The sequence below is a fragment of the Lagopus muta genome, chromosome 5 (assembly GCF_023343835.1).
Source record: "Lagopus muta isolate bLagMut1 chromosome 5, bLagMut1 primary, whole genome shotgun sequence".
NCBI classification, from domain to species: Eukaryota; Metazoa; Chordata; class Aves; order Galliformes; family Phasianidae; genus Lagopus; species Lagopus muta.
Genome location: NC_064437.1, coordinates 61,750,269 through 61,822,357, shown reverse-complemented (window position 1 = coordinate 61,822,357; position 72,089 = coordinate 61,750,269). Strand labels below are relative to the sequence as shown.

General features: G+C 44.3%; 2 protein-coding genes across 2 annotated transcripts in view; both read right to left on the bottom strand.

Moving 5' to 3' along the window:
• Positions 1-32,121, bottom strand: part of DMBT1 (deleted in malignant brain tumors 1) — a 60,973-nt gene extending 28,852 nt beyond the window's left edge. The window contains exons 1-14 of the mRNA XM_048945889.1: positions 32,061-32,121; positions 30,503-30,826; positions 17,384-17,761; positions 15,921-16,232; positions 14,558-14,869; positions 13,544-13,924; positions 12,360-12,507; positions 11,878-12,089; positions 11,447-11,619; positions 10,599-10,987; positions 9,754-10,025; positions 3,443-3,538; positions 2,321-2,632; positions 982-1,293 (exon numbers count right to left, since the gene is read on the bottom strand). Of these exons, the coding sequence (XP_048801846.1) occupies positions 982-1,293; positions 2,321-2,632; positions 3,443-3,538; positions 9,754-10,025; positions 10,599-10,987; positions 11,447-11,619; positions 11,878-12,089; positions 12,360-12,507; positions 13,544-13,924; positions 14,558-14,869; positions 15,921-16,232; positions 17,384-17,761; positions 30,503-30,826; positions 32,061-32,121 (3,682 nt within the window). The remainder of the gene's footprint in view (positions 1-981; positions 1,294-2,320; positions 2,633-3,442; positions 3,539-9,753; positions 10,026-10,598; positions 10,988-11,446; positions 11,620-11,877; positions 12,090-12,359; positions 12,508-13,543; positions 13,925-14,557; positions 14,870-15,920; positions 16,233-17,383; positions 17,762-30,502; positions 30,827-32,060) is intronic.
• Positions 32,122-44,051: 11,930 nt separating this feature from the next.
• Positions 44,052-71,174, bottom strand: HTRA1 (HtrA serine peptidase 1). Its single transcript, XM_048945118.1, has 9 exons — positions 70,701-71,174; positions 58,939-59,038; positions 58,404-58,608; positions 49,552-49,746; positions 48,843-48,875; positions 47,835-47,949; positions 47,653-47,710; positions 46,698-46,793; positions 44,052-44,761 (listed from the first exon to the last, which is right to left on the bottom strand). Exons 1-9 carry the CDS (start codon positions 71,155-71,157, stop codon positions 44,593-44,595), a joined length of 1,428 nt encoding a protein of 475 aa, XP_048801075.1. The 5' UTR covers positions 71,158-71,174; the 3' UTR covers positions 44,052-44,592.
• Positions 71,175-72,089: the final 915 nt, after the last annotated feature.

The window sequence follows — 72,089 nt, the reverse complement described above, 5'->3', positions numbered from 1 at the left end:
GAATGACAGGCATTTAAGACACTTACCTGTCACTTCAGATCCTGTGGAAGCTGCAAATGAGAAAAAAAACAGCTCATTTTTAGGTGTTTTCAGTCACTGCGGTAGCATCTGATTCTACAGATGAAGTGTCATGTTGGACATTATGCTGAGAATAGTGCTGAATCAGTCCTATACAGAACAGTTCTCTTTGTGTGGGGACTGTTACACAGGCCTAAACAGAAGCTAGATCTGTTCTGGAATATTAGTAGTACTAATATTCTGTAGGCCTGATTCTAGCATGCATTTTAGTGCAGTCTGTGCTGCAGTATTACTATGAACTAGCACAGAATGGGCACAGATTGCCACAGAGTTCAGCTGATGAGTGTCCAAGCAGGCTGTTACTCACTGTGACAATGAGGACCACTGTTTGTTCCACCTCCAACACAATGACACCTTTGTGTTCAAGTCTGCAGGGACAAGCTGTGCCAGGTGCCACCAGCACCAGGCTGGACCTGTCCTCTGCGCCTGCTCTGGCACTTTTCCATGGGATGGCTCTGCTTGCTGACCTTCTGTTTACACATTACCCAACAGTGAAGGAACATCCAGGTCCCAGAAGGAGCAGGACATACCGGCAGATGGACAGAAGCAGTTGGCAAATGGTTGTACTCCACCTGGTAGCTCTCTTGGGCTGTTATCCCATTTTCATTGGAAAACCTAACCTAGACTGACATATCTATGGAGTGCACAATTTTTCAATTTATTTACAGATTTTTTTGTAGTTAATTTCTGTAGAAATCACTAGTATACACTGCTGAAGAGTAAGGAAAAGCAAGTATTAAACAGAACCAATGCTACAGGTGAAAAAAAATTGCTTCAAACATGAAGGTTCTGCCTGTTTTTTTGGGAAGCAGTCTTGGCGAGGAGCATGGTGCCAGGACAGGGCTGTCCCTCATGCTGTGACTGGCCACGGCACGGAGCATTGCATAAATACATAAAACACACCTGAGCAAACAACACCAGCATCTTCCACGTGCGCGCAGTTATGGACTGACCACCCTCTGCTGGGGCATTCCCACAGGTAGGCCTCATTCCCTCTGCACTGCACGTCGTCAAGGAGGATCTCTCCCGAGCCTTGGCTGAAATTGGCATTTCCTAGGGCAGAAACAGCCCTGCCACAGCCCAGCTGGCTGCACACCACCTGGGCATCCTGCAGGTCCCAGGAGTCGTCGCAGACTGTGCCCCAGTTGCCCTGGTAATGGACTTCGACACGGCCCTCGCATCGGTTCCTCCCATTCACCAGCCTCAGGGACACGTCTTTGGAAGGCCAAAAGTGAGAGAGTTATTTAGGTTTTAAGTAGGTTGTTACACGTTTGAGACAACAGTAAGTCCTATCCAAAGATGGCAGATGATTGGCCAAAAATATTTATCGAATTTTTTTTTTTTTGGAATGAAGAATTGTGGAATTTAACTGATAAAACACACTGAAAACTTGGAGATACAGCATATTCCTAACACAAGAGGTTGTGGTTAATACATGATATGGTTAAAAACTTGTGGGGATGCATATTCAGAAATGTTCAATAGGAATACATCAAAATCATACCGTGACAAAGGTATTGGCAAATACTCTTCTTCACAAACTATATATACTGAATGACTACACTAGGTAAAATGACTTAGTAAACAAGATGAAGATATATGAGATGAAAATTACCAGGAATTTCAGACATCAAAGAACCTGAAATAAAAGAAAAAGCAGAGTGAGAAAGATCACTTTTTTAACAAACTTGCACTCAACAAAGTGAGCAGAAAAGATCCCTCTTTGTTTACTTGGCTATAAAAGACAGCACAAAACCAACTCTCAGCACATTAGGATTTTGTATATATAAGCCAATCTATGCTTTAAAATGTACGGTGCCATGTATTTTCACATCAAGCAATATGTCTCATGAAAGATCCAATTTCACACTGCATGTGGAAATCATTGCTTATTTTCTCAATGCTCTTAGGAATAATCAACTGAATTCATCCTTTAGTTAGGAAGCAATGGAAATGGCCAGATGGACAAGTCTCAGAAAGGCATAATACTCTACAGAAAGAAGGAAACATAACTGTCTAACTGAGCTAATTATGTGAAGATTTTGAACGTGGAAGGTAATGGGTAGGTTGTAGTGCTCTTTTAAGAAGTATTTGCTGAAATGCGGAGGAATAGTCTGGGGATGTCCTATATAGCTTGGTGATGGTTTGGTAGTTCAGCTGCCATTTGTTGAGCACCCAAACCTCATTCTGGCTTATACTTGTAACTATTATTGATCACTGATGCCAATAAATCTCCAGTTACCTGCACAGATGACACCGGCATCTTCCTGATGAAGGCAGTTGGTGATGAGCCATCCATCATGGGAGCACTGCCAGAGCAGAGCCTCGTTCCCTCGGCACTGCACTTCATCCAGCAGGATGTCTCCTGTGCCCTCACCAAACTGGGCTGCCCCCACGGCACCAGTGGCCTGGCCACATCCGAGCTGAGCACAGACCACGTTGGCATCGTCCATGTCCCAGGAGTCATCGCAAACTGTTCCCCAAGCTCCATTGTAAAATATTTCAACGCGGCCCTGGCATCTGTTCTGCCCATCCACTAGCCTCAGGCTCAGTTCTTTGGAAGACAGAAAGAAATTAGGTCAACTGTTAGAGTGGCTGCCATCTCTATGGGACCATGAGGCAACCAGAGGAAATGCTCTACAGCAGCTTTCCAAGGAGCATGTCCTCAAGGAAAGTGTGCTCCATTCTCTTCTGCTCACCAGTCTCGAGTTCCTGAGATCACAGACCTGATTTTAAAGCATCACCCAAGCATGAGGCATCTGAGTGTCCCTGTGGCAGTCACATTCAATTAGAGTTATACTGACACAAAGACATCATCATCTGGTGGGGACTCCAGCATAGCATATTGTGTTTCTCCTGGCCACCAGTGAATTAAATACAGAAGCCAATACTCAGAATATAATAGCAGAAAGCCACTGCCTACAGTATTTCACTTTTCACCTCACTGTAAGGAACAGATCTGTCAACCCTCGTGTGTCCAAAGCAATAATTTTGACCCAGGCTGTGTCAAAACTGCCACCTGTGTGCACCATGCGCTTACCAAAGCTCCTACCTGCTTGCTCGTGTCCTCTTTCAATGCACTGTACTTTGTCTAAGCCCTTCCAGTGGAATGCAAAAGAATAATTATTTGTTCTATGCATTTTTTCCAACAGTAATTAAAATACAACACAGTATATGCTTTTTACATTGCATTGAATACACACCCAAGATATTTGAATGGCATCACCCCCCCTTCAGTCCTACTAACTCTCAAGATATCTACCAGTTAGAATGGGCTTTGCTACAAGCTACGAAATGTGCAATATTGATTTTAAAGGAAAACACAAGAGAGGGAGGTAGGGTAGAACAGCATTAGGCACAGTACCTGACCCCTGGAGATGCCCTCCAAGCAGAAGTAGCATGCACACGATGGCCAGAGTGCAACCCATTTTGTCTGGGATCCGCATCGTGCTGATAAAACCTGGTTCAGAATTTATAAGCATGAAGAATTAAAGGGGTGTGTTCTGCAGCTTGACCAGCCTGATTTTATTAAAGTAAATCAGTGCTTTCATACAACAGGGATACTTCTAACTTTTAAAAACATTCTCTTGATTTTTTTTGGCAAGACTTTGTTTATAGTAGCTTGATTTTTCGATCACCTTATCATTTCAATCCCTTCTCTGCACATATTGGCTGAACACTCCCCTTCACAGACCCAATGGCTCAAGAGGAACCAGCTTCGTGCAGCCAGGGAGAAAATCAGTGAAACCAAGCAAAAAGTGCTGGCAGATTTTCTTCACGTCTCCATTTTTCCCTTGTCCCAAAGTGGAGACAGGTGGCTCTGTGTTCCCAACCTCTCACATCTACACCAGATGTCCACAGCTCTGTGGCTCTGCTCAGAGCACCAATGGAGACTGTGCCCTCCATGCTCCTACAGCCTGCATTACTACAGCAGTGAACTGCATTATCTGCTGGAAAAAATAGGGTTTCTTTTAAAATGCAGTCAGTCATCCCTTCAGACTGTATTTTAGTAGTTAATGGGCATTTTGGCTATTAATTTTCATTTTGCTCTAGCCTCCATCCTACCCAGGCTTTGGGAAGCACTTCATGTGTTTCCTGGATTAAACACTTCAGGCCTGGCAAAGAGAAGAGCACTTGTCTTCCTCCACATCACGTTCCTTACAGACATCCAACAAACTCTTACGAAACAAAGGTGGCTTGTTCCACACTGGCACGGCTCACAGTGAGTGTTTACCTGACACACGCTGGGGCAGCTTCCAAAAACACGCTTTCTAGGCTGCCCAGGAGCTCGAAGAGAAAGGGGAGCAGCAGGTTTGGCTGTCCTCCTGCATCTGGGGCTTCACAGTCAGATGTCTGAGCCTGTGGCAAGCAACAAGCAGAAGTGACAAGGGAGATATGGAATAACAAGATCTCGACAGGTATTAGAAAGTTATCTGCAGTGCTTTCAAGAATGGAGAACAGGGTAAAGGCAAGAAAGGAAAAAGTCATATGGGACATCTTCTAAAAATATAGGGACTGATATAGAGACCCCAACCTGATACTTGGGCTTATGTGCAGCCTCTGAGGCTACCAGGCAGCACTCATCTGACTGCAGCTGTTTAAAAAATATATATTTTATCTGCTCTGATTAGTTACACGTCTACATAAAACTGCCTTACACTTGGCAAGTTTGCATGAGTACATCTGAGGACAACACAGCCAGAGGACGTCACTGGGGGAGTCTGCTGCAGCCACCCTGCCATGGTGACAGCATCAAAGAACTGTTCTTTGAGGAGCAAAGGGATACCTCTGGATCAGCCACCCTTGTCCTTGCTGGTGACCTCAACTTGTTAACAGGAATTACCACACAGCTGTGGTAATGGAGCTTCCAGGAGATTCCTAAAATTCCTTGATGATAAGTTCTTGGTACAGATACTGAGGGAGCTAACTAGGATAGTTGTCCCCCTGAATTTGTGATTTGTAAACAGAAAGGTTCTTATGGGACAAGTGACAACTTGTGGCTGTCTTAGCCATCGTGACCAAGTAATTGAGTTTAAATTTTGCTGTGTAAGATGGGGGTTGGGGAAAGGCTTTGCCCCAGAGGGCGGTGGGCATGGAACAACTGTCCAGGGCATGGCCCTGAGCTGCTGGAGCCCAGGGAATACTGAGACACCATTGTCAGATATAGGGTTTGGGTCCTGTGTGGAGCCAGGGGTTGGGCTGAATGCTCACTGTGGATCCCTTTCTACTTGGGATATTCTATGATTCTACAACCCAGCCCTCATAAAGAAAGAGAAGGAATGGAGAAGCCCTCTCTCCAAAGATAAATTTCTGAAAAATGAAAGAATAAACAAGAGAGAGAAGGCAACAGCCATTCAAACTTGTCTTCTTCAGAACAGTGGTAATGCAATTCATTCCTACTTTACAGCTTGTGACTAATTCACTCCTTTGAAAAAGAACAAGGGAAAATCTGTTTGGATGGGTACAAAGTGGTTCAAGGCAAAAGAAGTGATCCAAGTGTTATTCCAAAAAATGAAAAACAGATGTCACTCCCAGTGCCCTCGCTGGGCTTCCTCAGTTTAGCATGATTTTGTAAAAATATGTTTTTCATGTCATAGTTCTTGAGCCTGAAATAGAAAGTCTCCCAAAATACACAAACTGCTGTGAGAATTTCAGTACCGCCTGGGTTTCTTTTCAGCTGGATATAAACTGCCCAAATAAATCAAAGTAAAAGCAAGTTTTTATTGAAATAAAGAATGAATAAATCAGGAAAACTGGCTATCCCTGTAACAGAAGATATTTGACAGAAATTGTGCAAAAATTCCTGTTTGGATTCAGAGATGCTCACCAGCAAAAGGCTGCAATTCTTATTCTGAACTCACCACAGAAAGGGTAGCAGTGGGAGTCTAAAGAAACACGTTTACTGTTTTCTCTGAGTTTTTGAAGTGTGGTGTGCGACTGAGAAGCCCAGCAGCAGTGGCTGTCTGCCTGATCTCCAGCTCAGGGCAAATTCTAGTATAACCCTGCTTAAAAAAGCTCTGTTGGCGTCTGCTAGAGTTGTTTCAAACAGTCAGTCAAGTGGAAATGATTGCTGCAGTATATTCATTTAGTTATTTAATTGGAATTTAGTGTAAGTGTTCCATCTGGGGTATTAAAAGAATACCTGATTGGAACCACGAAATAAAGGTTAATTGCTTATTTCAGGCTGGTGTCAATGGTATCTGTGGGCTTGTGTGGAGAGGCATGGGGAGAGAGTAATAAAAACAAGATAACTGTGGTTCTCATCCATATCCTGAAAAAGCAAACTAGCTCTCCTAAGTCTCAATCTACAGAACTTGGGGATTTGTTACTAACAACTGGAAAATGGATCTGTTTGTTAGCTGTGGGATCCAGAAACAAAACAACATTTATTTATACCCTTTTATAAATATTTTCATAATACGTTCCTGGGAAGAAGGCCTGCAGAGTCGTATTATCTTCTCCATGCTCCAAAATTAGAACAGAAAGATAAACAGGAGAGCAAAGTACGGGAAATTTAGCATACAAACAAGCAAACGAGTTTTGTTCCTGGGCTTTGCTTTAACCCCACGACTGGTCACATAGGCTCCATGATTGCACTGGGAAAATTACACTGGCAGGAACCCAGATTGCTATGGCTCCATCCTCTCTCCATGAAATACCACGAAGTACCACTTTGGGAGTTGTTCTGTGCTTATCAGGTCTACATGCACTTTTACTGACATGAGTTGTACCTACGTGGTGTAATTTGTTACCTTCTCCCAGCTCAGATCACACTGCAGATGTTGACACTCATATTTCAGCACAGTGCTGCAAAAATGTTTACATGGTGCTGAGGTTGTTGGTTGAGTGAATGAGAACAGACTGCATGATTGAGTACATGCCATTGAGTGACAGAGACAAGGAAAAAATAAAAATACCAAAGTCAGACAGTCATTCAGAGCAAAAGGCTGCCAAATGATGGTTGGTTGGTCTTCTCTGAAGGAGGAGCAAACTGCCATCTCCAGGGAGCTCATCTGAACAAAGGCAGTGCCGGATTGTGGTAGCACTGACCCACACAAAGCAGACAACCAACACCCCCAAAGAGGTCAAATGAACAGTTTTAGTTTGCATTTTGGTTTTAATTCCTTGTATTTTCAACTAAGACATAAAAGGCAAAAGTCCCAAACCTTTCTTTTCATGTTTTCATGCACCAGTGGTAAATGCTTATGTAGGATTTGGCTGTTTCAGCGTGTTTCAGTCTGATTTATGAATGTGTGCTACACACTCAGAAGGGCTGGGTAAGTCCAGAGATGTCACACTCCTCAAAAAACAAAGTAAACAGTTGTGGGGAAAAAAAGAAGTTAAATATTTTTGTAGTTTGATTGGCATCCAAAAGTGTTAAAAAAATGAACAAGGTTATTTCTTCTGGAAAGCAGGTGTGAGATATCTTTTGATGTTGAAATGACATTTTGGTGAGACCTTAAAAGACCTCTGATTGAAGTTCGATCTCTTGAATGAGATTTACAGTTTTGCTTGGTTTAGGCTGTATCCAAAAGCCACTGAGTCAGAGGGAAGGCTTCCAATCGATGTGACAAGATTTTAGATCAGATTGTGCAGTTCAAAGGTTGCAAACACCTTTAACAGCTCAGTGTTTTTTAATTTGGATTTCTTTGATGCAGAGAACAGAAAATGGAATGGAAAAGCATCAGCATAAGGCACCTAAAGAGAAAGGTGAGAGAATTTATTCTCATGGCCAAGAAAGAGAAGTCAAGAACTAAACGGGCTTGAAAAGCAAGAGTGAAAATTGAGAGGAAGCATTTTGAAAAGCTTTTCCACAGTGATGTCAGTTTGAAGTGTGAGCCTTGTTTAGCAAGAGGAGAGATTGCCTAGGCCAAATGGAGTTTTGGAAGATTTGGGCAAAATCTGTCAGGAAGACTTTGGGGTGGTGACGATGAGGGTAATGCTCAAAGACTAGATCAGCCATCTGCTTTGGAGGGAACATTGGGATGAGGGCTGATAATTCCCCTCAAGGCCCCAGAACAACGTGGATGATGTAGTGTTTGTGTGTGATACTCAGGAAGGAGAAAGTATTGGAAAACCAAAAGAGGGTATTTCTGCATCAGACATCACCAGCCTATTCTCTGGCTTCCTAAGGGCAGAAATTATCTGTAAACTTCCATGTTCTTGGCAAGTCTTTTGTCCAACAGACCACAGTCCCCAACACAACAAATTATTCATTTGTATTTTAATCGCATGGATATTAATTTGAAACCAAAAGAGTGAATTATTCCTTTGTAAACGTTCCTTCCTTTGATTTTAGGTGACGCTCCTTGTGCAACAGATTTCAGCTTAAAAATCTCTGCATTTTATAAACAAGCACGGATCTATTATTGTTTCAATGAAATTTTCAGCATTAAAAACAATGCTTCCAACAATTAGAACAGGGTACAGCTACAACACCAAATGGCATATTTCTTCTCCCAGAACTAAGTCTTCCTCTCTTTCAATAAACCTTGAAATATTTGTTATTGCCTCATTCATATTTTTTCTCCAGCTGACATTATTTTAAGGTATCTGATGAACATTCTTGGGAGAATGTGAGGAGATAATTAAAGAGGAGAAAAATGATAAAATGACTGCACCAAGCAAATTGTGCAATGATTGTTGAAATTATTCTTAAATCATTTAAGAGGAGTTAAGATTACAAAGTTATTTTGGAGCTTGCAACAGGCTAGGATTCACTCCATCTTGGCTTCTTACAAATGACACGTATGTGATTGCTGTCAGTGAAGCATTTTGGTGGCTCACAGTATGAGATTATCTCGTAATTGGCCTTTGTTTCACATTATCCTCTGTAAAAGTGGTTTCTTCATTGCAGGCCTCAGAAGAAAGCCGGCAAGAACGAAGACAACGATGGCCAGGACAGCAACAGCAGCAGTGAGAGGCCCGAGCACATTACCCGCAGTGGGAACCGTGTTGGGAGGAGGCACGGAAACATCCAGTCCTGTGAAGGAAGAGAGGAGTGTTTGGTGTTGTGGTGTCAAGGAGCAGGGCACAAAGAGCTGCTGTGCTAAAAGGGATGCTTCCTAAATCACAGCCAGAAGTTCTAATTTCATTGCCCTTTGAACAGGAGTTTTGGTAGCAAGGACGACAACTAAGCAAGCTTCATGAGCAGAAGACAACTGAAGGAATTAAACATTTCTGAATAGATCTGGGAATGTGATTCTCAGGAAGCAGAGCTGGCAGTCAGTTTACACCATCAGATCGGAGCTAATTAGTCCAATGGAATTATGGCACTACCTTGGGTTACTGTTTTGGGACAGCTAAAGCAGTTACCATTTTTCATGCATGCAGATGAAAATAGTTTGCAAGATGTTGAAAGAAGAAGGATGTTGAAGACAGGGTTCTATGTTCTTGACTTAATATCTGGCAACTCTACCTGCAGCAGAGAGATTGAAACTTTATGATCTTCAATGTCCTTTCCAACCTAACCCATTCTATGATTCTACAATTCTGTGATTCTATGATTCTATGATTCTATGACAATCGAGCCAAACAATCCCTTCCTGTTTACGATGAAGTTAACACAAGCAGATTTCAAGGACAGATGTCAGAAACAAATAGAGCTATGGCTTTTTCACTTGAGCAACTAAGTAGGGCTTAAAATAAGAACGAGATAAATTTACTTGACTTTACCAGTATTCCTGCTCTGAGCATCTCCTTCTCGAAGCTTTAGCGGTCCGACAATGACGTCTGCTTTCTCGTGGGCAGGACTTGCCTCTCTCTTGGAGCGGCTCAGGCAGCCCTGGTAGCAGCGGGAGGAGTAGTCGCCCAGCCGGCACACCGCCAGCTCGCACCGCAGGTAGACTGACGCGTGGCGGTGGATGAACTCAAAGGCATTGAACTTGAAGCGAGCAAAGTGGCTGTAGGGGGAGTAGTAGGAGGCATAGGAAGAATCTCTGATGCATCTAGAAAGAAATAAAGAGAATTAGTCTTTATGGATTTACACGTGGATTCCTTCAAAAATACGGCAAATTAAAACGCAGCCAGGTGCTGAGAACAAAAATAATGCAACTTTTAGGCTGTGTCTAAGTATACCTAAGTCCTGTGAAGAAGATAGAGAGGGAAGTATGCCAAGTGGTGAAGAGGGGAGAATGGGCTCCTTGCTCAATGTCAGTTCTATGTGAGGCACAACGAATGGGCCTGACACTTGACGTGGTTCTGCTGGATTTACTAAAATATGAATGCCTATGATGATAGATTTCTGCTCCCAGTTTTCACCATCTCATCCATCCATCCCACTGCTCACTGAGTGTTGCATATAAGGACAAGGACAAAGCCAGCCAAACAAAATATTAGTAAGGTTTAAGTTTCATTTCTTAGGCCTAGGTTGTAAAAATAATTTAAAAAAAAATCAGAGAACTCTTTTAACAGTCCATTGATAAGAAGACCCAAACCAGCTCTCACTGTCTCTATTCTTTCAAAATAAATGCAGGAAGGACATTACCACTACATATCTAAAGACTTGCGAAAGCTCTTACCCATCCTTGATTATATCGTAGGCCAGAGTGTTAAAATCATGAGGATCGGGTGATGCCACACATGTGTCCACAAACATCATCAGATTTGGGTCAGAGCTGTGAAGGTAAGCTTGAAGGTACAAATTTTGGTTCAGGTCAATGTAGTACGGAGAGTCACGCACTGGCCGCAAGAATGATGAGGAATCATAAAACGTAATGTTTACAGCATATCTTCCAAACTGATTTTCATTCACATCCACAGTATCGTCAGCAACATACATCACTTGCATCCATGTGTTTTGTAGCATTTTGCAACTGATGTGTAACAGAAGATCCTTTTTCCTCTTTATTATGTGCCCAGAAGAGATAACTTTGATCACGTTGGAATAGTTGATTGTATCATTGCTTTCCTGTAATGTAATTTAAAAAGAGGAATTGAATTTCTTACACATCCTGTATTCTAAGCTTTGATAAAGTAATATGCAATTAAAAGGGTAGTTTCATCTTAAGCTCTTTGAACTAAGCTTGGTGTTGGTTATTTCTGCTGAGATGTAAATAAACTTGCTGGTATTTAATTAAGCAGAAATTAGTGGAGAAAAACTTCTGAATTCACAGCAGAGCCAACTTGTTGCACTTCTGTACACTGACCATGAAATGCACAATCACCCCAAATCTGCACGGCACTTACAACGATGATTTTCCTCCCTGAAAAGTCATTTCTATTAAGCATGAAGATTCCATGAGGCATGGAATGCTGAAGCAATTAAACCTACAGGTCTCACTGCACTTCTTAGCACCAAGGACCACAGCGGTCCTTTCAGGACTCATTTCAGTGTGCCCTGCAGTTCAGTGCAGGGCTGTAAGCTTACCTCTCTTGTCGTCCCACAGCTGTCGTAGGGAATGTTTAACACAACCTCACGTGATGTGAGCATCGGTTCACAGCCAGTGTCATTCAGGGTGACCCCCTCTGCATTGTAGCCCTGGGACTGGAGATAGTCCCTGCTAACCACTGCATGCATGTAGTCTGGCAAGCACGTAAGGGCTGGTGGAAGAAGAAGGTAAGATACATTTGTGAATTAGGCAACTGGTTAATGATCAAAGGGCGCAACTGAATCAAATGCCGATTTTTACTTAAAGCAGCTCACACTAGAACCCAGAATATTTTGCACACATCACTTCCTTTCCCTTACATCTTTAAATACATGCACATGTTTATTTTACGAAACGACATGTTTTATTTTAAGAATCTATTACAGGCCTGTCTGTTGAGCAGCAGTTTCTATTCTGAACAGGAACTTACCGATGTTGTGATCTGCTGGAATGGAGGAGTAGTGGGCTTGAAACCCTCTAGATGTGTATCTTGAATCGCTGTGAAAGCGAACGCTCATCAGGTTTGAAGATGACGTGTACGTGCGAAAGGAACCGGCACAAATTCTCCCAAGAAGTGGAGAAGAGTGTGGGGGCCCATCATAGACTTCAATGTAGTCATACTGGCACCTGCTGCTCTGCATCCTGAGAAACAAGCATCAGCACCTGTCAGAGTGTTCCAGAAGCTCAGGCTGACCTGATGAAAGCCTTCAGCACTTGAAGTTTTTGGGGCAGAGGTTTTATTCATTGTGCATGTAGTTGCAAGCAGAAAACACCTCACTGATCCAATCTGTTCAAGTCTTCCAAATGCTGGAAGACACTCTTCAAGTTGGGAAAATGTCTCAAACATACTTTCAAACTCTTCAAGTAAGTTTTGGCTTTGTTATCTGCCTGGGGAATCAATGATTTACTTACTCAATATCTCTAAATGTGAGCATGACACGGAAATTATTCTGTACTTGTATTTCCCACACACAGTCAGCGTTGTTTGGATAATTTCCAGGGTGGTTTGGGCTCTGCAGCATCCCAGAGGAATTTGAAATTAAGCCACCACAAAAGTAAGGTGCTGCAAAAAGAAGTGAAAGAGAATTTACTCGCAGTAACCTTTACAAAACGGAACTTTTGCTTTACGTAACTAATCTACAGCTGCTGAAAAGCAGCTCTCCTGCTGGCTTCAGGTCATATTCAGTATGTTCCAAATCTAAACAAATATTTGGTTTTGCTGCAGGTTTACTTTCACATTGCTGGTTCGTTGTCACATCTGTGGTGTCAGATCACCATCTTCAGGCTGCTCTGATCTCTTCTTCCTGCAGTCAAGGTCTGGTTCTGGGAGGGGCCATGAGAATCAACATGGAAACACCTTCCTGAACAGACAGCATCCCCTCACATGGAAATAAGCACTCCAAGCAGCTGGACAAGGCCTTAAATGAATTATCTCTTGCTTTGCCCATGAGGGTGGCTACAAAATGCCAGCATGAATGTGTTCTTACATAAAACACACAGATAAGCCATACAGCTTCCTTATAGGAAGGTGGGCATAAGCTCTGAACTTAATTCTTACAGCATGCAACATGCAAAAGGCAATTCTCCATTTTGTTTTCTGTGAATGCTCAAGTTCTGAATTCTGCTTCTCACTGCAGAAAGAGCAGGACGAAGGCTATGGCAGCTGTACAGCCAAACAGGACCCAATGTGCAACACTTGACTGATAAACTGCCTGCAGCTGTGAATGCAAATGGTGAACATTTCGAGTAAAACCGTATCAATTTGAAAAATACTATGTGAGCACTGTATAAAAATCATCACACTAAATAAAGGTACTACACACAGAACTAATGTCAGTAGAGTAGCAGTGTGCATGCGGTCTTGGCATGCCTTGATGTCAGTGCACTTTGGTTTGTTAGCTCTGAACAAAACAACGTGAACACCTTGGCAATACCAGTCCATGGTTTGGTCCAACCAAAGAGCTCAACAAAATGCAAAAGATGAGAGCCACGGGAGAGTCTTACCTGCATCTGGTGCTGGGGTGCTCACAGCAGCTGTGGGGGAAGAATAGGAGCCACGGGTGAGCTGTGATGCTTAGATGAAGGAGCACCAGGATGGGGCGTTGGACGGAAGGGATGGAGCGCAACGAGGGGCTCATGGAGCTGGATCCCCATCACCCACATACCTGCACAGATGACACCAGCATCCTCCATGTGCCCACAGTTGTGCACGGCCCAGCCGCCATGCCGGCAGCGCAGCAGGGAGGTCTCATCCCCACGACACTGCACATTGTCCAGCAGGATGCGGCCTGTGCCAGCACCAAAGTGAGCGCTGCCCGGGGCGGCGATGGCAGGCCCACAGCCCAGCTGACGGCACACCACCTGCGCGTCCCTCAGGCTCCAAAAATCGTCACACACTGTGCCCCAGCGCTGCCCGTCCTGCATCTCCACGCGGCCCTCGCAGGCATGTCGGCCGTTGGCCAGCCGCACACGGGTGCCTGGGGTGTGGAACATTGAACACAGTCAGGGTATGTCAGAATTCCCCAGCAGAACCCATCTCCAAGGAGCTCCCATTCCACGGCACACTCATCATGCAGAGCATTTCCACAAAATACTTATGGAAAAATTTATCCACTGAAGGGGCACACACTCCATGACCCTCTTCTGCAGTGTCCCCAGCTGCCAGCAGTTTCCTTGCCCAATAGATCCTGGCCCCCATTCTGTGATTCTATGACATGAGAGGTCCAGGGCAGGAAGATCACCTCCATTGCTAACTGGTGTGGGAAGAGACATCGGGGACACAAAGAAGCACAGTGGGTGACAATGGGTACACTTACCTGCAGTGCTGTATTCCACAGGAAAGCTCGTCTCTCTCAACAATATTTCTGGAACAGGGGAACTTGTCTCTGTGGTGGCAGTCACTGCTACAAATACAGAAGATAATATCAGCCACAGAGGATGGGTGGAATGATGGAAATGCCCAATGTAGGGTACAGACAGAGTCTGTCAGGAATGAAATCAGGACAAATTATTATTCCATAATATTCCACCTTGACAGAAGTTAATTTATAAATGCATAAAATGGGTGCAATTTATCGAAAACACTTTGGAATAGTAAAATGTTGCAGTACCTGAACAGACAACACCAGCATCCTCATGGTGGCGGCAGTTGTGTCTCCCCCATCCAATGTGACTGCAGTGCTGCAAGGCCAGCTCATTTCCCTGGCACCACATGTCGTCCAGCAGGATGCTGCCTGAGCCTTGGCCAAAGTAAGCACTGCCCGGAGCTGCAATGGCCTGGCCACATCCCAGCTGCCTGCACACAACCTGGGCATCAGCGAGGTCCCAGAAGTCATCACAAACCGTCCCCAGCTGGCCTTCATAATACAGCTCTACGCGGCCCTCACATCTGTGCCGCCCATTGACCAGGTGGAGACCGGTTCCTATGGGAGAGAGGGAGTTGAGCACAAACACAGTTGGATGAGTTAGCTGGGAAGGGCCTGTAGAAGCTGCTTATCCCATCCTCCTGCCCCAAGATACCACCATTCCCCTTGGGTGCCTGTCTGGCCTAGTATTAGCCATTGGTGTGGACTGAGATGATGGTGGAGGAAGAGACCATATTTTCTTTCTTCCCATGGCTGGGAGATATCCTCCAATGCAATTGAGTTTAGGAAATTGGATTGAGGGCATGAAGGTGCTTGGTGAGTGATGCTGGGCAGTTACCTGCTGTGCTGTTCTCCAGTGGGGAGCTCGTCTCTGGACCTGGGGCACTTGTCTCCATTGCGGAGGTGACCGGTATGGTGGCACTCAGTCCTGCAAACAGGGGGGACAGAATCACTCACATCAGGATTGTCTGTATGATGGGCATGTCTCATGTAGGCTACAGACCCCTCAGGAATGGGATCGGGTCTAATTACCCTTTGTTACATTCCACCTTGACAGAAGTTAACAGAGAGAATGGGGGTGGGTAACAGCCTGTTTGAAATCATCATTAAATTGAAAGTGGTATTTAGAGATGGTGATGGCAGGGAAGGGCACAGCTGTAGCACCTGCCCTAAGGCCCAGACATTTTGAGCCAGCTGAGGCTGGAGCTCTCTCCTACAGCTTCCTGTCCTGGAGCTGTGGGACTGTGGGACTGTGGGCAGCTGCAGGGCTTGTCCCCATCACCATCACTCCTGCAGTAGCTCAGCTCCTTTGTGGGAGCAGCTGTTTGCTGCTTGGGGCAGAGTGTGCTGCAGGGCCAGGGAGGCATGACTCACCCATTGAATGGGGCCAGTCCGTCGTGTTCGGTGGACCTACAGGAGCCAGGTAAGAAAAACATGTCACTTGGTACAGCTCTAAAGACTGCATCCATACAGCAGCAGAGATATCATGGTAAGTCATATTGCTGTCTTGGTGGAAGAATGACTGAATAACACTACACTCAGATCAATTGAACGCATAAATTGGGGCCATTTATCGAAAACACTTTGGAATAGTAAAATGTTGCAGTACCTGAACAGACAACACTAGCATCCTCATGGTGGCGGCAGTTGTGTCTCCCCCATCCAATGTGACTGCAGTGCTGCAAGGCCAGCTCATTTCCCTGGCACTGCACGTCGTCCAGCAGGATGCTGCCTGAGCCTTGGCCAAAGTAAGCACTGCCCGGAGCTGCAATGGCCTGGCCACATCCCAGCTGCCTGCACACAACCTGGGCATCAGCGAGGTCCCAGAAGTCATCACAAACCGTCCCCAGCTGGCCTTCATAATACAGCTCTACGCGGCCCTCACATCTGTGCTGCCCATTGACCAGGTGGAGACTGGTTCCTATGGGAGAGAGGGAGTTGAGCACAAACACAGTTGGATGAGTTAGCTGGGAAGGACCTGTAGAAGCTGCTTATCCCATCCTCCTGCCCCAAGATACCACCATTCCCCTTGGGTGCCTGTCTGGCCTAGTATTAGCCATTGGTGTGGACAGAGATGATGGAGGAAGAGACCACAGTTTTTCTTCCCCTGGCTAGGAAATATCCTCCAATGCAATTAGGTGTGGGAAGGAATATTCAGGGAATGAGGTAGCTAGGTGAGCGACACTGGGCAGAGTTACCTGCTGTGCTGATATCCATGGGCAAGCTCGTCCCCAGCACTGCAGTTGTTGCCCTTGTCGTGCTTGGTGTTCTGTCGGTCGTTGGCACTTCAGTACTTGTCTCCGGCGCAGTGCTAGTCTGTGGTGTGGTTGTCATTTCTAGTGTGGTGCTCCACTGGGACATGCTGGTTGTTAACAGTCCTGTGCTGGGCACTGCTGCTGTGGAAGTCTCTTCAGCTGGTGTAGTGTATGTTGGCCATGAAGTTGTCAAATCCAGAATGGATGTCATTGGTGCTGTGGTGTGGGTTACAGCAGTCGATTCTAATGTGGTGCTTGTCTCTGACAGCCACATTGCGGGCAGTGTTGGGGGTTCAGTGGAGCTCCATTCTGTGAATATAAATAAAGGACAGTTGCCATATGAAGAACTGTATCTGAGTAATGAGTATGTCTATGTGTAAGCTAGAAACCTGGCTCCTCACGAATGAAGGCAGGATAAATTACTCCACCAGCATGCTCTATCTTGACAGAAGTCAACAGAAAGAATGGAGGCAGGTGAGCGACATGCTTTAAAATTATTACTAAATTGAAAGTGGTATTTACAAATGGAGATGGCAGGGAAGGGCACTGCCGTGGCACACTGCTGCGTGAGACACCAACGGTCAGGGGAAACCGGAGCTCTCCTCTAAATACTCCTGACAACTATAGATGCCATGTAGGAAATAAATGTCACTTACAAATGCACTAAACAAAACATGCACACAGAAATAGAGATATCACAGCATGGGGTGTTTTTTTTTTATATCTCAGAAGTATGTCTGAGTAATCCAACACCCAAATGCATCTGTTGTATGCATTTATAGAAAAAGATTTTGGAGAAGTAGAAATGTCCCAGTACCTGAACAGACAACACCAGCATCCTCATGGTGGTTGCAGTTGTGTCTCCCCCATCCAATGTGACTGCAGTGCTGCAAGGCCAGCTCATTTCCCTGGCACCGCACGTCGTCCAGCAGGATGCTGCCTGAGCCTTGGCCAAAGTAAGCACTGCCCGGAGCTGCAATGGCCTGGCCACATCCCAGCTGCCTGCACACAACCTGGGCATCAGCGAGGTCCCAGAGATCATCACAGACCGTCCCCAGCCGGCCTTCATAATACAGCTCTACGCGGCCCTCACATCTGTGCCGCCCGTTGACCAGGTGGAGACCGGTTCCTATGGGAGAGAGGGAGTTGAGCACAAACACAGTTGGATGAGTTAGCTGGGAAGGACCTGTAGAAGCTGCTTATCCCATCCTCCTGCCCCAGGATACCACCATTCCCCGTGGGTGCCTGTCTGGCCTAGTATTAGCCATTGGTGTGGACAGAGATGGTGGAGGGACAGACAATATTTTCTTCCTCCCTGCCCTACCTGAAAGTCAGCTGAATGTATTTCATGCAAAATTTCTATAGAAGACTAAGTGGGATAAGAACAAACTATTTTTGTAAGAAATGAAATTATTTGATCATAGGAAAACCACTAGTAAGTGAGTAAAAGAAAGAAAGTGGATTTCAAGATCCGAATCAAATCCTAGGAATATTCAAGTAAGAAAAATAGCACTAAAATTTTTTGCTTTGTTGATAGGAAGAAAATGTCATGCTTTAGAAACATGTGTTTATGTAGTTCTTTATTGCCTTCCAAATGTTTTCTGGTAAGAAGAGGGAGATGGAGCAATTTGCATTGAATCCTAGATAAGTTTAGAAAGTACGACAAGACTTTTCTTCCCCCAACCTGTGTCTTACCAGTAGCGTGTATGAGTAGCATTTCTATGTGCTGTGGAAAGAATGTTGAACTGGTGGCAGAGGCAAAGCTCAAAGTGGCTCAAGGAAATTGCTGAGGTTTCAGGGACTCAGCAAAATGCAAGGACATCCACTACCACTTCTTCCTAAACCTATGTTCATTGGGTAACCACAGTGGTGGCATAGAAAAATTACCAGGCAAACAATTTGGAATTCAGAAGCCATTCCATACTACTGATGTGCGACATTAAGGACACTAAGCAGTGTGCTAGTTCACTTAAAATGACATCAGAACAAGACCAAATTAATTCTTCTGAAAAAAGAGTGGGATTTTAGAGAAAAAAATAGCCATTCTTACCTCTTCTCCCTCGTTTATGGAATTTATATGGAACATGTCTTCCTGTAAAATTGCAAGGGAATTTTAAAGATCTAGAGTCCACATTTCACAACTAAATCCTGTATTTTTTAGGACTAATTTTACAAGAATTCCACTAAGTGCTCAAAAACTGGACAATGAACACAATGGAATTATAAGCATTTCAGTAGGAATCCACTGGCTTTTACTTTCTTACATGAAGAAATGCTGAATAACTTTTCATGAACACACCTAGATAGCTGCTCTTAAAATAGATCTATTCATGTGAAACCCATCTGCTTTTCAGTTTGATTTAGCTTTTTCATAATTCAGACAACCTGCATAAACAGCCTGAAAATATCAATTCCTAGATCCATTTTTGATGAGTTTATTAAAATGTAAGTAAGTCCCCAAATAAATGTTGTAATATAAGATCTCCAGGATTTATACTTCGGAAATCGAACTAGCAAGCTGCATTTGCCATGATTTTCCTATCTGTCAAATCTATGTGTTGCTCGTTACTTGACACAAAGTCATCCAAAGCGAAAGAATCTTGAGAAGTTACCAGCTCCAGGATTTCTTCACTTCATCTAATTCACTGCTGATGGACTAGAGGAGCTGTCAAGACAATGTCCAAACTAAATATTTCCCTATTTATGCACTGTTAACTGTCAGTTCAAAGTGAGGAGCCACACATTTGGCCCTTGATTTCTATGGATCTCAATTGTTTCAAGCATTTACTTGGAGATGCACATTTATAAACCATACTTATAGAATTTCTTCAAACTGGAGAAGCAAACCTGGGGAGAAACAAACTTGGCATTAGGAAATTAAAACTGATCTAAAATGATTTTACTTTCATTCAAGCAAAATAATTTGCTGGGAATCTAATTAGATACGATGCATCCTGCTTTGCACTTCAGAGGTGTCAAAACTGGAAAAGTCTTCAAAGCTCTTGCTGTGACCCAGGAGACAGAGGCAGGGCTGGGGAATGAAGGCAAGAGCAGAGAGAACAGAAAAAGAGACTGAGAGAAAGATGGCAAGGAGAGGACAGAAAGGACAGATAAAGAAAACTGGATGAGGGCAATATAAATTGCTATAATGATACTCATATAACTACTTATCTAGCTATAACTAGAAAAATTACCTGCAATTATTGTAGGTTAAACACATTATTATTTACCTCAAAGGTACCTACATGATATAAATAAATTCTTCCATAATTCCTAGGTCAAATTTCGGTAACAGGGAGAACCACATATACTTTATATAGTCATAGAAGCAACTCTAACGATTCAAGGCACTGAGACAAGGACTGTCCCATGGGTGCAGAATGCACTCCGCTAGAAGATTTAAATAATTATTACAATTTAATATAATTAGGGACAGTTTTGTTCTACTAGAATTGCTAACATGCACTCAATTTCACCTTTAATCTTTTTCCCAAGTTAATACCAGCATGACTATCATTTTTGTTAACAGAATCAGCAATCTTTATATCTCACATTTTCTATGTGCCTTAGAACAAGTCTAAGTGGTTTACCTGATCTGGCCTCCAGAACTGCTGCACCAAGCAAAAGGAAGCACATCAATATCATAGTGGTACCCATCTCATCAAAAGCTGTTGATGGAAAGAACCATCAGGATATATACTCTCTATTTCTGAAGGGGAGTGGCTTTATAGATCTCTTTTTCTACAGGAGGATGGTAAAATAAGCATGGCATGATAGTCTGAAGTAAAAATATGTTTGACTTGTTATTCAATATTTTGTCACATCCTGGTTTCTGCTTGAAGATAGTATCTCAAGAGTAACATTTTCCACTGCTTGGAAGAAAATATTTATGCTACTATGAGTTGTACAATCACCTCGTTGTACAAACAAAATGAGCTCTTATCCAAAGATGATTTTGATCTTGATTTTGGCTGATGAATCTTGTATTTTTCTTTTATGATGACAAATCTTGGCAAGTCTGAGGAAGGTAGTGGGATCCTGAAATTCAAATGGGATTATCTCCAAGAAGGTTGTTAGAGAACTTCATACCTTGGTTCCAGCTATTGAGACAAGTTCCCCGGGGAGCCATCAATGGGGTACAGATTTGACATACTTTAAATATGATAAAATAGCATCATGATCAAGAACAAGAGGGAGTCTCTGAACATAACCCACCAGAACTGTGGCTGTTGCTAAATATAAAGTGAAGATGACCAACAGACACCTCATCTAGACACTTGGGTCCTACCAACATTGCTAGCTTTACCTCAACTTCAGTGTTTCTACCTTCAGCAGTAGAGCCAACAAGAAGGGGGCTGCAAGTGGCTGCAGGGTCTTGATGGACAAAGAAGCCACTGGAGAGGCAACATGCTGGAGATATGAGGAAAGGAGAGGGGGCAATCAGTGATTCTGTGCTGAGCTACCAGTTGCCAGGTGTTATAACAAGAGCAGACCTCAGAGAGGCATCAAGGCTTGCTTGTTGATTTATTTTCTTGAGCACCTCAGCCATCAGCAGAGAGGATCCCACACCACTGTAAGTGACATACACTTTACCACACTATGTGGGCAACTTACTCCAGATAACTAGTGAGGCTGTTCTGAGGCTTTAAGTGAATCACTGTGAGATATGTGAAGAACCTTGCAGCTCCAGCATGAGTATATTTGTTTTTGGAATTTTAAGGTCATGCCAAATTCATACTCTGTTCACCATGAAACTGGTAATGGCAAGAAAACATGAAGAGAATCACGGTCAGCTGGTAACTTTTTGTTAAAACCAAGCAGAAAAATCAGTGGATTCTAAGCATATTTAACAAACTTATGTTTGTTCTAAAATTTGAAAAAGGCATCCAAATCTTTTCAAAGCATAAAATAATGTTGAATTCTCATTCATCATTCTCTTGTCAGAGTGGCTAGTAGTCTGACAACTATCCTAAGATTGAAGAGCCAAAATATCATTCTGCATTCGATTCTTACCTTTACAGCCATCAAGTCCTGAATGGCATTATCAGCAGTCAAAATCTGTGGCACGGTTATTGTAATGCACAAATCTATTGCATTCAAAGAGCCCAAGGGAAAAAAAAATGACCTGGAAGGTCTTTCCACAAAGGCCAGCATTATTGGAATGGAAGAAGGAAGTGCAAAACACAAGAGGCCAAAGATAAGGTTGGAAGCCTTGAAAGCAAACCTAAGAGAAGAGTAAATATATTTCTTCTTTATCCAAACAACCACATTCACACACGAATGAGGAAATGTACTCAGCACTTGGTATTCACAATTCATATTCTTCTGTTCTGACATTTTGACAAGAAGCTGAGAAAATACAGTACATTTGGCTGACCAATCCAACGTTGCAATCAGTGAAGCAAGAGTAAGTGATGGACAGCAGTTCTCCAAACTCTCGTAATAACTGAAAAGGCGTAGGAGGAAGGGGAACACAAAAGTGATTCCCATATGGCTCAATGGAAAAAATACCCACTAAGCTGTCCAGGTAAATAAACAACACTGATCATTTATTTTTTCACTTCATTCTTCATTAATTAATTCTTTGTGACAAATGTCAAAGATCTACGTATTTCTAGAGCTCTTAATCATCAGACAATCAGCACAGTACAAATAGATAACTACTATGTTCAGATTATATTGAATTAATTCAGCCAAATATCGTAAAAAGGAGGTTTTCATCCTTCCCATTGGGTAGAAGGTCTCTAGCAATAATGTATTTTTGCTCTCTAGGACTTCTTCTGGCAGCTTGAAGTGTTTCTCAGCATATTACTCAGTGAAAAGACTTTGAAAACACTTTATGTTCTGCTGCCTGTTGTTAGGGGGTTTCTATGGACATTCTGGCTTTTGTAATGTTCGGATGAAAACAACTGAAAGGACGTAGGAGACTAATCAGTTTTCATCCATGACTACTCCAAGCATCTACACTGGAACGAGGGCGTCCACAGATTTCTACACAAAGGGGCAATAGTCTGAATGCCTGTATTTTGATCCCATGAGGCAGTTTAGTCAAATTTATCAGGTTCCTTGATGGCCTCTTGAACTCTGTTGCCTGTGTGACATGAAGCATGTCAATACAAATCAATCTGTGTTTGTTTTACAGTGAGGAGACAAGTGGATCAGAAAAGCTGAGTCATGTCCCTTGGATTTACCAATAGAAAAGCTCCTGAATGCGGTGGGTCAGGAGGTGGGAGGGAAGGTACTTAAGAAAAGTGCCATTCACTGAGCACATTTACCTCAGAAAATGATTTTTTTCTTCCTCACCAAGCCTAGTTTTCTTGAACTCCACATTTCTACTTGTGGATCAAGGAAACTGTGGGGAGACTGGGACAATGGTTTTGGGACATCAAATAGTTGAGCAGTTTATTAGTGTTTTTCACAGCAACATTTAATATTGAAACCTCTGCACTTGGTACTTCTACCCTGTATTCTGGTACAACCTTGATTTCTCTTCATCTAGAACCCCTGGTACAGATGTAGCACGGGAAAACAATTCTGAAAAGCATAAGCATGTTGCTGATTGGAGGCATCAACATCCTGGGCCTAGGATATTTCTCCCAGTCTGATCACAGAGATACTCTGGGAATGTGAGATGTGGAAAAGGTGCCATCAGACTATGAAAAATTATGGGGTAGCACAACAGCAGTACAACAGCAGGAGCTGGTGCAAGAAAGAAAGTAGTAGGGGCAGAGAGGATGAGCAGAGAGTAGAAGAGAGCAGAGAGGATGGTCCTTTTCCTTGACTGCTTTGCCCTTCAAATGTGGTTGTAGGGTGGTAGGTAGAAAAGGGGAGGACCCTCCTCAGTCCTTGTTCCCCGTGTGTGGGAAACAAAATGCACTTCCATTCTCTGTAGGCACTGGCAGTCCATCCTTGTTAGGTCCCTTCTCCACAGTGCATGGGGATGTGAGGAGACGCCTGGGATCACCTAGAAAAGGTAGGAAGAAATACTACAGGCTGAAATGACTGTTTCTGTCTACTCTTATCCTCCTCACCAGGACAAGATGTAGTCTCAAGTATAAGTCACTACTTTGTCTCTGGCTCACCTCACAGGCAGTATTCATGCTGTTCCTAACTTTCCTCTGTCACTGCTTGCTAGAAAACAAAAAAGTCTAAAGAGGAGCATTTCTCAACTAAATACCAATGATCTTTTCACCTGTAGCAAGTGGGTTCTTCCCAACAGGTTCTTCCTTTATTAATGTTGTTATTATTTTGTTCTCACACAGGGATACGAGGCTGGTCACGCTTCCTTATGGCAACTTTCGTACATTCCCCTTGCCACTGCAGGTTTGGAAATGCGTAATAGCAAGAGTACAGATCGCTCCTTGGCAAAGTCACTTTCTCAGAAACCATGTCCTTTAATCTGATAATGTATCAGCAGTGAGCTCAGACACATAGGCAGTGTATTTGCAAGACCAAAAAAAAAAAAAAGAAATATCGCTCTACAAATGCTTCCTCCCCTGTGTTTTTAAATTACACACTTACACAACAGGTCAGATTGTATTTATCTTCTACGCAAATATTTATAAATAGCCTACATTTTCTGAGAGAAACATATAAATGTGAAGAACCATTCCCCCCAGTAAATTAACATTGTACAGGAACAATTCCTTATGTGCAATATCTGTGTATTTTATTCTATGGCTGATTACTGAGATTCTTTTCTCTAAAAGAAACATTTTTCTTGGCTACTTATGGAGTTTCTAATACCAGTAGGACACCACACAAGTGTTCTATCTGCATGTAAGCAATGGCAAAAGAAATCAGTTCTTTCCCAAGCCGCTGAAATCATTCTCCTGAAACACAACATCAACAAAACAGGAGCTCAGTTGAAATGCTCTGAAACATCCGAGTTGCACCTTCCACCTGCAGACTCTTGGTCACCTCTCACATTATCTGGTAGGGGATGGGTTCTTGCATTTTGCGCTGCAGAAGAATTCCTCCCACTGTGAGGATGGCAGCCGCCAGCACAGCAGCGGTCACAGCCAGAGGAACGTGGGAGCTGGCAGCATTCACAGGGCTCTTGAGCTCCTCTCTCACCTGGGTGTTGGAGGGCAGCTCTGTGCGTGAGAGAGAAAGAGAGGGACTTACATTCGCCTCCTGAGCTAGTTCATTTCAAAGGTAAAGAGAAATTGATATAAAACGGATCTGATCGGATCTGCAATACGGATCTGAATGGAAAACAAATTATCAGGTGTTGTTCAAGAAGTGATTCTGTGTCCATACCAAACAAGCAAAGATTATGGCAAGAACTTAAAAAGTAGCTAAGAATGATTGAGCTGCAGTTGTCCTTGTTCACTGCAGGGAGTTGGACAAGATGGCTTTAAGGGTCCTTTCCAGCTCAAACAATTCTAGGAACTTGTAATAATTACACTCCAAGACCATACATGCTGTTTCCTAACAGTGGAAACACCATTTATAAGGAATGGGGAAACATTTTCAAGGGGACCTAAAGTCTGGTTGCTAATAAATAAGAGGTATACCAATCAGGCAGAAAAAAACATTGAAAATCTAATACAAATCCAGTAGGTAGATGGGCTACATCTCATTTCTCTTCTGGCAGAACTAAATCAATTGCTACTTGACACGAGGAGAACAAATATTTGGCCTAAGTATAATAGAAAGGAAATTGTTTGTGAATACTATAAAATAACTTTATATACATTTAAAAAAATAGTCTTAAGAATTGTAATAGGGTTGTGCATAAGCCAGCAGAACTGGCTTTCTGAAATGACATGCAAACACACAGCAATATACAGAGCCCTACTTTGAATACAAGTTGTTTGCACTCACCAGCATTCCTGTTCTCACTGGGAGCCTCCTGAAGCTGAACAGGTCCGATGACAACACTCACTTTTCCCTGGGAAGATCCTGCATTCCTCCTGAACCTGTTCACACAGCCTTGATAGCAGCGGGAAGAATAGTTCCCAGAGCTGCACACCACCATCTCACACTGCAGGTAGACTGATGGGAAGCGGTGAACAAAGGAGAATGCATTAAAAGCAAACCGACTGACGCTTGGGTATGGTGAATAGTAAGAAGAGTAGGTAGGGTCTTTAACACACCTATATAGAGAGAAAAATTAACAGATTAGATTTCACTGGGCTTGTTCTCCTCATAAAGATCCCAGAGTTCTCACAGTTTATCCTATATTGCAATGATATCCCAACACCTATGATATTTATAAGAGGATATTACTGATTTTAGATTTAGTAAATACACTTTCTTTTGACGTTGTTAAAGGTCAAATGAATAAAAATTAACTGTAAAAAGACCAGAATCTATTTGACATGCGTCCTGGTTGAGTGCCCTTTCTGTTTCTGCTTGATGAATAAACATTTTCACAGGTAGAATCAAAAGAAATCTCAACAAGAGGAAAACCTTCCTCATATTCACACAGCGTGTAAAAGGGAGGACACTCATCTCACATGCAGGAGGCACTACGTCACTGCCCTAGCTTCCTACAAGCAACAGACTTCCAGCCTAATGGTTGTTTTTTTGACTTTGGTAAGGTTACCAATAAGAACTCCTTCTCAGGAGGTAGAAAGATTCAAGTCCCACTAAGCACACAAGGGAAATAAATTAGCAAGAGTTTTTCTTTCCTGGAAGAAAATGTGACACCAAGAGCAACACTTTTATGCTTCTAGCTCTTTGTCTATTTAGCATTACTGACAAGAGAGCACAAATATTCCATTTCAAATTAAAAGGCAAATTTTGTATAAATTCAAGGAAACAGTATTTTAAAAACTTTGATTTTGGAGTACAGAAACAAAGAGCCATCGACATTCCAGTATTTCATTCATCTACGTTGGAAACAAGTCTAGACCTCAGTTTCTACACTGCCTCCTGGAGTGAAACTGGAGCTTGACTGCTACTTCTCAATGGGATTTCGATTGCCACATTTAATTTTATTTAGTTTGTGGCAGAAAGTGTTCATTAAAAGTGTATTTGTATTGAGAACGATAACCAATGCACACTGGTCCTAAGTTATATCTTTCACAAATGACTCACTTTAAGATCTCTGTATCCAAATACTTTCAAAATCATTCCTAAGAAAGTTCTTACCCACTTCTGATCAAGTCGTAGGTCAGTGCTGTAAAATTGTTAGGATCAGGTGATGCCACACACGTATCCACAAACAGCACCAGATTTGAGTCATTGCTGCGAAGAGAAGCTTGAAGGAACAAATTCTGATTCAGCTCAACATAGTAAGGAAAGTTATACACTGGCAAAAGGAAAGAGGAGGAATTGTAGAATGCAACGTCCACTTCATATCTGCCATATTGGGTTTCATCAATGTTAGCAACACCACCGTCATCAGCAGTGTACATTACTTGTACCCAGGTTTTCTGGAGCATTTTGCAGTTCACATGCAAGTAAAGGTCCTTTTTCCTCTTGATGGTGGAATCAGAAGCAAATACTCTTATCATGTTGGAATAGGTGAAAGTCTCGTTGCTGCTCTGTTTGACACATTAGATGAGTGCAAGATTATTGCGCGTAGTTACGTTCACACCGTGCAGTACAAACTGTATGTGTCAGATCCTACTATTACTCAGAAAGGATGTGTCATACTCAAAAACCTAAAGCATCCTATATGTGACTGTTCACTCTATCCTACACTTTCTTCTTTAAAGCATCACTGAAATACATACAGATATTACTTAAAATCTAAGAAGGACAAGCAGGAATGTTTAATCAACCTTAGCCTCTGGAAAGACATGCTTCTTTTGTGTGTTCTGAATACTTGTAGACAGCAATGCCCCATGCAATTCTTGACAGTTTTCCAACTGCATATTAAGTTTCTGTGCCCAGATCTGGAGATATGTCCAAAATACACTGACACTCACCTGTCTACGGGTACCGCAGCTGCTGTATGGAATGTTGAATATAACCTGGGTTGATGTAATTCTTGGACTACAAGAAGAGTCAGACAAGCTAGCGTTCCACACAGAGTAACCCCGTGACTGAAGGTAGCTTCTCTCTACAACTGCACGCATGTGGGTTGGGAAGCAAAAGAGGGCTAGGGCAGAAAATATGAATTATTAGTGAAGTGATGTAATTAATAATGTTCACATGATAAAGTTTCACCAAATGCAAAAGCTTTTACCATTTAGGGAAGGTATTTCATTTTTACACCTCACGCTTAGATATGAATAATCTCTGACAAACTTCAGTTGACCTTCAGTTACTCTCCTAGCAAAAACAAGTAGAATACCATAGTATTTTGATGACACCTTGATCCAGTATCACCACTCATGCAAAAATGATAAGAGATGGGAGTCTTTTCTGAATAACCATCCAAAAGCTAATGTGGAAGTTGTAGAGATAAATGTACACTGTTTGCAGAAACACCACTTGCTTAGGGAGGAGATCTAGAAACCATCCTCATGACTGGGTCCATTACATGGAAAGGAATGATCCCAGGGAGATCCTAGCTTCTGTCAGAGATAAGTGTCCAGGGACAGCAGGTGATTTTGTAAGTATTGATGGCAACTATTTGTGCTTGGGGTGGCTGTGAGAACACATTAGAAAAATTCCCCCTCAAGACCGCAATGGAAGAGTTCACTCAGAGAAGTTGTGGCTATGAAAATTTCATCCTTTGGTGATTTGCAACTGATCATCAGGTTCAATCTTTCATGGGATAAGGAAGCACAGATGAGGTTATGTAGCAGCCTGTCCAATCTCATCTAGAGAAACTCCAACGACAGAGATGCTAGAGACTGATTCTTCTCACTGAAATTTTTTTTCTTCTACCAAGACAAGACCTCTAACCATGCAACTTGTACCTGTTGCCTCTCATCTCCTCCATGTGGCCCTCTTGAAAAGAGCTTCCATCCTCTTTGTAGCCACACGCTTAGTACAGGAATACTGTGATGAGGTCCTCCTATCTAACTCCTTCAGTCTTTCCCCCTAAGGCAAGTTCTCCACCCTTTGAACATCTATGTGACCATCTGTGGACACCTCTCCAGTCTGTCTACATCACTTCAGAACTGGTGGGACAAGAGCTGAACACAGTACTCAGGCTGCTGTCTGACAAGCACTGAGTAGAGGGAAATGATCACATCTGAGTGTCTGCAGGTAAGACCCCTGGAGATGCAGCTCAGAGTCCAATTTCACTTTCATTGCTGCTTAAATTCATAATGGATGTGATCTGGTGCCGGTAATAGTCCTGCTTGGAATAGTTGGAGTAGGGAAAATTCAAATATCCTTTCTAATGAATTTTTGTACAAGAAATTGTCCACAAGAATAGAAAAAACGTGAAAATAATGAGGTGATAAGAATAAAGATGAGTTTAGACTGACCACCATAAAAAAAACCATGTAAGTGGAACCAACTTGATACTTGAAGGTCTTTATAAAATGAAAAATCAATTATTGTCTGGAAGTAATCAGTTAATAACCACTTATGAAATTCAAGTAAGAATGTCATTTTTTTTAGGAGCGGTGCAAAAACATTAACAAATAGTTTGGCAAATAACATCAGGGTATAAAAGCCTTTTGGCCAAGAAAATGTTATAAAGTGAATGGAAACTTACTGGTGTTCTGATCTGCTGGAAAGGAATGATAATCAGCATAAAACCCTCTATTTGAATATCTAGAGTCACTGTGAAATCTGACAGTCAGCATATTTGAAGAGGATGTGTACATGATGTTGTAACCAGAACAAATTCTTCCAAGCAGAGGAGAAGTACTTGGTGGACCATCATAGATCTCAATATAGTCATACTGGCATCCACCTTGCAGCCTGGGGAAGGAACACGAACATAGGGTAAAACATGAACAGTGGGGTAAAACGCATTTGGTAAAGTTCAATATTACAAATGCTGAATAAACAACAAACCAAGATACTGCACTGACACAATTTCAAGGTAATATTTATGATACGCGTTTAAGTATTGGGAAATGTTTGAGAACTGTGCTTTTAAGCTGAGATTTTTGCCCCATTTACTAGTCAGGAACCAAGCCATTTACTTACTGAATACTTCCAAATGTGAGCATAATGCGATAATTGTTCACGACTTGTATTTCCCACAAGCAATCTGCATTATCTGGATAATTTGAAGGATAAAAGGGACTCCGAATTGTTCCAGATGAATTGGAAAGGAAGCTACCACAGAGATATTTTTGAGCTGAAAAAAAGAGATGTAAATGAGATTCACTTAGATTTCCTTATCAACAAATTGATATACAGTAAACGTACACATACCAGAGCAAATGATGGCAAAGTGTCCAGATGAAATGAATGGATACAGTCTTCTTAACAAGGCTAAGGTGTAATCATTACAGAACTATGAAGCTACACTGCTGATTAGCATTTGGCAGGCTTAATGCATAAACATGCATGAAAGAAAAGAACAGAAACTGGCTAAAATGGCATAAAGCATATGAGAGATCAGGAAAGTGACAGATGCCAAAATATTCTCACAGGACAATCAGAGTAACGGAAGGGTAAAAGGTAGGGTTTCACAAGTTAGTAGATATCGTGGAAAATTCAGAATTTTATTAAAGACTATAAAAGACAGAACTTTGAGATATGAAATATAAACGAAAACCCATACAAAAATAAGCAAAAATAAATAAATACAAATCACATACATACCAGGTGTGCTGGATGGTGGTGAAGTAGGAACAAGGGTTGAGGTATTAGCACCTGTTGAGGCAGGAAGAGAAAGAAGCAAGTAAGGGACACTGGGAGGAAGGAGCGCACCAGGTTTGCTCCCAGCACTGGGGATGGCAGTGCTGCCCTGTCACGCTGCAATGCACAGCGTGGGGGACTCAGCAGGGCCATCTCCCATAGGAGCACAGCAAAACACGGTTCTGCAAACATGGCTCCACGACATCCCCATGCCAGGCAAAGCAGGGCCAATTCATCAGCCCAAGTAGCAGGACTTGGGAAGGACAATCAATGGTACCTGAGCAGATCACGCTGGCATCCTCAGAGTGGTTACAGCTGTGCACGCCCCAGCCACGGCTCCTGCACTCAAAGAGGGACGACTCGTTCCCCGTGCACTGCACATCGTCCAGGTAAATTGTGCCTGTGCCTTGTCCAAAATAGGCATTTCCTGGCGCTGAAACTGCAAAGCCACAGTCCAGCTGCCTGCACACAACTGTGGCATCATTGATGTCCCAGGAGTTATCACAGACTGTGCCCCAACTCCCATTGTAGTAGACCTCAACGCGCCCCTCACAGTGGTTCCAGCCATTCACCAAGCTCAGAGAGGCATCTGGGAAAGGAGAAACAAGGAACACATGGGAAAACACTGCAGCACGCACACATCTCTCCTTCACCAGGCAATTTCAACGCCACACAAGTTCGAGGCCATGAGGATTGCTACTCTCAGCTGACCTAGGCTCCTTGTTTCCATTACTCTTCTCTCCCATTCCTCTCTTCTGCATCTCTTGTGCTTGCTTGTTGAAAGGATGTAGGAGTTCTGGTGGATGGAAAGCTCAGCATAATTCATTTCTGTTCTTTGGCTTTCAAAAGGGCCAAGCCTATTTTGTGGTGCACTAATCAAGCTGCAGTCATCCTGTCAAAAAGAACACTTGTCCCTCTACACTCAATGGAGGTGCAGCTGCACATCCTGCACCACGTGAAGCTTTGGGCTCTGAAGTTTAAGAAGGATATTTAAAAAATGACAATGACCTAGAGGCATGGCTTAATTGATACAGAGAAGTCTTTTTTCCAATGCAAACTGTGATGCTGTCAGGTATGATACAGCTCCAGAAGTGTTGACTGGGTATATTGTGTATTCAAATATTAACTCCAGCAAAATATCAGTAGTAGTCAGAAAGTCCTCAGTAATACTAAATATTGGTTTCTCACAAAGCCCAACCTACCTGAACACGGTTGTGATTTGCAAGTGTAAATTTGCCAACTGGGCTTTTATTGTCTCCAGGTTTTCTTTCTATGTGTATGAAAGCCTCAAGGACACATTTGGTAGAAAAATACACGTCCTTGAGACTTCATGATACCATATATGACAGCAGCTGTATCTTACTACTGTGTTTCTATTACATGATATAAAGTGAAGCATCGCTGCTCCACGTGCATCTGCAAGTTGAACTTTGAAGTCTTTTAAAGCAGGTATGCACTACAGGCAAGAAACTACATTCCTCCTAAATTCCATACTAATAGACATGGATTTATACAAATAAAGCCATTAATATTTTCACAGTAGTACTTTTTGTTTAATCTATGCTACAGGACACTGCTGTAAAAGTCAGAATAGCATCAGTTCATTGCACTAAATTTACTTCAACGTGAATAATAGTTAATCACAAAGTTGATTCATATTTTTAATAAGAACACAATGCTATCTAATTGCAGTCTGTTTTACATATACAATCTTTGAACATAGTATTAGCACCTGAGATACGTGTATGAAATTGCTGAAGAGGACTAAGCCCCTCTTCACTACCTGTTTGTAAGGATGTTCTAAAAGATTTTAAGTAGTTTACCTGAGATGGCACACAGAATTGCTGTGCTTATGAGGAAAAGCAGGATCTTCTTTGTGCCCATCGTGCACAAGAGGTGCCAATGAAGCAGAGCATCAGAATTTATACCCCCCACCTGTGAAAGGGTGAGGCTCCCAAAGCCAACCTGTCCAAACACTGGATGATTATGAAACGTAGTTCAACAGTCATGATCCCAGTTATACTTGATTTCTTATCCAGTGTTTTATGACAACCAGATCTGTACAGCAACAGAACCTACTAAGAACAAAGTTCCCGTTTCCTGGAAAATTTATTCTATCATCATTATTACAAATTAACTGTATCTTTGACTTGTGAGCATGTCCAGTATTACCTTTGGAACCAGACTGGTGAACTTAGGTGTTCCTTTGCTCTTATCATCCCAGTTTGATTTCTTTGCTGCCTGTAGCTAAAGACTTAATTAAGCAGATTGCAACACATATTGCAAGGCCAGGCAGCAAACTCACGAGCAGAGATTCCAAACTCACAAGCAGAGATTCTATGTCATGAACATAGATGTTTATGTTTCTGATGGCTTCCTCTTGAAATTACATGCTTGCTTCTCTGTTGGCTCTCAACAAACAGCACATAATACATGGGATTAAGTCACGTATCAAAAATAAGGTATTGCAAGTTATTTGTTAAATACCCTAACTGGAGCTCATTAAGAGTCTCTGCTGAGCTTGCTCTAATTTAGCAATATCTGCCCCAAATCTACCACGGTGCTCTTCTGTTGAATTTGTCAGCAATTCTTTGAATCATAAAGCTTATCAAAAGGGAAGGAAATAAGGCCTGATGAAAAATCCATAGTTCCATGGAAATGGTTTCATCAGTTGGTCAGTGTGAAGTCTTAATGCAGTTTTAGACAGCTTTGGGAACAACTGCTCATAATCCTGTCCTGCTAATCTCTTAGCTGGAGTCATTATATTGCAGTTCTGTAGTTTTTCCTCCTCACATACAGGCCAGCTAGCAATAGATCGTTTGTTGGTCTAATATTCCATTCAGTGCACTTCACCCAAGATTTACCTGTCTGCTCATTTTGACTATGGTACAAACAGCAAACAAATAACAGCTGAAATAATTCATGATTCCTGATGGTATATTCCAACTTTTCTCCTGAAGCAAAACAAGTCTTGCGTGTAGAAACAAAAGGAAATAACAAGTCCTCTTTCTGCAAGATTCACAGTGCTACAAGAAAGGAAGAAAAGACAAAAGGGCAGGGTCCAGCAACAGAATCAGGAATTATCAAAGCAGCCACTGAGAAGAGCAAACAATTGGAGCACAATGGTAAATACGACTGATTGTATTCATGTACTGATAAAGAAATGTAAGCATGAACATTGCTATTCACAGCTCTGCCTTCCTGACAAAAAGCAACAGCACCATGTGCTCAGTGGAGTGATGGCACACTGTGTTTGGGAAGGGGCTATAGGCTCTTATTCCTTCCTCTAAATTCCTGAGAAATGACCATGACATGGGGCATCTTCAGGGCTCTCTCCTGATGGGGGGCTCCCCTGTGCCCCCCTGCAAACAAAATCCAGGTAAGCCCAATGCAGTGAAACCCACCTGGGGTGCTGATTCCAGTCTTGGGTTACCCAGCTTGTAAGAGATATGGACATAGTGGGGGGAGTCTACTGAAGATACTAAAATGATTAAGGAGCATCTGAAGAATGGAGCATCTGTCTTACAGGGAGAGAGTGAGATATTTGAGACTGTGCAGTCTGGAAAGAGAAAGCTCAGAGGGATCTCATTCGTTTGTATGAAGACCTGGTGGGGTGGAATAAAGACACAAGTGGACTCTTCTCAGTGATGCCTGGTGGGATGGCAAGAAGCAATGCGCATGAAGTATGGTAAATTCCATTTCAACATAAAGCATTTAGGTTTGATAACAGGTAATTTTGATTTACGTCTGCTGAAACGCCAGCATCCTCTGTTAAAAAAAAGAAAAAAATCTGGAGTTTATTCTTCCTTCCTACTGTACATATTGAAATCACAGCAGGAGGAAGCATGATGTAAAATAAAGTACCATGAAGACTATAAAACACCCAATGTATTGCACTGCAGTCTTGATAACATATCAGCAATTAGCTGCTGTTCTGACAGCAGAGCTCAGCTTTTGGCCAAGTGTCCTCAGAGTACTTCCACTTGAATTAAAGACAAAATGTTGTATTTTTTATGCAGTTAAATTAAGTATTCCTCAGGTTTTTGTTCTTAGCCTGTTTTACTCTGCCTCTATAACATGAGAAAAAAAAACGTTAGTTGACAGTCTACAAAATAAAATATCAGAGCTCTTAGAAAGAGCAATATACAGATGAAATAAATCTGTCTGGGCTCTAAGTAAGTCTAACATTTGGATAGTGCCTGGCTGGGTAGGTTCTCACATCCAGCAACACATCTGGGAAAGCTACAGATCTTTCAAGCTGAGAGTTTGCTGCAATGTCCCATTCCTTGAATGCTGCTTTCCATTCTGAACCCGCTCTTTCTGCCTGTCAGGAAAGCATATAGGGAACTAACACACATTTATCACTTCCTTTTTCAGACATTGTGGTCTTTCAGTATTCAGAAGAAAGAAACCAACCATTCAGTAAGGTCACAGTAATTCCCAGCACCAGCTCACTTACAACGTATTGCTCAACATTTATGCTACTTCTCAGCTTATAGAAACTGTTGAACACGAAAGTCGTTCTAGAGAAAGCTAAAATTAGCCTACTTACATCATTTTGTCTAAATGAGAGTAGCCATTCCGACTCCTTTGATGTCCTGTTCCTGTGTATTTTTAACTACCCTACATTTTTCTTCTTGTTCTCACCACGTTAACAACAATAATGTAATTCCAAAGACCTTCCATGCCTTGTGAACTTCACAAAAGCCTTCAAAGTGAGTTATCTCACTGCAATACACCTTTATTAAGGACTTCCTCTTCATCCTATGTACCTCCCTTTGTCAGCATCTAAAAAAATTATCGTGTGACTAAACATAAAAATGCAAAGAGAAAGACAAACTGGGTTGCTTAAAAAAAAAATTACATGGGATACAAAAAAATGTGACTAATTCTTATTTTTAATGTGTTATTTGAAAATCAATTGCTAATAGAGTAAGAATTCCTTTTCATTACCTGTCACAGTGAATTCCAGCCCCATGTCTTTATCACATCTCTGTCTCTATCACACACTTCTGCAGAGAAACACTTGTAGTTCTACATGGAAAAAAAAACATTGTATTTACTTAATGCTTTTAATCATAAAGAATCCAACAGGATTAAAGGCGTTGATTCCCTAAGATAATGAGCGCTCATTTTGATGATCAGCTCGACTTGTACAAGATGATTCCCAAACTTTCTGCTTGGTGGCTGGCACAGCACATGTCTACGTTGTGCTGCCCAGAAAAGTCTCTTGCAGGAATTTAATCTTATTTCACAGGTTAAAAAGCAGAAGAAACAAAGAGCCATAATGGAAAAGTCAAGATTACTGGTTTGGGATATTCTCATCTGAAAGGTCTCCAGCATTTAAACACGTCCAACAAGCTCTGCAGGGAGAACAAGGAAGGCTTCCATCCTTGCACGTGCTGAATTTCAGCAAGGCCACCAGATTTCTGCCAGGGAAGCAAGCCCTTCCATCCATGCAAACAGAGGGGTACCAGACCCACAAACAATCCAGCTGTATTATCGAAGGTAATGGGAAGTTCCATCAGGAAATTTGTCTGCTGCACTAAGGCTGAGCCAAAACACAGCTCCTTGCCAACACAAAATCCACACAGCTAACACTGTGGTAAGAATTGATTGAAATGTGCCACTGGGGAGGCTGCTCATAGCTAATGCTATTCAGTGCACAGGTCTCGTATGGTTGTGTCACTGAAGTTTTTTTCCAGCTAAATGGGCAGATTGTTTCCACCAGTGCAGAACTGTGCTTTTCATCATTTGAGGAGTGCCATGCATGTGATATTCTGTGAGGTAACAGGAGCGTTGGACTTACTGAATGATGGAAACACAACCATCTTGTTCCCCCCACCTTTCCCCTTCATTACTATACGTTATAAAAAAAATCTGTACACAAGGAAAAGATGTTAGTGAATTTTGCCACACTAGATAAAGTCAATTTTAATTATATGTTGCTGTATCATATATTGCACTACTTACAGTTTAACTGGGAGTCAGGAGGAGTTGTTAAAATTAAACATTAGAATTGACAATGAAACTCTGCAAGTGTTTAAGCTACTTGCATAACTTTTCTGCCATGAATGGTCTCCTGAAAGCTTTGGAAATATTTAGCACAGCTAACTGTTTGCCTATCTCTCTTCAAAATCAAGCCGTCAGTACTTTCCCAAAACCATTATGAAGATATTTGCTGAAATGCTTTTAGCTCAAGTGATGCCTTCCATTCATACTTTACAAAGAGGGTGCATTCTGAGGGCACCATATCTCAAAATCCACGCTGGAAAACTTCCAGAGGCCAATCCAGCCTATGCAATAGGCTCCTACAAAGCCCAGCTTAACTGGAGCATAACCATAGCGATGCCAAACAGTAGGTTTTGTTCTTTAGTATGAAGAGAAAACACAGGAATGATCTTGGGTAGGCTGAGTAAGCAATGAAATCTGCCCAGATAGCTCCATGGTGTGCTTGCCTTCACATAATTAACAGCCAAGCATTATTTTGAAGGAGAGAGCTTAAAAGCCAGCTGTAGCATAACATATGGCCAAGGACAGGCCAGCCAAGTTCATCAGCTGATTCACACCAGGTGGCCCAAGTCTGCTGAAAAGGCTTCAGCTTTCAGACCCAGTCACTTTGCACCTTGCAGCTCTATCCTCATTAGATAAAGAGCATCGTATCACTCCATCTTGCCTAATAAAAAAGCAGAAGGGAAGGAAAGGCGATGGAGGAAGTGATTAAAATATCTTCCCATCGTTTTCACTAACATTCAGTTTTATTAGATTGATAGCAAGCTCAAGTATGATACAAGAACAGTGCAGATCAACAGAAGCGTTTAAAATATCCTAAAAGGATTCCAATACCTTGTATTTGGAAGTTGTATTTGGCAAGATTCTAATGCATCTTCTTCTCTATAGGACCTGTGTTTCTATACTGAGAACTTCAGTCATGCAAAAGCCTTTGGCATTCACTTGTTCATGTGAATACTGTAGTACAATGAATCTACTCTGTCATGCATCTCATAAGGATGCAAGAATTGTCCTTTAAAATAGGAAAAATACAATAGCCATTGATGAATTCCATTGTGCATTTTCTAGCTGCCACTCTACTGCAGTCGTATTGGTGTAGTTTCAAACCAAGAGCCAAAGCTAAGAACAGTAATACAGGGTCTTGCTGAACTAACAAAAAGCACTGAAAAAGAAATAAGTACTACAGTACTCCATCAGAAACGTTCTGCAGAAAATTTCCCCCACTGCATGCAGTTGCACTGTATCAGTGGTAAGTCAAGACACTGCATGCTGATCTAGTTCTTAGTTTGAATGTGCTCCAAAACAGGAGGGCTGTACCAGTAACCCTTTGCCCATTTACAGCTGCTTCCCCCAGTTGCACCCAAACTGCTTAACCTTACGTGCAATGAAAGGCTCCGCTTCTCTTTTAAATGTTGCAATAAAGGTATAGAAGTTCTATTGACTCAGGTGAGACTGCCCACTCATGTCCATTTCCACTGCCTTGGCCACATTACTGAGCCAGCGCCCAATGCACACAATCCAGTGCTATAAGACAAAAGCACACAATCCAGAGTTGAAGTCCACCCAATAATGAGAGCCATAATGACACACTCTTGATTGCTAACAGCATTACAGTGCCTCTGGTGTCCTGTTTTGTGCCAAAGACACTGGAGGCACAGTGGGGGAGCAGGCGGGGGACAAGGAAGCACAAAATTTCTTGGGTAAACCAGATTGTCCAAAGATCTTTTTAGAAGCCTCCTCGTGATGGGCAGGCAGAGGCAGATCTCCTGATATCTCAGCCCAACGTGTTCCATCCAAATCACCTCTTCCTGCTGAGAAAACTAAAGACGATGAATTGCCACAAACCAGATTACAATGCAGGCACCCTGATATCTGAAAGTTAACCTCTTGACAAGGATGCTATTCTTCAAAAGGTTCCCCATTTTGGTAAGTAGGAATGTTTGGTAGATTGCTGGAGTTGCTTATCTTTAGTGAGAGCAAGTTTCAAGTTGTAGTAGTAACAGCAGCATAGTTAGCATGCTATAACATATTGTTGTAACCTCGATCAAAGGGGTTTCTATGGCCAATTAACGTATTTGAGCGTTATCATTCATGCTTGACTCTTAAAAGAGAATTTGCAATTGGCCAAGTGTTTACTACCACCTTTTATACTCTTTTGATGGTTATATGATAGTTAAAAGATTTCCCTACAGTAACATCTGGATATTGTGACATTCATATTGTGATAAGATAAACAAAATAGCTACTATAATTTGTGTTGGCACGGGCTGCCCAGGGAGGTGATGAAATAGCCATCCCTGCAGGTGTTCAGGCAGGAGCCATGGGGATGTGGCACTGAGGGTCATGGTCAGTGGGCATGGTAGGGGTGGATTGGGCTTGAGGATCTGAGAGGTCTTTTCCAGCCTTCATGATTCCGTGATTCTTTGTAATATTATCCTGTATAACATCACTCCACACTGCTATCTACAGATTAATAGATGGCTGGTCTCTGATGAGCCATCCCTGGGAGGTGTAGCTGGACCACAGCATGTGGCTCTATTCTGTCCATGCAGCTGCAAGTGGGGTCCACCAGCCAAGCTGGGCATTGATTTCAAAAGGGATTTGGATCAACTGGAAAGAACCCAATGGCAATGAGGCCGTGTTAGGAAATCTGACCTCAGATGAAAAACAAAGTTAGTTTCCAGAGGATGGAAGTCCAAAGGGAAGCCTTCAAATACATAATAGGCTGCTGAGAAGAGGAAGCAGACAATGTACGATGTCCATGCCAATAATACACAGGTAATGTAGCAAAGTCATTCATTAACAGCCTAAAAGATTATTCAATATCCAGACAAGAATGAACTTCCAGGTGATGGGAGTCAAAAAGTTGTGGATGTCTGAGGGGCTGATTCAAGTTCAAAGAAACTGAGCTGTGTACAGATGATGCAACCCATCTCTAGTCCTGTATGCCAGGAAGACATTATATGTGGTTGCAGGAATACCCCTAGCTAAAAACATTCTCCTCTGCTCTGCAGACAATAAACCAAATTGAGCAGAGGAAGCCCTTGAATGTGGTGGTATTGCTTGCAATGGCCCTCAGTGCTTACAGGGCTGGAACAAAACCCAACAGAGCCATTCCTTCTGCACAGCACTCCTCCTTTCTCTTGTGAAATGCTTTTCCTTCAAACAAATTAGAAGAAAAAAAGGAAACTCTTTGAGAATAAATCAACAGATTGTAAAAAAGAAATAAGATGTGCATCATAGCTTCAGCACAGTGTTGTCCTTTATGGGCACAAGCTGGAAGACAGTTACAAGTGACTGGTTCCGTCTAGACACTGGGCAGCACTGCTGTACTGTGCCAGTGCCAGAGACCTGACACAGGGACCAGAGAGGTTGTGGGATCTCCTCTTTGGAAACATCCAAACCCACCTGGATGTGGCCCTGGGCGCCCTGCTCTAGGTAAGGTAGAACAATGGGAGGAGAGGGAGGGGGTAGAGGGACAGAGGTTTGGGACTTCAAACCAGTCACAGCATCCTGTAACTTCCTGTGTTTCCAGTCCAGACTATCCATTCTCCTTCCTTGCTGGACACATGAACTTACACGAGATACACATCTCTTGTCAGAGATGCTCAGCCACTCAAAACTTGAAGTCAACTCTTCTGATGAAAACTTTCAGTTCTCATTGCTGAGCAGTTGGTACCCACTTCCACACAAATCTGCTTTTCCCATTTTCTCTCCCTATCTTAAGCTTGATCTTTCCCCCCTTACTCAACTACAACATTGGGATTTTTGGCTTCAATTCGCCCCCTCGTGGACTCACCTGAAAAGAGGTGCCCATAAACACCTATTTATACCATGGGACCACAGCTGCAGAGCCAGCCCCATGGGCTGCTTCTCCTCTCTAAGCTTTTGGGCTCTTTGGGAAATGGGGATGGAGCGAGACACCACAGCCTAAACCACAGCACCTACAAGGGTGCAAGAGGTGAGGGCTATTAGCCATTACCATCCATATTTCATCAGTAACACCACCTCACAGTAAAAATGTCCTCCACCACCTCAGTTCTGTTGGTGGGGAAGCAGGGGCTGTGCTAAGCCAGAAAGCAGCCATACCTCAGAGATGGGAGACAGAAGAAATGCAGCAACCCCACGTGTGCTCTCAGCCACAGAATATCCTTAAAGCAGCACGGTGGAAAACTTTGCTTCTCAGGCACAAGTTGCCAGCTGGAAAGCATATGAGGTTACCTTGGAGCTCAGAAGAGGATGAATGAGTTGAGTTAGTTGTAAATCACGGGGCCTACGCTCTGCATGCGAGAGGGCTTTGAAAGAAAGCAAGGGAGCATGTTACAAAAACACCAGTACAGGATCAGATTCACTGCTTGCTTTAAATAGTAGCTGAAAGTATAAAGCCTGGGGAAAAAGAAAGCATTGAATGTGAACTGAAGTGATGAAAAAGCTGGAAGGGATGAAGGGAGATGGGTCTGGTTTTATTAGTAGCATAGTCCCTAATTATTCAGGATATGTAGCTTTATGATTGTGCTCAAAAAAACCCAAACCTTATATGAAGTCATTCAGGTGTTTCCATAATCACTCATCTCACAACCTGCTTAGAAAAAAAATAGTTCTGCTTAATGTTGTCTTTCCTTGAAGCTGGCCCATTGGAGCCATGCCTGCACAACAGGTCACAGCTGAAGGAAGCAGCTGCCATTGCTGTGCACTAATCCCAGCGGCTGAGGCAGATGCATTCCCTTTTTGATACATCAAAATACACCATGGGAAGGTGGTAATTAATGCAAGCAGTATCTTTCTGGCATGTTCATAGGGAGCAGTGATTGCCACTGCTGACATCCAATGAAGAACAGAGCAGCAGCTGCATGCCTGTGCAATGCACTCTGCGTCCCTCACACCTCCACACTGCAAACATTCTGACAATCACTGCACTCTCCCTGCACAAACACTGAGCAGAGAAGCAACAAAGAGCGTACGTGATTTTTGTTCTCCAGCAAATTAAGCAGTACTTCCGAGCTACTAAAGTTAATTCTTCATGAAATCCAATTGATTTGACAGCAGTTCTTTAGCTCTGACCTCATTTTCTCTCTAATCAATTCCGAGTTATTATCTACTTGAGGAGAGAGGTTAAGACAACAGATGCTACTGTGCTACAACCACTGAAAAACAATGACACTGACCTTCACATTATCACAGAATCTTTCAGGCTGGAAAAGACCTCTCAAATCCCCAAGGCCAGCCCGTCCCACCCCCACCATGCTCACTGCCCACGTCCCTCAGTGCCACATCCCCATGGTTCTGGAGCACCTCCAAGGACGGTGACCCCACCGCTCCATGGGCAGCTGTGCCACTGCATCTTTCTGAGAAGAAATGTTTCTTAACATCCAACTTGGACCTCTCCTGGAGGTAATAATGCCTCTAAAAACCACTGCTCTGGACTGATGGGTACTGCTTGACCAATACAACTGCAGCTTTAATCACCTGTATTTTCTTGTATGTAATAATAACAAGTGCACGTTCTCATGTGCTACTCGCAGCGACAGACCTCTAGTAAAACAAAAAGATACTTTCAAAACCATTCTCATCTCCCTTAACATAAAAGAGAATAGGCATTGTAAAAAAATACCTCCTGGTACAGAAAACACAGGAGCTCAGTGTATCAGCCACTGAATCCAGACAATTGTTACTCATTATTATTATTAACAGCTCTGCAGACATCTCCCTTATGGAAGAAATGACTTTGCTGCACTGAAGACATCTGACTGCGGCCACATGTAGCAATGTACTCAGCATCAGAGATTCAGGAGCTCCGCTTTCCATTCAGACATTCCACAGCCTGGAGGCCTGATTTCCCTCATTTAGTGTCCAACACTTGCTGAAATTTCCAGGAAACGGGTATTTATGCAAACTGTGCCAGAGTTACTCCATACAAAGTATTTTCAATCATACTTTGGAAAGAACTGTGTGAAAACAGCAAAGAAAGAAAACTTTCCACTCTACAACCCAGCAATACACCTGAATTTATGCAAGGACAAATGCCATTTTGTTGTCTCTATCAATAATCTTATTTAAATATTTATAAACCACTCAGAGATGTTTTTAAGGAACCTTAAGCAACAAATGGGGCTGAACACAAGAGGGAATTCTAAACCTTTGTGAGGATGTGCGTGCCTTGCTGGGGATTGGAGGCAATTACAAAATATAAATACATAACAAAAGTAATGCACTGGCACAGGCTGCCTAGGGAAGTGGTGGAGTCACCATCTCTGGATGTGTTCAAGAAACATGTAGATGTGGCACTGAGAGGTATGGTTGGTGGGCATGGAGGGGATGGATGGTTGGACTAGATGATCTTAGGGGTCTTTTCCAACCTTAATTATTCTATGGTTCTATGAAAAAAAACAACCAGCTGCATGAGAGAGACCAGCTGGCATCCCACTAGATGGAGCTGTGGCCTCGAGAACACCAGCTAGAAATGCGATGAAGCCTGTCATTAACCCAAGATGCACGAAAACCACTTACAGAAGTTACATCTGTTTGCCCCGAGTTGAATTTGTGCCTCACAACAGTGTGCAAAGCACAGGCCCTAAGGATGCACTGCATTTGTTGTCAGTGCAAGGACATCAGCAGCAAACTGATAGTAGGTAGATTATAAACCATGCTGAGGACAGCAACAGAGGGGATTCCTATTGAGAGAACAGCACCACTAGGAACAGAGAATCAACCTATTTTGTAAACGATGCAAACACTTGCTTTGAAATAAAAAAAGGCAGATAACTTGTTTGAAATACAACATCCCAGCTTCAGGGCTTTGGAGCTTTAGAGTGGCTAATGGAGCGGGGAAGGTAGGTGGCATATTTTAACTTGCTTTTGCTGAGTTATTTGTGACCACACCACGCACATCTGCAATGCACACAACTTCAACAGAAATCTCAAACGTTAATAAACGTGGATAAAATGAACATCCATTGCAAACATGTTAAAAGGAAAAAAAACAAAACAGCTCTGCAAGGTGTTCTACCTTGTATCAGAGATGCTAGGAAGTGCTGCAGGCTTTCAACACTCGGCAGATCTTTGGGCATGTGCATTTTTCCACAGTGAGCCAACTCCATGCGACTGCCCACTGTAATTTGGGTGAGTCTGGGCAGGTACTGGCACGTGGAACTTACCAGCAACGATGCTGAAGAGTTTCACTAAGAAGTAGTTTAAAAAAAGAAGAGAGTGTTTAGGAATGGCAGTCAAAGAAAGTTGTTGACTGACCTCACATTTATTCTCTGAAATGCATATTTCAACAGGGAAAGGAAAAAGCTGCTTATCCTGTTGTTTACCCATGAGTAATTATTTAATTTAGGTGACCTTGACAGCAAGATTACCTCTTTCACCTCTCAAGCCTCAAGAGCATCCAGAAATTTAGTTTTCATGTTAGAATAATGCCCAGTACCCTACTCAAAACCAGTTCTTACTAAACACACACCAGCAATCAGATTGTTAACAGAGGAGCCTGTTTTTAAATGTCTCAGGGCAGCCAGATCTACAAAGCTTACAGACACATCCCACCATCTGAGAGATGCTCTGTGAGCACAGTTAATGCGATAGGCAAACACTGTTTCAGGCAGCATTCGAGTCATAATGAAAACCAAATAAGGAAAACAAGCTAACAGATGGAAGACAGGCAACACTGGAGAGCCAACATGATGCACATACCAAGAAGCACTTTGCTTTGTGATGATTAAAACGAGGACATCCTTAAGGCAGATGTGCTGTTCACAAACAGAACGCTCCACAGGGAGATGCGAAATGAATCACTCACAAAAAAGTACTGTTGAAGTCTTTTAATAACACTAGGAAAATATCATAATATTAAAATCCTGCTCTCAAGGGGTTATTTCGGTTGGGATATCTGTGTTTATAAGCCAAACTTTTTACCCAGTTGTGTTTTACTTTAAACCAACTACTCCTTTACAATGGCATTTCCAGTTAAAACACAGCTAACCTATAAATACCTGAATACCACAGCACACACTGCGTGCGTGGGTTTTGTTTAAATCTTAGTGGAAATAATGGAAAATCTATTCAACACAGGGAAGCAAATGTCGATTTGTTAAGCGGGGAATGTAATAGCCAGTAAAGAGTACATTGCATATATAATACAGAAGGAAAAATTATCGTCTGGAGTATGTGAAATTACACGGATCTTTGCACCTTAAACCTATTAGAAGTTATTCTGTTGGCCAATACTAATCCGCTGAAGAAGCAGAACGTTGGTCAGAAGTCTAACGTTTCCTGTACCAGCACAGAGAGAATATAAGCAGTCCAATGCTGTTAAAAGAAAACATGAAATCCAGCTCATGTTTCTGGTTAGGGATCAATTTCTTCAGGAATTACTGTTAACATAACATCTTCGTTACCCCTGCGAACAACCATGTTCAAAGTACTGTCCTTTTTAATAATGTCACTGACATCAGAGGCTGAAGTTATCGACTGTCCATTGATGCTTATAATCACATCATTGTCCTTCAGGCCACCACTGAAAAGACAAAGGAACAAGGAATTACTATTACGGCCATTTCATTATCCCCGCTGTACTTTTGACCAAATCCAAAAGGCACTGGCTATTTCCAATTTCCCACCTGACAGCAGTTGGACAGAGACGCAGCAGGCCCCCAAAAAGCAAACAATTTATGTAGCGGCGCACATCGCTTGGCAGCCATTCATCCTACCTTCATATTTTAAACATACACAGATCTAACTCAGTCACCAGAAGCATCTGAGTGCCTATAGAAGCCAGACCCAACCACCAGACAGACACCAACCAAATGGGACCGGCCCAGCATGGCTCCTCTGCCCAGGGCTGCCCAGACTGCTACTGGAACCAACAAACGGGGTGCTGAGGGATATCATCAACCACAGTGTCTTGCCTGGTCTTGCACAACAATCTGGCTCCAAGTCACGGAAATATTAACCAAGAAACCAGATCAGACATGATTCAGCCCTTCAGCATAATCCGTTTTTGCAAAACCACAGACCAGTCATAGGCCTCTTCCGCCCGCAGAAAATGCCTTACATGAGTGCCTCTTGTAAGCAGGTTGCCTCGGCCAACGTTGTCAGCCTGCTAACAAATCTGGTTGCCAACTTTTAGCTGTGACTTTCAGCATTTTCCCCAGAAAATCCATCCCTGAGTGCCTCACACTGGTAGGCTCTTGACTCAAATCCCACCTAAGTGCTGCAGACTCCCCTGAACATCTGTCCAAGTGGAGCCTCTTGAGTTTGCCTTCAAACTACAAGGCTTTGCCACCTCACTGTTTTCAAACTACCATCTTACTCTCACCCTCTGCTAACTATTGTTACCGCTGCAACGTTTTTTTCTGCACCTTCAGTTTGGACCTGCACGTCAGGGCAGTTGGTACATTTCATTTGTAGTGGAGCAAACAGCCAACAGAAGTTTTGGTTCACATTATAGACACACACTGGTATTCTGCATAATCAACCTTGCTAACAGGAATTATCTACAAAAAGCAGCAATAATTTAAAAAAACAAGCTAGACAGCTAACGTTACATCTTGTATTGACAACCATCCCCGTGATAAAATATGGTGGCACCAAGCAGCTTTCTGCCCACACCTTTGGTTCTACATTTGCTTCTCTGCTGCCACAAATTTGTGTCTTTCTTAAATGACTTCCAGTTTCAGAAAATGGACAATGTTTCCTATTTCCTGCTCTGGATTACTGAGCAATTTCATATTGACCAAACTCCAGAAGGTAGATGCTGCCAGCAGGAGCCAGCCAGCCCAGTCCCACTGACTGGAAGCCTTCAGCAAGGCACCCCATGAAGCATGGCACCGAGCAGCCTTTGAGGTTCTGAGCAGTGCTGAGTAACACTAGGAAAATATCAGTTGGCCAAACCCAAAAGCTCTTCCCAGCAGCGTGGCTCCTGGAGAGGCTTCGTGGAGAGGAATGTTCCATGCCAAAAGAGGATCTCACCTCAAACAGAGGTGCACCAGGAGAGCCATTGGGTTTGCCATTAGCAAGCACAGAAGTGCCTGGGATAAGTCAGCCACATCCTTGCAAGGCAGGAGCAAAATCTCCCCCCCTTGCCCTCACACAGCAGTGACCTGCAGGGCTGCAGGAGCCATCAGCTCCAACTCAGCCCTGGCATTGGGAGAGCAGAGGTTTTGGAATTGATAGCTGAGAAAAAAGAACAGTGAGCTTTCATGCTCCCTGACTCCTTGCCCTTTCAGCTGGGAACTCTGACAGGGCTTTGCAGCAACGTGCTGGCACATCTACATTATTGCTGATCAGGGAATGAACAAAAACCACAAACTGATTTCAAGCTGACAACCTAATAGCTATCAGATGGTCACAATCCTGTTCATTTAGCTTAACCAGGATAGCCAGCTAAGCATGGAACATTCTCTCCTTCAGACAGTGGCAGTGGTTTTGAGAAAAAAAGCACTCCAACTTACGCTTCAGCTGGTGTTTCTGGAATTACATCAATAACATAGGCCCCAGAGACAACGTCAGGAAAGTCTTTATGGCGATCTTTCAGCTCTCTAGCTTTGCTGGAAAATGAAGAAGCATCCATAAGAATATTGTGCCAACAGGGGGGGAGAAAACCATGGATTTTTATTCAGTTAACATTTGCCAGCTGGGATACTTTACACATTTTGATGTGACACCTCACAATTCACTTTAACCCTTAAAAGTATATCCAGAGTTATTACACTTTTCCATGCAAATGGCTTTTACTGCTCATTTCTGTCAGCAGAAAAGACCAGCTGTTTTAAAACTTGGACTTTAGTCCTAGAAGATTCAGAACACCTAAAAAAAACTTTCAGTTTTCAGTGCTTTGTCATGCTGCTGATCCTTAGGCATACTGAAATGCAAACTGCCTGCTTGCTCTACTACAGAAAGTAGTAACAGTCCATATTCTGCAGCCTAGAACACACAACGTGTTTGTTGACCATTCCTATTAACATAACTTGCTCTTTTCTGATTTGAGTTTGAAAAAGCAAGTCTACACAGAAGCTTCATTTCACATTAAGGTATCCTAATCAAAATCATTTCACACAAATGAAGCTATGCAGGGAGCTGCTGTGACCCTCGACCATGGTGACAATGCAGGATAGATGGCAGCAATATCAGTTGAGCCCCAGCACAAATTAACAATTGCTGCATCTTCTCTTCTGAAGGGCTAAGGGAAAAAAATCAAAAGGCAGGGAGTTGCTGGACAGCAGTTCATACAAGAGCCCATAGAAGAGTCCAACTGTGTAATGGACGCAGCAACAGAAGGGAACAGCAACTGGGAGGGTTGGCACCAGCACTCTTCTGCCCCTTCCTGTAGATTGTTAGCTTGATCCAAACGCATGTGAAACGACCTCAGTTCAGCAGGATAAAAAACATTTTTCTACTTTTACTTACCTAGGAGTTAGTGACATCATTCGTATGCCAATGTATTTCTTTTTGGTTATAGCCTTTCCTACAAGAAGTAAAAGAGGTCTTCATCAAATTCTCTTATCAAAAAGAGAGCCTTGGGGGCTGTTGGCTCTCTGTTGGATCACCAGTATTACATCTATCTCTTTAACAGCAGTGCAGTATATTACCTTTAGCTTGTCTGTCGTGGGATTCAGTTAGGAATTTCTTGATTTTATCAGATGGAATAGCAAATGAGATCCCAGCCGTAACTTTCAGTGTGTTAATTCCAATGACTTCACCGTCCTGGGGAAATTAGGAATTGTTGTTAGCAAAGGTGAAACGTACATCTCAAAGTGAAAGGGATTATTTCTTCTGAGCAATCACAAAGACAAAGGTGCAAAACAATTCTGTAGCTGGTCTTCAGTCTTCTGAAGTTCCTTTTCATAGAATCATAGAATTGCTCAGGTTGGAAAAGACTCTGAAGACGATCAATTCTACCCACAGTTTCATCCCATTTCTCTGAATCACCTACTGATATGAAAAGTATTCTACAAGTTTTGGAAAACCAAAAGCTCTTCCCGGCAGCGTGGCTCCTGGAAAAGCTCTCAAATGGAAGAGCATTCCATGCCAAGAGGATTTCACCCCAAGCTCTGTAACAGCAGAGCCAGTGGGTTTCCCATTAGCAAGCACTGACGTGCTGGGGCTGAGACAGAAAAAGGCTCTGGATTGAAAGAGCTAACTATCCAACCACAACTTTTAAATGGCAGGTTACTAGTGCTGCAGTTTTTTTGCAAGTCAAGTAGAAAAAAGTTGCCAAGTTTCCAGTGCAGAACCTCTGAGAAGCATTTTCTCCCCGTCTGGGGCTGACAGAGCTCCTGCATGGCCAGCTGGTTTTGCACCAAGTGCAAACACCTCACATTTAAAATGCACTTACTACTTTTCTTGCAAAGTACAGGCAAATTACTTGGGCATTACAAGTACTCCAAACTATGCAAAGTGTAAACACCTAAATAGTGAAATCGTGGTGCAGTTTGTGATTTGACAACAAAAACACAGACAAGTGATTAGTAAGTGCCATGTGAATTTTGTGTAGTCAGGCAAATATCAAAAGCTCTGAATCACACTTGTGGTGCACTTGTTTTTGTTTTTGGACCAGAAAGTAACAGGTTTCACACTAAGCCAACAAAAACTCTTACCAGGTTTACTAAGGGTCCTCCGGAGTTTCCATACTGCAAACAAACATGGAAAGAGCAGATTTAATATCCACCTTTTAATTCACGGCTCAAGGAATTTTTGAAATGTTTTTGTAGCAATTTTTTCCATTCACTATTAAAGATATGCAATTTACAAATCCAAACTATTGCTTAACATGCACTTAACATCCCCCCTTTTTTGCAAACACTTCAATCCTCCTTCTCTTGCCAGGGTAACCTATGGAAGCTGGGGCTTCTCATTGGTTTTAATAGTAATGCACTAGCAGCATAGAAGACTGTAATACAGCTTGGGAGCTGCAAGCAAAGACCCCCTACAAGGCCAACAGTAGACAAAAACTATTGTTTTGCCTTAATGCTGTAACAAACTTGAGTCCTTAAGCTAAGCGTGGCTGCTTTCTAGAAAGCATGGCAGATTTTGAGCAGATACTCATTCAGCAGAGAATGCTGCCTCCTCCCTTGCAAGTAGTAAGAAGCCAAAGGGAAGGCAGCCATTAGACTTGGTGTGGTCCCTTTGGGATTTGGTTTAATAACAATCAGGCACTGCTGCACTGCAGATGTCCACATTTGCGAGGATGAAAGAAAAGCCAGCTCTGCTCTCTGTACTTAAGGACTGCATTACTGGAGGAACTTTCAAAGCAACTATTCCAGAAATCTGAGAGCCCAATGGGCTGAAGCTCGAGGCAGGACCTACATTGATGATGGCATCTGTCTGAATGTAGTCCATATCAGAGTTGCGGAGCCCCAGCTCCTTCCCTCCGCGCTGCGTGGTGCTGACAATCCCTGTTGTCACCGTGTTTTGGAGCGAAAATGGACTTCCAATGGCAACCACAAACTCTCCAGGCCTCAAGTCTCCAGACTGACCCAGCAGAAGGACTGGCAATTTACCCTACAAATGGAAATAAGAAGAAAAGAAACATTCATACGTTGTTAGGACGTTGCTATGCAGGCAGAACAGAACTGTTCTTTAATGGAGTAGAAGAAAAAACACTGGAAGGGTGCTTTTTCCACAACAGGTACCCATTAAATCAAAACCAAATGAAGACCAAAGGAATGTTTGTGTACTGCTGTACAAAGCAAACATTCGTTGATACCAGGAAGGAGCTGTTCCCAGCAGCTTCTTGAAGTAATTAGCCAACAGCTGTTGATGTAAAAATAATATATTCCTTAAGAGTGAATTCTAAAGGGAGTCATGAAAGCAACAGCCAGAGTGTATCAAACAAACATGTGTGTAGTTAAAAGCATTTCATATTCCCCTAAGACACGAGCTAACGTTTCATCTATTGTTCAGTAGACAACTGGATTGCCTCCCACATATCTAGGTGTCCTCTGAAGATGTGAGGACTTAAAGACTTCCGAGTGTTTTTATGACAGTAAGGGATGCTGTTCTTTCCTTTCAAGATCTTATCTCTAAACATAAACTATCACATCATTAAACTTTTTTCCCCCCCGAGACAGAAAACATTCCTAAACCCAGCATCAACGCAGAGCGCCGCAATTTACAGCAACTAAAAAAGAAACGAATTAAAAAGCAATGGTTGGACCTAAGACCCTTGTCAAGGCGGCAGATAAACTCAGCATCGTTTCTCCAGGCCATCTGAAGAGGACATACAGCAGATGGTTCAAACAAGACCAGTAATGTCCCAGTGTCCCTTGAGAGCTGCTGATAATGGCAGGGAAGTCCCGCAGGCCTCCTGCTCACAGAGTAATTAAGGGCATTCTGAAGGTGTTTCAAAGAAATGCTTTGCACTGATGTATCATCCGCTTGCACAACACTGCCTTGGGTTTGCTTCATGTTTTTAAAAGTCAGTCTACACTCTTTTAACGATGTTACATGTTTGTAACTCTTTCATGCTTAACCCTTTGTCTAAAGGATCCTGACCATTTCCAGGTACTTAACCGCGGCACCAGATCATTTCCATCATTATCAGTGGATTAGGACATGCATCACTTGAGGCTTCAGTTTAAGCATCCTGCAGGAATAGAAAGGTACTGAACCCTAAAAGAAAACAGGAATCCCCCAAGACAGATCTTTTGCTTGGTAAACCTGAAGACAGGTTTCCTCCATGCCCATCCAACTGAAAAATCCTTTCCTTTGCACAACAAGCTCAGCCCCCCCCCTCCCTCCCCCCAAAAAAGGCATTAATACAAACTTCCAAAATAGGTGACTAATTCCAGATACAGTGGATGCCCCATCTACGGATTAACTTAAACCAGTTTCGAAGAAATGGGTAACATATGCAGTTTTAATATAAAAGCTATCTTTAAGGTATTCCTGAGCTTTGTCCCTAAAATGAAGGTACAAATTGGCTTAATAATCGCTCTTGCTGCCATTGATCTCTTACTGGAAGCCAGCAGAGGTTGTCTTTTTAGCCTGTATTTATCCCAAAGCATGCGACTTACATGCCTAAAGTAGAGGGGTTTATAAAAGCAGACTGTGTGCTTACAGAGCAAAAAGGCAAGGCAGCATTTAGTATGTCCTGATTATTTGTAGATAGCCCAAGGTAGTGATAACTTTTCTTTAGAAGTCAATAAAAGCTGAATCACAGCTACACTTTGACAAAAGAGAAAATACTACACGTTTGATTTGGAAAACAAGAGCTAGCTCGTTAGTCAATTTTTGTCATTAGCAGCTTGAAAGACTGTACCAATAAATCACCCACAGGGACAAAAATCCACTGAGCAAAACTGAACCAAACGCACATCACTTTGTATTTGTCACCTCTGGTTTCATGTCAAGTGTCCCAGGAGATGCAGTGTCCAAAAGTAAAAACAGGAGACAGCAGCTGTGTCCCTATGTGCTGCCACAAAGACAGGAGTCACAGCTCCAAGATTCAACCAGCTTCATTCTGAGGATCCTTTATCCAACTGCGTTACAATTCCACCAGCACCACTATGCTCAGATGAACATATTGTTTTAATAAAGCCCGTTGCCAAACCCCAGACAAGATCAGATGCTCTACGGAAACTCCATCTCTCGGTCTCAAGATGACAAGAAATAATTAGCCAACTGCTTGTTAAACAGAATCACTTGGAAGAGCAACAGAACAGGCAATGCAATAAAGAAGAGAGAGAGAGAGAGAGAGAGAGAGAGAGAGAGAGAGAAAGCAATCCCAAGCTTGCAACCAAGCAGCACCATCCCAGGTCAGCTATGCTGAGCAGTTCATAACCTCAGAGCACAGCCCTGACTCCGCTAGCACAGGACAGCAGCAGCACGAGCTGTGCTGGAAGCACACAGCTCCATATGGGTATTGTTTGCACAGAGGGAGCACCCTGGCCCTTCCTTGCCTCCAGATGCTATTAAGCTGACGTAGCACGTGTTTCCAAGACGCCGTTGATCCAGAAGCGCATCTCTTTCTGGCACTGCTTTGCAAACAAAAAAAGACAAGTGGCCAATGCACGGAAAGCAGATGCTTTATAAAGAAGGAGGGCATTTAATCAGTAAACAAAACAGACAAGGGACTATGAAGAAAAATCTCTTTCATTAACAGACACCTGATTGGTCGCATGCAGAGTTAAGACTTAGACAATCTTTCTCAGTTACAAAAACAGTCAGAAAGCCAAAATCGCGTTTGGCGGCAGAAAGGCACAACACGGAGCAGTCTCTGACTAACAGTTATTTCTTATTGTGCTGAGTTTTCAAGCCTGTGCCTATACTAGTCGGGCCTCAGTTCAAAGCCCAGCGCTGCACGGATTGGCGTGGGCCATCTGTGTGATTCAGCACGCCTTCTGGAAAGAGTTAGGGCTAACCTTTCGTCTGCTAGCAGCAAAAACCTACTGCAAAAACTGCCTTGCTCTGCACATTGTGACATTCAGCTGTGGAAAATGTGCCCTCTATGCAGCACATTTCTAGACGCGACGTTGCCTAATGTAAAAATGCATTATGCCAAGTTAACTGTAAGTGACATCAACACAGTTGGTTTGCCATACTGTGTTCATCAATGCAACAGAACTGTTTCCTGTTTCATAGCCCCATGCCAACACACCAAAAGAACGAGGAGGATGCTGAGCACACTTCATAAAGAGCTACAGGACCCATGCTAAAAGAAAGACAGAGGGACTCACACAGGTTTTCACAGAACCATAGAATCATGAAGGCTGGAAATGACTTCTCAGATCTCCGAGCCCAACTTCAACCACCCCCACCATGCCCACTGTCCACATCCCTCAGTGCCACATCCCCACGGCTCTGGAACACCTCTGGGGATGGTGACCCCACTGCTCCCTGTGCAGCTGTGCCACTGCATCACTGCTCTTTCTGATAAGAGATTTTTCCTAACATCCAACCCAAACATCCCCTGGCACAACTGGAAGCCATCACCTGTCCTTCCAAACATCATCTTATCGTGTTCTCTGCAAAATTAACAGCACTGCATGTAAATATTCCCATCAGCACCTCCGTAGGTACATGTCAGGGAGAACTGGTTACGACGAATATATCTACATCTATATAACATATATTCCAATGGTTTTAAATTCGTGAGCTTGCTCCCTAACAGCATGACACAGCTGCAAATCATAATTGTCTTCACTCAGCTACGGATTTGCCACAGCAGTTAATTAAAAACACAGGCTAACCAGCATGCCCTGCAGTGCTTGAACACAGAGCCAGAAGCACCCAGCACCTAAACCCAGCTTTCCCAGTGACTCACTCCATGACCTTGGGCAACACATAACTTGCTTGCTCTCCCTCCATCTTTCATTAGATTAACCCTCAGGCGCCTGCTGATCGGCACTGACTCAACCAGGCAAATCTGCAAGCGCACAGAAATAGGACTAAACATGCAAACCCATAAGTGGCACATGACTCACTGTTTACACCCAGCCGGAGAGGGAGCCATTAATTAGCGCTAATATTTTAAGCCTCTCTCATCCCGAAGTGCTCCACACATTTTAATATAGGGTTTTGACTCAAGCCTTGGGTAAACAGAACTCCCACGAGATGTGGCTTCACCCAGCACCAAAATGCAGCCATTGCATGTGCTGAAGGGCAAAACACACAGCCAGATGTTCACCAGGGACAGCAGCAGAGCTGGATTTGGGCAGAGGACAGCCACCAGTAGTGCCAGTCATCAGTGAGCGTTGGGTTGGAAGCTTTCCATCCACAAAACGTGTGAATCCGCCTCTACATTGGCACTGAACAAAAGCAAATCCCATCTCTGCACAACCATCTCCTTCCACCAGGGATGTGAACAGTTCACAGTTCAATAAAGCAGTGAAGAGGAGACAAACGTTTCGGGCTCTATTTCTGTTAAGGAGTGACAGACTGCCTCCATGCTTTCCATGTTTAGGTAGAAAAGAAGCAGATGTTTGTTGTGGTGCTCTAATTCAGCTGTAAGCAACCCTGGCAAAGCACGCAGCTTCACTGGGAACTGTATTCTGCTCTCATTAACAGAACTATTTAACTTCCAGAATACGTTATGGCAAAACAAAAACACAGGCCGTGAGCTTATGAAAATGTGGAGTGTCATCTACGATCTTGGAGCTATTTGACCGAATGCCAAAGAAAACGAAAAACCCCAACTGAACACATTACAAGTCTCCAAAAGTATTTCATCGACAGTTAGAAAAACAAAACTGAGTTTCCTTATCTAAATATGGAGCATGGGAAGCTTGCAGGAAAAAAAGGCCAAACGCTGTCTTGCCATGTCTCTGGGACTTCAATGGCCTGGCAAGGCACTGCTGCTCTCCCTTGAAATAAGACGTAGTAAGGATGAAAGCTCTGTCCATTGCAAAGGCTGTTCTCAACATGTGGGGAAGGAAGCACATATGACAACATCCTCTGCTCTTAAGATGGAAATAATAAAAATAAAATTAAAAAAAGCTTTTTCAGGGATAAGAGAGGGGCACAGGGCAGACAACCACCCCCATGCTGCCACCCAGCCCAAGGAGCACCTGGAGCTCGCACCCAAGCCTTTCCCATGCTGTCCCATTTCCACAGGTCCCAAATGCTTCTGCGACAAAGATGAGGGCTTCCTTGTGGGAGACTCGGGAGGAAGCAATGCAATATCCAGTGACAGATTTCCAAGTCAAAATGAATTGGAGAAAAGCCACTGACATCTGGAATTCAAGTAGTTTGGTTTCTAAAAATGCGAGCTATTAGAATACTGATACGTAAACAGGAACGCTTGCTTCCCAGCTTCCTGCAGTGTGTACACACAGGGAGAGAGGCAAATCCCCTCTGGCCACAGCCATACAGAGCCTGCATTGCCTCACGAAACCACCAAAGCAGTGAGGGCAGGAGGTCCTGTTGACTTAAGAGCGCTGAACCGAGTGGCTGTTAGTACAATGTTGGAAGGAAGCACGAGCAAAGAGCTGAAACACGACCGCAAAGCAGAGGTGCAACACCAACCCGCTGCTGCTGTATCGCTTGGGTGCCAAACCCTTTCTAGGAATACAGAAGCACGCAGGTCTGCTTGCACTGAGAAATGAAAGCCTTCACACCTTGGCAGTCAGTGGCGAATGCCTCAGGGCTGCTTTTTAATTCTGCAGAAAGAAGATATGCCCCAAAAGAGCCATTTGTAGGGACCAACCCATGGGCAAAGGCAAATCTGCAGGGTGAAACAGGTCCCCATTTGGAAGGATAGTTCCCACAGCTGTAAGCCACATCACCTTCAGGTTTAACACAGCTGTCCCCAACATGCTGCCTACTTTCAAGATTTCAGCAAATTGCTCTGGTTTTCAATGGACACAAGAAATCATAGGATGGCTTTGGTCAAAAGGGACCTTAAAGATCATTGAGCTTTAGTCCACCCTGCCATGAGATGGCTGCCTCCAGAACCATCCAACCTGGCTGTGGGTACCTCCAGGGATACCACTTCTCCTTTTATAGACTGTGAAAATAAACCTCTTTGAGAATTGGAAGAACAATCCCAGCATTTCTGTTCCTCGCTGACTTTGGTATGTTTTTAAATGAGAATTTCATCAGGGAAACTGTTTACTCTTGCTGGTGCCTAGATTTCACCGTCCTCTTTAACTCCCTACTCCACTGAACAAAACCAAATAACTTTTAGAGATGTCCTTGGCCAGATGTTCACAGCTTAAAGAAAAATACAGTGCAAGCTGCTGCAAAACCTTAACAGCTTTAGGAACACCAGCTAACAGTCTCAACTCATACTTCAGGCTCTTCCTAACCACAGAGGCATTCCTCAGCCTTCAGATCCTGCCTTAACACGCCACAGAAAAAATAGAAAAAATAAAATGACATCGTTGATGTCACCTTCAAATAACATGTTCAAAAAAGAGACTTTGCCTCTCACTTCACAAACATTGTTGGGGATGGCTTTCATGCTGTATCTAGCTTTGTAAGGGGTTATTTGTACTGTCACATTAACTTCCTCAGTTATCAAATAAATCAGAACTCATGAGCTCCTCAGGTGAAACAGGCAGTGCCAATGGGGGAGCAGCACACCAGGTGGAGTTGTACAAAGGATAGGGTGCTTACCGAGCACACAGCAAACTACAGCTATCAAGTTATGTTCTGCCCAATTTAGAGCAGAGTCCTGCTGCCCAAATGAGTGTGCCCAGTTGCCATCACACAAGTAAGGCAGCAGAGCCCACTCACTTCCTTCTGCAGCAGCTCTGCCTCCAGGCATCAGCTCTTCCCAACGATCCTTTCCATCATAGATAGCAATGTCAACATGTCAACACATCAAGAAATCTCCTGCTGAGGTAGTGTTGGGTGGTTCCAAGACAAAAAATGTTCCCCAAGAGAATGTGCAAACATGAGTGAGCTGGGTTGCAATGCTCACAATCTGAAGCATGCACTGTGCTGGCAGCTTCAGAAGCCAATACATCAAGCCAAAAACACCATCTTGTATCCTCAGTTAGCACGCTACATTCAGAGAATTCTGTATAAATAATACCTCTAAAAGACACTGCTTGTCAGATCAGAATCATCTATTTTTGTCTGTTCTGTGGCTGAACGCTGAAAGAGGATTATACCTTGGAATGATAAACACATGCAGAATGACCTGAGGTGCCATTCTCAAAGGAAGGACACGCTTATGCCCAAAAGCTCGAGTGATGGAATAAGACTGTGATCGGCACTTCATCACATACCTGCAGAATTCTTTAAAAAAGAAAAAAAAAAGAAAAAAAAAAGATGAATATCTGTCATCTTGAAGCCCAACCAGAATCACCAGTTCAATCCTGCTTAGCAGTGCTTTCCACTATCGGCGTGAAATCTGCCTGCCTTCCCTTTTTTCCAAGCCACTTTCCAGGCTGCAGGCGCCCGGCTCTCCCTGGGGCTGTGCTCACTGCTGCTCTGCACGAGCTTCCCTGGGTCCTTAAGCGCTCACTGTTTGCACAAGTGAGGCCTATTAGTTTTTAATAAATGCACTCAGGCTCTTCCATCAGGCACTGCAGTGCCAGGGAAATTTTGGAGCGATTTTTTCAGGGTGTCAGATAACACAAAACTCAATGCCTGCTCCCTCCTCATGGCCTCAAAACAATGTGTTGCATCAGCTCAGTGCCTCCTCCCCCTCTATCTCTGAGTTACCAGCTACTCCCTTCTCTGCAGCCCGCTTTCGTATTACTTCTTTAATCCTCAGCAAAGCAGGAAAATATTTTGGGGATAATTTTTTTTTGGCCACATTGTTGATAAGAAGGTTTTAAATAAGAAAAACCTGACAGAGCCTTTAAACAACAAAGGAGGCGAGGGAGCAGCCCTTGGGTCATCCAAGAGTTCTGCATCAGGCATCTGATTTAGTCACAAACTCTGGAACAAACACTTCTGCCTCGCTGGGGAATAGCTCTGAACTAAAACAACCCTGCAAGGTCTACTGAGTCACGTGTTTCAAACAACAGATGACTGCCCGTCAGCTTTGGAGGTCGTTAAGCAGAAGCCCAAAGAAGGGAAACCAATATGAACAGCACCTCAAGCCATCACATGCATCTGTGTTATGCAGAAGTGTTTCCACACAAGATTCCCCGTGCACTCCATATGCACAACCACGTGACAACTGTTCTGCTATTGCAGGAGGCAGAGTAGCACTGAGAGCCACAAGTCTGACACTGCTGAAGACTGTGGGAGAGAGGTTCCATTCCAGCTTCTTTGGAAAACCACCTGCAGTGGAAGAACATCCTTCCACGTTGGCTTTAGCTTGAATGTTTGAGATACGTCCTACAGTAGTTCTGCATTTTGCTATCTACATCTGTGTGGTGCAGACCTTCAGAGGCACAAACCTACCTTCCTAAACCTACCTTCCCATCTCTGCCAACCGCAGGGGAGTCCTCCCACATCTCCTCTCAAAGCAGGAGAGCTGCACTGGCAAAGCACATGCTGATCAGCCAGCGAGCTGCACTGCTGCTTGAGGATGCACACTAAATGCTAGGTGCTTGTTTGCATGACACAGAGAGGTCCTAAGATAAACCATTACCAAAGCCAAGGTTGTGGCTGAAGAAATGCACGCCCACCACGTTTGCTCCAAGATTTGTCAAAACTCAACACCAAACCACTGCTCTTTCCTTTAAATTAGCAACAGGACATCCTCTTTTCTGAAACAAAGAGGGATAAAATGCACCTTGCTCACTGCCTTCACTCACCTGAGCATCTATTTTAATTAGTGCAATGTCAGCTTTCTCATCAACGTCTTTAATTTTAGCTTCGTATGTTTCCCCGTTCTTCAGCTCCACCTTCACCCTGTTCTTGTTGGTGACCACGTGTGCGTTGGTCACTATCAGCCCATCCTCTGAGACGATGAAGCCCGAGCCACTGGCAACAGGGATCTCCCTCTTGGAGTAAGGAAGTCTGAAAGACACAGGGAATAACAAACATTTATCTCTGCAAAAGCTTGCAGGACCACAAACAGTGCACAGCCAAAAGGAACATGGTAGATTTTGATGCTTTAAAGTATCTGTTGTTACTTTCTGTCATTAATAAGGCAATGCACATGCATTAGCTTAAACTGGGGTGGGGTTTCTTATGCTAGTTTTTTTGTTTGTTTGTTTTTTTGCCAGGACTCTTAAGTTATTTCTAATGCTTCAGCATGACACATCTGTCAGCTCAGAACCCTCTTTGCTGCTGTCTCACAGTCAGCTGCTTGCAGGAATACAAAGTCAAGCTGGGCATGGTGTTTACTTGCGGAATAACTCGATGTGAACCACAGCAGGAGCGATCTTCTCCACCACATCTGCTATAAAGTTGTACTTGTGCCGCAGGCTATTAGGATGTTCTTGGCCTGAAATAGAAACAGAACACATGTCATGAGTTCTTCAAGTGACAGGAGAAGGATCATTGCAAAACACCTGAATTGAAAGCACTGTGTGGGTCTCTCGCCCTTCCTTCCAAGTCAGTTGCAGCACAACCCTTGCTCTGCAGTTTCCCTTCTGGCTTTTTGCACAGCAAGCTCTGCTGTTACAACAGAAAACCCTATGCAAACTTCTCATTTCCAGTGCATGCAACTGGGCCATGGGGCTGCAGATCTGCTGCACTGGTGTCTGCGGGCTGCAGCACCCTGCATGGAGCAGCCCCTGCTCCAGCCCATAGGTGATAAGGCCCTAATCCCTATCTAAGCCTAAAGCTGGGAAAGGTTAAGGTGGGCACAAGGTTTGTGTTGCCTCCCAGTGAGTCTCAAAGCCCAGCCCTTCGCAGGCACAGACACAGAAGCTCCATGCATTGCCCTCAGTCCACCAGCCACATGGAGGAGCAGATCCCATGGACTTTAGAGCTACGGAAACACCCCTAAAGCTATAAAAATAGATACGCACATGGAAACAATGGGACCACAAAGCTTTGCATTCCTGGGCAGTATTGGAACACAAAAGCCCATGGTCACCGAGTATTCAAGAAACGTCACTGGGATTTTCAAAAGCAACTGGATGCTGAGCTCCTATTGTAGCCAACAGAAAACCTGTCTGCACCATCAGATGTCTAAAAAGCTCTGGAAAAAAACAGATAGATCTGACGCATCTCCCTCTTCTCACAGTTCAGAATTTATGTTAAACCGGGAGCAACTCAGCAGTCTGGCACCCTGAGGAGCACCAAATATCACATTTCCATAGAAGCAAGAAAGAACATCCCCTGTTGTCATCAGCACTCTCATTTTCTGTGATACACGTAAAACACAAAGGTGATCTGTGTGACTTCCAGATGAGCACTACGTGCCATGCTGCACCGTCCACCCCTGCCATTTGGCTCCTAAATCTGCAGATTAAAGCAGTAAGCAGCTTGGGGATGCTGCAGGTGCTCGTGACAGCTTAAAAGGAGGATTTATTTGCAGAACCCTGGGAGACATGGGACTGTGCTCTGAAACCATCCTGTTTATCCATATCCGAACCACTTGCATTACCTGTTGATACCAAACCAGATAAATCTGAACATTTTTACCCAGGTGATGGAAAAAAAATAATCACTTTCCAGAGGAATAACTTGGGAACGAATCATTGGTGCTCTCAACCAGATACTGGTTTGTTTCAGGGTGAAAACCAGGTTTCAGCTGACTCAGAAACACCAGCTGGCACATATTGCCCTCAGGCACTGCATGATGCTCAACCCAACCCAACCACTCACAATCCTATCTCCCCATTCGCACCCTCTGAAGCACCTCAATTGCTTCTAATGCAATCAAGGAGCAACAGCAGCAGCTACCTCATCTACTAACAGTTCGGACATGTTAATCTGCTCAACGATTCAAGCACGTGCTCCCACCTATTTTCCTCTAAAGCATCGTCTGACTCGTGCTAAGCGGCGATCCTTGGATTTAGCACCAGAAAGGCAGAAGGATTAGCAACCTGATTAGCCAACACCTTACCCACCACAGGATTTACATTTCCCTTTATTAGAAAGGCCCAGGAGAACCGCATCGTAAAGCTGGCAATGGAAACTGGAGTTTCGGGAAGCTGTAGAAGAATGAGAACCATGCTGAGAATGAGCTTGAATCCATTCGCTCCCATCAAACAGAAGCTCAGACAGATTATCAGACTGGATTAACGTGACATGGGGATAAAACACCACGGGGCACGGCCGTATCCATCAATATGCTTTTTGATCACCGCTTCCAAAATCATTTTGCCTTCGTTGCAATGCTGCAGGCATTTAAAGGTCACATCCTGCCCTTGGGAAAGAGAGCCTCCACAGATAGGGGGGGGGGGGATCTGCACAGGGAACACAGTCTTGTTTTTTTTTTTTAATGCTTTCAACCTATTTTTCTTTCAGCATTTAGCTATTTGAGAAGAGCTGTGCATGGTGAGACTGCTAATGCTCCATCACTTTGAGCCTGGAGCTGCAATGGCCAAGACCTGAGCAGCGATGCTCTTCTTGCATAGAAACCAGTGTGGGCCGTCCCAGACAAACTGAGTGAGAAGGTCAGAATTTTGGACTGTGAAAAAGTTAGGTAATAAATACTGATTCATGGCATACTGACCTAAAAAGCTTACACCAGCTCACCACGCCTGTCCTTTGCTTATGTATTAGGAATTCTTGCATTGTGTAACACGGTTTTGCAACAGCTCTTGACTGAGTGCCCACTTAAATGGAAAACACACCTTTTTTTTTTAAGCAAATAAACAAAAGTCAAAGTACTATTCAGATGGATTCATTGAGGAACATCAGCAGGAAAAATCCCTCAGAACTGGTCTTCAGCATCATACAAAGAACATAAAATCTACAAGAAATGGTGCAAGAATTAACGTGTTGAAAAACTCTTGTGTATCTGTGGAATAGTGCCAAGGGGGGGATAAAAGCAGACCAAAATGGACACCTGTGTGCATCCAGTTTACCATTACGTATGCATTCAATGCTCATCCCAGAGCACTGCTCTTCGGGATTACTGAGCAATGAGCTGAGAGGTGCAGTTCCCTTTCCTCCAACAACAACCTCCAGGCCCAATTTTGTCTTGGACTTGAACCACCAGCAGGCACCAGCTCCTACAGGGGAGCCCAAACTGCCCTGCAAATTGCAGCACTACCAACCTAGCATGAACTAATGCTCATTCCTCATCAACAATGTGGCAGCATGCAACCATCAGCAGCCACCAGAGAAAAAAGCAGAGAACTTCAGGACTTCTGCAGGAGATGCATTTCTCTTCTCCCTAACAAATGCATTTGTCAGCTCTGGTGATAGCTCAGGGTTTAGCAGAAGACACTGAAGGGTGGAGCAGGTTGCACTCAACATCCTCTGCGTTCTGACTTATGGGGCAGGTCAGGAAATCATAGAGTGGTGTGAGTTGGAAGGGACCCTTAAAGGCCATCTGGTCCAACCACCCCACGGCTCCATCAGGAGCTCAGAAGTAACCCCAACCTATCCCCTGACCTTGGGTGCCTGCAGGGATGGGCACCACCACCTCTCTGGGCAGCCTATGCCATTGCCTTACCACCCTTATTGTGAACAACTCCTTCCTTATATTCAATCTATATCTTCCCTTTCATTCCCTATTTCAACTGATCCCTAAAACGTAGATTTCTCTCTTAAAACACACTTCTCTGGGATAACCACTGTTGAATCCATGCTACCATTCTTCCAGTTTCGTGCATCTCTCTTTTGTATTCTACCCAAACCCTTCTGCAGTTAGGTTCCTAGTAGACTCACTTTATCACTTTGTGGGTTTTTTGGTAGGTTGGTTGGATGTTCCATTTTAAAAATCAAGAGTTGGCTTGAATAAAGCTCTAGTTCCCAAATACCTTCAGGCTTCAGTGTTCAGATCTCTGCAGCCTGCTCTCTGCCTATTTATATGCTGTGATTACTTGTTTTGTATCATTTTTATTGAACTATTGCACAATGCCCCAAATGCCCACAAGCGTGGTTAAGAAACTTTCATTAATGCCATTAATAAGATGATTGTTGTGCATTCACTTAATGACCAAAAACTGCCTAAGAAAACATAAATAGGTTACAGCATGAAAAATTCCCAAGGCAACTACATTTTCAAGGACTTCAAAAGGTGTGCTGGCTGCCAGCCTCTGAGCAAAAAGGAAAAACCTCTGCCAACTGCCATTAATGGCACTAATATCAGTAAACAAACTGCTGAAAGGAAAGGCTGAATCCCAAGTCATGGAAAAAAGCACATGAGGCTGTAAACAACTGAAAGAACGTGGTTTCACACGGAGGAGCCAAAAAGCATGCTAAGATCTAGGTTTTCGTTTCACAGCTGCAATGATGCTGTAATGCTGATACATGCTGCTTTTGGTAGTGTTTGGAGCTAAGCTGAAAAGATGCTTTGGAGATAGAGATCTAGCAGATGTCACCTCTCCCCTTCAGCTGTGAGAGCTGCATCTGCTCACACAGGTGGACCCACGTCTCACGAGAGACTCTGCATATGAAGTTGTAGCAGTAGATCTTCTCCCCATTCAGTTTTCCTGAGTTTTCAAGGGGAACCCATCACCCAGGCAACTGATGAGTTTCAGCTCTAACTGAATGAGATGTGAGAAAACCTCAAAGTTTCACACTTGTCCATAACACAACTCACCTGTGGGCAACTACCGGCCAATTTCTGCCTTGCACAAACCCCTGGCTGTAATCAACCCAGACATCTTCATGTTCTTTTTCAAGTCAAAAAGCTCAGATTCATCCTGGAACGAAGACTTCAGTTTCTTTAAAGCCTTAATTCCCCTAAAGATCAACAAACTTCCCATGAAACAGAAGTCATCTAGACAACTACCCAGGAACAACACGTATATTGCAAAGGCTGCTGCACAGGGTGCTTCCATGCAGGCTGCAGGGAGGGTGGAGCACCTCCTCCCACTTCACCCTTAAAGGTGCTTCAATGGACAAGCACTATGCTCCATCTTTCCTGGGGAGCCAAATTTGGGCTTGCTCCGTGAGCAGTGGGAGGACTCCATGTTCAAGGCCAGGTTGGATGGGGCTTTGGGCAACTTGGTCTGGTGGGAGGTTTGTCCTTACCTATGGCAGAGGATTAGAACTGGATGACTGTTAAGGTCCCTTTTAAACCAAACACTCCTATGGTTCTGTGACAATCACCCCATCCACCAGACCCATTGATAGCACCCTGAATATTGAGATCTTGGGGTCCAGGGATCCAAAAGCAAAGCCTTGGTTTCCCTGTGGCCCCAGCAGAGCTCCAGCACTCATGGGGACAGCAGAACCGGTGACTACTGACACAAACCACAAGATCGTAAAGTTTGACTTGGAAAACTTCCACCCTCCCAACAGCACTGCAGCCACCAGCGTCTGCACAACTGCCATTAATACCATATAGGAAAACATTAAACCTCTGGCACTGCTATAGAAAGTGGAGGAAATGTGCTTTGCTCACACTGAGAACGGTGCTATCAGCACTGCTGGAGAGGCTGAAGGAAAAAGTGATGCGCGGGATGATCCTGCTGCCACTTCTTAACATAAAACTGCAAGCCTGAATATTCTGCTTCCTATTCAAGGGTGAGTTGTGTAAGACGCCAAGAAAGGATATTATGCAATGAAAATAGTAGGGAAAGAAGAAACAACACTACGTATTGCAGGCAATCTGCTCAGGAACAGCTCTGAGATCAGAGGAGGGAAGTTTGAGTGGTCTAAACCACAGAAGCACGGTAATAAAACCACCATTACATCAGTATTATTTTTCCTGCAAAATCAAAGGCGAAAGAAACAAAACGTCACTGATTTCTGAGAAGAAAGTCTATATCTCCGTGACATCCCCAACAACAACAAAAATATTTTCGTAGCACTAAACGAGGGCGATTTCAAGCACCTGACTCTACCAAACAGTAATGTGAACAAATCCAGCATTCACTCAACACATCTCCTGCAGCAAGAACCACGACAAGACTGAGGTGAGAATGGGAAGTGAAGTTGCTTTTTGGCATGAATGCAACTTGCACCAGGCTGGTCTGGGCTCTGAGCACCTGATGGAGCCGTGGCTGTTCCTGTTCACTGCAGGGAGTTGGGCCAAATGGCCTTGAAGGGTCCCTTCCAACTCCAACCATTCTATGATTCAAAGGTGAAATAAAGAACCCCCTCGAGGTAATGCGCTCAGCTTTGTCAGGAATTCCTATGCAATTTCAGATGTAAACCTAAAAATTCAGGCCAGCCAGGAACACTTGGCCTGAAGGCAGAACAACATAGGAGTCAGGGAGAATGCTGTGTTGCAAAAAGCAACTGAATTGCTAGAGAGATGTCAAACAGTTGGCCTCAGGAGGAGCAATAGCCAGGCTGTGTGCATCCACTGTATGGATAGATGCCCTTTTTCAATATCTTACTTGAACAATATTTTAAAAGTCAGCTTTGTTACTTATACACACTGACCATACAATGTGTTTTATATGTGGCTCGAGATGATTCCTCTGGACACAGCATGGACAAAGCAGGCAGTGGGGCACCCGTGGCTGCAGCCCCGTGGGAGCAACTTCAGAATGAAGCACTTGAGAAAACATAACGCATCCATAACTCTCTCAACTGTAATTAGCAGAAATATACGACCAAAAGCTCTGTAGCTGGTGGGGGCAGAAGCACGGGAAGGCTCCAGCAGCCTCATCCAACACAAGAGGAAGCAGCATCTCTCTGTAAACAAAGTGCAAGTGAGCCCAGCTCCTGCCAAGCTGCTGCAGGAACACGCTGTCCCTGGGCACTGCCACACAGCAAGGACAAGTGATGGGGACAGCAAAGCTTGGTGCTGCTTGGCTGTGCCCCGTCTCAAAAGCTCAGAGGCCACAACACTGGAGAGGGGGGGAAAAAAAATCCTTTTTTTTTTTTTAATTTAAATAAATTAAAAGTAAATAAAAAAAAAAAAGCAAACAAAACAAAACAAATAAAAAGCGATTCAGGATGAGAGGAAAAAAAAAAAGTGCCAAGCTCGAAACCAGCATTAACAGCAGTCTTGTCTGAGCTGGAAACTAGGGAATATAAGTCAGGTTATGGAAAAGAGTCTGCCTTATTTCCTGCCGGCAGATGAAAAGAGTATTTCAGGCAACGGGTTAAGGCGGCCGTGGCATTCTCTCCTCTGCCGAAGGCTGAAAATACAGCAGATGAGTCAGGAATTGCTTCTCCGCTGCTTTTTCCAGCGCTCGGCCCCTGGAGCTCAGCGCAGCTCAACGAGGCAACAACGAGCCGGTAATGCCGGTAACCCCGCCGGCACCCGACAGCCGCCCGGTGCTGAGCATCCCCTCCTGGTTATCAAAGCTTCCGAGTCTCATTCTGAGTACGTGAGAAACGTCCGAGAGGAGTGCCCAGAGAACAGACGATTGCTTAATTGCCTTCTGCTCGTAGAAGCCCGGGTAAGAAGGCATCAGAGAATAAAACGTCGAGTTTTCTGTCGTGTTTTGTTGGATGTGTTTACGTTTTCTCCAACGAGAACCTTTAAAAACCCCTCGTTAGATGCAGGCTCTCCAGCCAGAGGTATTGGTGTCACCACTTGGCAGCAGCAGGACTCTCCCCATGGTGACAGCAGAGAAAGACTCAACCCACAGACAAAAAGCCCCAAGCGGCCATAAAACCTACATACCATCCTTAGCATGGGGTTTCCTAATGGTACAACACATAAATCCAGCCTATCTCCATCACAAAGGCCGAAAACATCCACACATCAGACAAGTCCCACCACCTCCAGCAATACTTTCTATACGCCTTTAAGAGCCCTCTTAGGAGCAGAACAAAACAAGGCTCAGCCATGCTCTGCCTGTACAGAATTCTCTCTTTTCCCAGCACAGAAGTGGGCTCCTGGGGGCTGCATTCTGGGGTGGAATGGTGAGACTTGGTTGGTTTTCTTGTCCCTCCCCCCACCCAGTGCTTGGTCCCACCACGTTTGCCTTCTCTAAGGTCACTTTCCACGGGAGCAGGCTGGCATCCATCAATGCTGCTTGCAGACCTTCCCCCAGACAGCAGAAATACTCATGGAAAAGAAAGATCATGGAAAATGGAGCAGCAGAAAAAACCAGCAGAGACTCAGAACGGCTCCATCTGCTCTCAGCTCTGCTCCTGCTCAGTGCTGACCCTGAGCAAAGCTCTCTATCTTCCCCTGCTCCACCCACTGGTTATTTGTCAGTAAAAATCAGTGCAAACCCAACTGCTATCAGAAGCACGGGGCGATTTTTCGTTCTTACCATAGTAACTCTGTACAACCAACGCTTTTACTGCAAAGTCTGCAAAACTGATCCAGGAACTGTCCCAGTAGAGTCAGTTTGGACTGCAATTGGACTTGATGATCTTTTCCAACCTTAGCAATTCTATGATTCTGTGATTTATCTCCAGGCACTAAACGGTAGCCGAGACCTTCCTTATCACTGACACTTTAAAGTAACACCATTAGTGACTTGAGGCCCATTTTAGAAGCTAAAACATAAGTCTCCTGCTACAAACGTGAGGGAGATGTCTTCAACCTGCGCGCAATCAATGCATTCCACTACAGCCCTCAGACCCGAGTGGCTGAGTGTGAGATTTTAGTTCCGTTCTGCTCTCTGGAGCCAGGAATCACAGGCAATCACAGTGACCTGCAGTGATCCAGGAGGCAGAACCGATTCTCACCACATTCCCTACATCCTGACTGCACACCCACTGCTGCTCATCCATGGCTCCTGGGGCCCTGGCATGGCATGAGAGCAAGGAACGACTCTGATTTACCACAAAAGTCACATTCCACAGCACGCCGGTGTCTATTTGTAGCGTCATTTTCTTTTGCTCTCAGCTCACGTAAACTCACATTTGAAAAATATTTTCCAGCTTCCATTTCTTGGACAGCAGATTCTTTCCTCTGACTGCTGAGGACAAGCAGCCCCATCCCATCCAGTCTCCTTAATGGGCTCCTGCTTACTCACAGCTTTTAGCACTCCTCAGGTACCTTTACATCTCAAAGCCCAGAAGATGAAAGCATGGAACCCTTCCTCGTTCCAACTCCACACTCCTGTTTGAAGTCAGAGTTCCTCCCAGTTCCTGGGAAGGAAATCTGCACACGGGAGAGGGAAGAGGTGAGACCACAGCTCCCATCACTCCCAGCCCCCCCTCACAGAGCACAGCACTCAGCTCTGGAGGAGTTTTTCATCCCTCTCTGGGGAATTGCTTCTCTTCTGGAAATACGTGGCTGTTTATTTCCACTGCGCTCGGCTGCTTTTCCCTCCCTCCCATCCTCCTGCTGCACAAGTGGAGCAGAGGACGAGGCCTTAGGACCACCCAGATGTGAGCACTGAGCAGATGGAGGGGCCCAAAGCCACCCCTGGGGCAGGAGCCTCTGTGCACACAGCCCCTTCCCAGCCCAGCTCATTGCACGTGTGCTGAGCAACCTGCAAAGCTCAGAACATTTCTCCAGCACGTGTGTCCATGGTCATCTTTAGGGAAACAGCTGGGAGCCTGATTCACAAGAACAGTATCTGCTCTCCTCTAGATACATCTCTGGCTTCTTTCCTGACCTCCCCAGAATGCTGAGTCTCCCTTCCTGCCCTGATTACTCATCACTGCACATCACAACACTGCCAGAGCACTTGGCCTAACAAGCACTGCAGGCAGAATTTAGGCAGCTCCTACTACTTTTCCCCATTCTTTGCTGTGTGGATTTCGTTCTAATCTTGTTCTGTTGTTAAGGGATCAATTAATGACAATTCTAACGATGTGAGTCACAAGCAGTCAAGAGGAAAGTTGGGAACTGAGATCATCAACGAGGAACTTTTCCGTTTCTCTGGTTAAAGGTCAGAAGAGGAACGTGGGTTCATCTGTGTGCAGCTCTTGGAGCAGGACACAGAATCACACAATCATAGAATCTTTAGAGTTGGAAGGGACCCCTGAGGGCCATCTGGTCCAACTCCCCTGCAATGAACAGAGACATCACAGTTCCATCGGGTTGCCCAGGGCCTGATGCAGTCTGGCTTTGGAAGTCTCCAGTCTGGGGCATCAACCACATCTCTGGGCAGCCTGTGCCTGTGCCTCACCACCCTCACCTTAAAGAGATTTTGGGAAAAGACCTGTAAGATCAAGCCCAACCATCAACCTATCACTACGAAGCCCACTATTCAAGTGGAAGGAACATTGGAACCACAGAATGGCTTGGGTTGGAAGGGACGTTAAAGATCACTAGGCTCCAACCCCTACTGTGGCTCAGTGCCCCATAACTCAGGCTGCCCAGAGCCCATCCACAGCCTCAGGCACCTCCAGGGATGGGCACACACAGCTCAGCCCAGCAGTGCCAGGTTTTTCTTACATCAGCTCTAAATCTCCACCTGTTACGATGAACAGATAGAAATGTTTTATCAAAGATAGCTCCACTGAAAACGGGACTCGAAATAAAACTAAAAATCAACAACTCTTTGGAGCTGCACATGAGGCATTGCCTTCTACCCCCGGGGAGCACAGCACTGCAGCCTGCTCTCATTTATTTTGGGTCCTTTACATATGAAACAACTTTGTTGAACGCTGGGAAGAACCACATGCTGCTGCTCATCTTCCAGCACCTTTCTTTTGTCCCTAATGAAACGGAGCAAGAGGAGGTGTTCGAGTCCAGGTTGGATGGGGCCCTGGGCAGCCTGGTCTAGTATTAAATGGGGAGGTTGGCGGCCCTGCATGCAGCAGGGAGGTTGGAGATTACGATCCTTGAGGTCTCTTCCAACCCAAGCCATTCTGTGATTCTGTGAACAAGAGCTGCAGTCCCTACAGCAGTGCTTCTACAGCAGGCAGCCAGGAGCTGGGCTGGGTCAGGTCACGCCCAGCATCCTTCATGCAGCAGAGGGAATGTCCTGAGCTCACAGCCCAAATTCTGCCCATGCTATGCAGAACAAGGTGTAAAGCAACGCTATCAGTTTCGTTAATTGAGAACTGAAAGGGACAGGAGGGAGGACAACAATATCACGAGGCATTGTGTTACGCTGCAGGTCAGGAAACCTTAGCGTGAAAGCTGCGATTGTGTCGGGCATTAAATGCCAGCAATGTTTCCAGGAGCACAATGCGGCTCTTACACAGAGGGGGAGCAGAGGGATGGAAAACGGGCTGTATGGATGGAGACACTGGGAGCTGGAGCTGTACAGCAGGACCGGGCCCTTCTCTGTGTCCTGCTGGGGGGGGTTGGGGAAGTGGAGAAAAGACTACAAGCTGCTGCTAAACAAAGTGCACAACTGGCTCAACCCATACTCAGAGGGTCAGTCCTAAGGGAAACGGAGCTACTCAAACCCTTCTGCCACTCAGAAATAGGCTTAACTCCTGTTAATTAATGAGCACGTGTGCACCGAGTGGCTCGGAACGAAGGCGTAGCTGTAGCTTAACAGATTTAATCCGATCGGTGTTAGGAAGACATCCTCCAGGCTCATCCTGCTTATCCCTGCACCCAGCAAAGTGAGAGCAAAGCCCCAGCGGTACATAATAGTACACAGCAGAAATACCGAAGGAAAACCACGCCACTTGTTGCTGCTGGAGATGCTGCTGCTTCTGGACCGTCCTCTAGAAGCACTGGAGTCAGCCTCAGTGCTGCTCAGCTCCACTTTCCCTCCTCTCCAACAATCCCATTATTAATGAGCACCGCTCTGCTAAATCGGGCGCAGCCCTGCTGCAGCCACTGGCTGTGCCCAGCTCTAACGGCGGCTGCATTCCTGGCTCGATTTCCCATGGCATTACACGGACGCGGCGCTCGGATGAAAGGCTGAAAGCGCACTCGGCACTTCATAGCATCCTTGGAGTTGGAAGGGCCCTTTAAAGGCCATTTGGTCCAACTGCCCTGCGATGCACAGGGAGACCCACAGGTGCTCACTGTCTCGTCCTCTGACCTCGGGTGCCCGCAGGGACGGCCCCCCACGGCACCCCTTTTTGAGGCAGAGGAAAGCAGGGCACAGCGGCCGATTTTCCGAGAGGGACGGCGGATTCTTTCCCCCTGACACTTGGCAGCCTCGGAGCGCTGCATTCTTGCTCCGCTTTCTCACCGCGCTCCAGCCCCGACCCGAGCCAAGGTCCTCCTCCCCGCTCCGCGCACTCTCACCCCTTACCCTGCCCGCAGGCTCCGCGCTGGATGGCGATGATGGGCGGCTGCCGGAGCCTCTCGGCACGGCGGCTGGCGGCCCGCAGCTGGCAGGGGCTGGCGTAGGTCACGGCGTCGCTGCCGCACACGGGCTCGGAGCTGGCGCACACGCAACGACCGACGGCCGCCCGCTTCCTCACCGTGCCCGATGCCGGCACCCCTCCGCCGGGCGGCACCGAACACCGCAGCCCCTCTCCGCAAGGCGGGCCGCCCTCGCCGTTCCCGCACGGCTCTCCTTCCTCCGCCCCGCAGACGCGGCAGCAGCCGCACGCGTCCAACACGGGACCGCCGGGGCAGGAGGAGGGCAGCGAGGGGCAGCGGGAGCGATCGCAGCGTTCGGGGCAAGCGGGCGGCGGAGGGGCGGCGAGCAGCAGGGCTGGCAGCAGGGAGAGCAGCACGGCGCTCCGGCACCACGGCGGCAGCATCGCGGCGGTGACGGCGGAGGGAGGTGGCGGAGCGGGATTTAAGCGGCGGAGCGAGGGCGGGGCGGGAGGAGGGGCGGCCGAGAGCACGGCCCAGGGGTGTTGAGACCCCTCCGGTTGGGGTTTGGTGGATTGGGGGCGGGGGGGGCGGTTTAGGCTGGGTGTTAGGGAAGGATTCTTTGGGGAGTGAGCGGGCACGGGTTGCCCTGGGAGTGAGGGTTGTGCGACGCGGCCAGCGGGCGTGGAGGGGTCGGACTCGAGGGTCCGAAAGGTCTTTTCCAGCGTTCATGGCTCTGTGCTCGTGGCCCCCGCGTTTATACCCTCGTATTACAAATACCAGCGCTCAGACCATAAGATAAGGGCGGGATGATGGGGACACGATGCTTACCGTGCTGCCCGGTTATCCGAGGGCACAAAAGCACCGTCTGCAGCGCTGCGATCAGAGCCGCTCACAGCTGCTGCCTCCCGCTCTCCCGACGTGGCAACAAAAGAGGAGGAGTTATTGCAGAAGCGACTGAAACTAATAATATGGCACAGTGCAGAGCAAAATCACAGAATCACCGAATGGCCCGGGTTGGAAGGGACCTCAAGGATCATAAAGATCCAACCCCCCTGCCACAGGCAGAGCAGCCAACCTCCACATTAAATACTACAGCAGGCTGCCCAGGGCCCCGTCCAACCCAGCCTTGAACACCTGGCTTGCATCACTGAAGTGGTTGTAATGCTAAAAATGATAAAGAACTGTTTAGAAATGTACACACATTGATTTTCCTTTAAGAGGTCACATATATAGGAGTTGGAGTCAGCGATCCTACATGAGACTCTTCCAAAACGGGATATTCCGATTCTGTGATACATAGCACAGGTATTATAGCAACATTTCTCCCAGTTATTTATGCATCCGTTACTTATTGGCTACTTTTGACCAACTCCCA

What these genes read in the sequence shown, in the direction of transcription:
- HTRA1 (XM_048945118.1), bottom strand. Translation starts at nt 71,157, where the DNA reads ATGCTGCCGCCGTGGTGCCGGAGCGCCGTGCTGCTCTCCCTGCTGCCA. An exon ending in AGACAGATGCCATCATCAAT is followed by an intron (nt 48,876 to 49,551) that starts GTAGGTCCTGCC and finishes GTTTGTTTGCAG; the next exon opens with TATGGAAACTCCGGAGGACC. An exon ending in CCACGACAGACAAGCTAAAG is followed by an intron (nt 47,711 to 47,834) that starts GTAATATACTGC and finishes TACTTCTTGTAG; the next exon opens with GAAAGGCTATAACCAAAAAG.